Below are 67,973 nucleotides of genomic sequence, written 5' to 3'. Positions count from 1 at the left end.
TAACCTAGTTTCAGAAAAATCTCAGTAAAAAATATCTCACACACACATTTTATATATAAAAGTATGTATATACATGCAACATGAACCCACCACACATGCAAGATTCTCCAAAAAAGTTTGAAGTTAGTAGATGTGAATATTTAAGGAGATAATGCTGGCAAGCCAAAATGTTATGGCACTTTCATACTTGTGTTCTAAACACTTGGACAATTTAAAAAAAAAAACAAAACACATGCATACACACATGCTGTTGTAAAATCTTAGCCTAAATAAGGGTATTGTGATAGTTATTTTATAACGTTGAACATTTTAAATTAATCACTACTTTTCTAGGAGGACACAGAAGCAAGCTGGTGATTCAAAAGGACAAAAATGTTCTGGGCAGTTATTAGGACCCATTGAGAATGCTACATAGATTTATATGCAACCAAAGAGCTAATAATGAATTCATGCCCTTGAGAATACAGCAACTATTTACCTTTTCCTTAAGACATGACAAAACTAAAAACATACATGATAAAAATAAACAAAACAATGCCATACAATTTTCTGTCAGGGTGAGGAAGATATGCATTGAATTATCTGAAAAGTGGGTATTTTAAAAAATAAAATGTAGGTACTCTTACAGCACAGTGTTTGGCATCTTTGATATAAAATGTGCTATTGGGGTTTAAAAAAAAACCTTTATAATAAAATCCTTAAGTTTAACAATAGACAATGATATATTATGACAAGCTGAAATGATTATTACACAGTAAGAAACATTACCAAACTTACTTTTTTTTTAGAGCTATATTTTTTAGCAGTGAATTTATGCATGGTGTGAGATATATGTGTATATTTACATATATCTATATCTTTTTGAGTGTGTATATATATACATATACATACACCATATACCATCCCAATATGCATATCTTAAATTATATATGTACATATATATATTTATACATAATACATGATAGCAAAAATTTCACTAAACTGAGGTGGAGGAAACATTCATATACCAGGTATCCAGGTGATGGACTTTTCTTAAGGCAGGAAGAAGTCAACCCAGATGGCAGCTTGTATAATAAGAACTTTTTCCAGGTTAAGCTCTATAACAAATTTTACATGAGACAACAGGCTCTATCTTAAGTTATAAGTGAAAACTTTGTTGAAGACATTCATTAATTCTAGGGCCTTCCCTTTGCTGATTATCTTCAGTTTATCGAGTATATAGCTTATTTGTACATAGCTGTTTTCAGGCTTCTTCCCCTCCCCAGAGTACGAGTTTCTTGAGATCAGGCACTGTCTCTGCTAGTGCTCCAGCCTTTAGTCAAGTGTCTTGCACATAGTAAAATGCTTTATAAATGTTTACTGACTTGAGACAGGTTTTTAATGAGGTTTCTGACTCAAGGGTATAAATAAAGTGGGAAAGACCATTGTATTTTGGGGAGTAGAGTTTCACTTGGCACATCACAATCCCTTCAAGATTGTCTTTAGTTTAAGCCCATTAACAAGCCAACTAGCTCAGCTTACCAGGAAATATATAAACAAATTTTTGTATGAAGCATCATATACTTCCACCTGCCTGTCTCCCTGATGGGCTTAGCCTATATCTCTTTAACTCCTCCAGAAACCCTTAAAAATAGGATTCTGCTTTCTTATTACTCTTTTTCCTGATTTGTTGCATGAGCTTCTTTAAACTATCAAGATGCTGACCTAGCACCTCACTTAATAAAGCCTTCCAAATCTTTGAGCGGAGGTTCACCCTGAGACTTCTAGAGTCTTTCAAATTAGTACCTCCTATGAAGCTGATGAGAAGATCCTAAGTTGGGAGCCTTTTAAGTCTGAGGCTTACTTCCTCTTCCTAGGGTTAAATTGTCTGGAAACCCCTAAAGAAGAACATTTTTCATGGAGGGACTGTTAGCACAACTTGCTCTCCTAAGAGAAAGCTGCAGTTGCAACACTGACCTGGTTCTTTTTTTGTATACACAGTCCATAAAATTGATACGGTTTACATGATTAATTTAACAAAACATACTTCTAAAACATTACAGCAGCTATGTCAATGACATTAATCTGCATGGGGTATTTAACCATTTATTTTAGACTTTCATCAAGGCTGACACACTGCTAAAACAGCCTGACCTGATTCTTGTTATCACTGACTGTGCTCCAGTCTTCCCCCTGTAGTCATCCACTCAGCAAAATCCTGGTCTCCAGTGACTTGTGTCTGTGTCACTTCATCTGCTCTCTCTATCCCTGTGGCATTCCCAAATTCATCACTGAAGAAATTCAGGTTAAACATGAAGTGTTTAACCTGCGGACTCTCTGGGAACACAATGGCTGTCCAAATATCTTAAGGATTCTCCTGCAGAAGAGGAATTAGACTTCATGTGTTTGCTTCCAAAGGGAAAAACAATAGTTACAAAAATGCCAATTTGATATCAGTAAAAACTAACAATCAGATGTGTACAAAACCAGAATGGACAATCTTAGGAGGAAGTAGGCTCTATCTCACAGGAAATCTTTGAGCAGAGACCAGAAGACCTTTTGTCCAGTTTGGTACAGTAGGTCTCTTTTAAAATTCTATGTTCTCACTGGTCTCGACCAATTTTAACAGATCATTCCGGCCAAACTTCAGCTACACTTGAATATATAAATCCCACAACAGTTTAGCTTGACTGCAGCCCCTCAGCTTGGGCAGACAAGTCCTAAAGGCTCAAGGCTAGTCAAATTCAATCTATGTTAGGGGCACTTGCTGTGTCTTCAACCACAGTCTAGAGATAAGACTTATCAGTCAAGAAACCAGAGTTCATAGCTATACCCAGAAAAAGAACTCTGGGAGATGACTAAAAACCATTACATTGAATTCCCAGTCCCTATATTTATGCACACCTGCATCTTTGATTTCCTTCACAAGCTAATTGTACAATAATTCAGAGTCTGATTCTTTTTGTACAGCAAAATAATGTTTTGGTCATGTATACTTATTGTGTATCTAAGTTATATTTTAATATATTTAACATCTACTGGTCATCCTGCCATTTAGGGAGGGTGGGGGGGGTAAGAGGTGAAAAATTGGAACAAGAGGTTTGGCAATTGTTAATGCTGTAAAGTTACCCATGTATATATCCTGTAAATTAAAGGCTATTAAATAAAAAAAAAAAAAAAAAAAAAAAAAAAAGAAACCAGAGTTCAAGATCTGGTTATCACTCAAAAATTGTGTTTCTTTGGGCAAATCAATCTTTTTAAGCCTCATTTTCCTCATCTACAAAATAGAGTAAAAAACATGTGAGTTTTGTAAACTGCAAAACATATTATTGGAGAGGCAGCAACATATAATCAGTTGAATGGGTCAAATCCAGGTTCTGTCACTTAGGAGTTATGTGACAACAAGCAAGTCAAACGCTCTGATCTTTAGTTTCCCTCTTTGGAAAATTGGAAAAATAGTACTGGTATCCTCTACACTTGTTAGGGCTATAAGGAAGCACTCTTAACTATGTTAGTCATAATTGTTCTTTACTATGGATACCAACTTTATTCACATTTTAAAACATGATTTAATAAGGTTTCCCTATACAACTAGACTGCTGTTACATTTTTTTTTTTTGTTTGAGGTGCTTCCTTCCTTTCTTCCACTGTGTTGTATTTTGTGGAGACTTCATTCTTTTTGAGTCACCATCTGTAGTCATAGGATCATACTATAGTTATTATTTCTCTGAACTTTTTGAAACATGCTTCCCTAAAGTCCAAGTCAACTAATTTTTAAAAAATTAACTAATTGTTTTAATATCACTTGTTTCCTTTGCAATTCTATGTATTTAAAAACATTCTGGCAAAGTCTCACCACACTATGAAAAAATTCCATGGAATAAGAAAAGTTAACACATAATCTAAGGCATGTGTGTGACAATATGCAGCCTTCCAACAAAACTTCTTTTGAAGTTCTATAATTATAGTTATTTTTTCCCTATATCACCAACCAGTTCTTATTTTTCAGACTTGATCTCATTTTGTTCCTCAGTCTTCTATTTACCACTTACATGTACCAGGAATTTAACAAATGCATCTTTTTGCAGACTAAGACTTCCTGTAGCTGTTTAGCTGAAGACCACGCCCCCTTTCCGATAACTTGCACTCTGTAACAGCATTGTGATTTATACTGTAATAATTTCTTTACTTCTCTTGTGGAGAGATAAAGTGGATAAAATAGATTACTACTAGACTACTAGTAGTAGACTACTACTACTTAAAGATAGTTTTATAATATATTGGTTCACAGATACCACCATTCTGGAGAGCAATTTGGAACTATGCTCAAAAAGTTATCAAAGTGTGATTACCCTTTGGCCCAGCAGTGTTTCTACTGGGCCTATATCCTAAAGAGATCTTAAAGAGGGACAGCGACCTTTTGGTATGTGCAACAATGTCTGTGGCAGCCCTGTTTGTAGTGGCTAGAAACTGGAAACTGAGTGGATGCCCATCAGTTGGAGAATGGCTGAATAAGTTGTAGTATATGAATTTTATAGAGTATTATTGTTCCATAAGAAATGACCAACAGGATGAATACAGAGAGGCTTGGAGAGACTTAGATGAACTGATGCTGAGTGAAATGAGCAGAACCAGGAGATCATTGTACATGACAACAAGAAGACTATATGATGATCAATTGTGATAGATGAGGTTCTCTTCAACAATGAGATGATCCAAACCAGTTCCAATTGTTCAGTAATGAAGAGAATAAGTTACACCCAGAGAGAGAACTAAGGAAAATGAGTGTGAACCACAACATAGTATTTCCACTCTTTCTGTTATTGTTTGCTTGCATTTTTGTTTTCCTTCTCAGGTTATTTTACCTTCTTTCTAGATTCGATCTTTCTTAAGCAGCAAGATAACTGTAGAAATATGTATACACATATTGTATTTAACATATACTTTAACATATTTAACATGTATTGGACTACCTGCCATCTAGGGGAGGGGATGGAGAAAGGAAGAGGTATGGGAAAGGAAGAGAAAAGTTGGAACAGAAGGTTTTGCAAAGTCAGTGTTGAAAAACTACCCATTGCATATGTTTTTAAATAAAAAGCTATAATAAAAAATAATAATATATTGGTTCACAAGTCATCAAGGAGAGAAAAAGGAAGAAGGAATCTTGTTAAAGTTTTTTCTTTGAAAAGTAACACTTGATGGAGATTTCTTACCACAATATATCCCACATCTTTCCTTTCTCAAAGCTAACAAATACTGCCATCATTCCTTGGCAAAGTCTCACAAATCTTCCAGTTCCTTTAAATTCTCATTATACTACCATCTTTATTTAGGCATGTATCACCTCACACTGAGACAAGTGAAATAATTTCCTATTTAGTTTTCCTGATTATAGTCCTTTCCCCCAATAATCTACCATGAACACCATCAGCAGTTTTATCTTCCTGAAAGATTGATTTCATTGCCTCACTTCTAGTGTCTACCAAATAAAGTCCTAATTTCTGAACTTCATCTCAACCAGTCTTCTAGTTTTTAAAAGGTTATCATGCCATTGCTTCAAACTAGTCTCTTACAATCCTAAGAATGTCTTAATTTACCCTTGTACTCCCTAAAATGCTGCACCCCACCCCCATCTAAATCTCTACTTCCTCCAACTACAACACTTAGTGTCTATCACTTTAGCTTATTTCCTTGGCCACAGGGGCTGTTCTTGATTCACCTTAGTATTGTTTCTCCAGCATCTAGCATAATTCTTTATCCATTTTTGAGGCTCAATAAATATTTGCTGATTGTTTTGTTTCTTAGCTGTCTTTAAGTTCTTTCCAGAGATTCTGGTTCAAAAATGCAAACTCCAAAAGTTGCCTTAAGGTCGTGCTTCTCTACACAAGCTTGTTTTTTTTTAGTCATGTGCCATATTTCATGGTATTATGGCTTTAGTTGGTGGCATTTTTTTTTTTATGCCCTCCTGAAACTTAACATTGGACTCAGAGGATCAGGGCTCAAAAATTGTGGTCATTACTACATAACTTCGTACTTAACCTTTCGTATAGCAGTTTACTAATCCTTTAAATGAGGTGTTTGGAGCAGATAATCTTTCTCCAAAATCTATACAACTAACTCTAAATGCTATGGGATCTGGGGAAAATTACAAGCTTCACTCCCTTAAACTGATCTTTCAGGATGACTGTTTAAGATGGTTTAAATTTCCTCGGAGGAAAACATGACCTACATTTGTAAAGTTAACCATCTCCCATTGCTCGCATTGAAAATTCTCCAAAGGAGATCCATCAAAACAGAATAAAGCAATGCAAAAACCTCAGATCAGAATCCGGATGGTTCTAGAAGCTAATGCTGATTATTTCCTTCCTCTTGGTTGGTACTTGATACAAAATGGCATTTGTTCTTAATCCAGTTCTTAGACTCGGTATATTACACAGCTCCTTAAAGACTAAGAGTCTTTGGTTCATATATGCCCCGGAAATATGCTTATTTCAGTCACAACTAGCATTTATTAAGCTCCTACTGAGTACTGGGGATAGACAGACCAAAAAACAGTAACAAAAAACCTCCACCCCCAAACATAACCACTCCTCAGCTCTCGAGGAATATATTACTTTTTTTAGTTCAGGATAACGTCTCTGAATCTAACGTGCGGTTTAAACCATTAGGTTCCTAGTATGCCCTTGGGGCGGATGCTTTAAACCACGTGGGCTTGGCTCGACCAAAGTAAACGGGGTTGGTTATTCCAGAAATTTCTCGAAGGCTCTTCTCTGCTACACCTCCGTCTCAGCCTAAAACCCGGGGCGTCATTTTCCCGGCCTCTGGGTAGGAGTTATCTGGAAAGTTCCCCACGGCCCGCTCCGCCTCACCCCGAGTGGAAGCACGGGGGGGGGGGGACACACGATCAGCGGATCCTGGACTAGGGACACGCGTTACTCGAACATAGGATACAGCCGTAGGCGGGGAAACCCCACGCTCCAGCCCTGCCCCCCGCCAGGCCAATGGCCCGCCGAGGAGGAGCCCACTCTGGCGCAGCGCGGGCCAAACGGCACCGGGCAAGCGGAAGCCCTCGCAGCCGCCGCCGTCATCGGCGTCACCCCACCCCGCAAAGCATCCCAATTCCGGCTTTGTTCTCCCAGCACTCCGCCTGGCGGACCCTCGCAGAGAACCGAGTGGCAGTTGCTGATTGGTAGCCACCAGACAGCCAATTAGAGAAAGGCACCTCAGAGGACTTTTAAATGCTCTCGTTCCGCCCCGGGACAGAGAATAGGGGAGGAGCGTGTGCAAGACAGGAAAAGGAGGGGGGCCGAGGGGCGGGGAGAGAAAGGAAGGAAGGAAACCCCGAGGGCGGTTCTTTAAAGCAGTGGCTCATGTGCTGATCCAGCAGATTCGTGGAATTGCGGGGTTGGCTCCTCCGAGTGGCTGAAGTGGAGGGAGGAGACAAGGGGGGCGTGAACCTTTTAAAAGACCTCCGCCACGCGCCGTTTCAACGGACGCCTGGCTGGGATTGGTTGAGTCGCTGGAGCTTCCTCCCCCTCCTGGCCAATCCCCGAGGAGAACTTCCTGGAGGCTTTTTCTCTTTCTCCTCCACGCTTTGCTCACTCCCGTAGGGTAGGGGAGAGGCGGGGGCGCGCCCGAGCGCTAGGTGCCGGAGCCAGAGCCTGCAGGGCCAGGAAGAGAGCGAGAAGGAGGAGCAGTCGAGAGAAGTGGCCGCGCCTGGGCTGGTTGGCAGCAGCTGCCCCAATGAGGCTCCGCAAACCCTGCCTACTGGTCCTTCTCTTGGGGCTGGCCCAGCTGCTGGTGCTGGCGAGCGCCCATGAAACGGGAGAGGGTGAGTGTGCGGCGGGGACCCGAGGCCTGCCGACCCTGTTGCGTGGGACGGGGCCTCGTCCAAGGGGGAGGGCCAGCTCCCAGGTGACCCTCGGACGGCTCCTCGGAGTCGGCGCCGAGGGGAAGGGAGCAGTTTGTCGGCCTCTTTTCTTCTTCCACCGCGGTCTCTGACCCCACCTTTCCTTTTCTGCGGATCTTGGGGCCGACTGGGAAGGGGAGGCATCCTGAGACTTCTCGTACATCTTAACTCTGGAAGGTGGAGTAACCAACTGATGTCCTAAGAGGTACAGAAGAAAGATCCGGACAGTTTCCTTCTCTCCTAGTTGCCTTCCCCTGCATCGGGGGCTGGGGACGTTAAACTTGGAGGAGGCTCCCGACCCTCTTTCTTTGCACCTGCTCCCTACCTGCTAATGACCTTGATCGGAGCCCCGTTCTCTGAGGAGCTGACTCAAGGGGTTTGGGGGCAGCGAGAGGGAGGAGAGCTCTTGGGTTAAATAGTCAGGGTTTTTAAGAGGATGAGCAAGGAAAAGCGGGACAAGAGAAGCAGGAACTGCTCACTTGGGAAAGATGAGCGGGGGAAAAAAGATTCTCAGGGTTATAGGTGGGAATGGTTAACCCAAAGCTTTTAGTTTAAAGTGAGAATTGAAGATTTTCTCTGTCCTTTTGAAAGGAAGGAAGGTAACTAGAGACCCGTTAACTGAATAAAACAGACATATAGAACTTTTTCAAATAAAAGCGTTGTACATATGTAATAACAAGTACCGCTTGCTGTAGTTGTCGGGTAAAAGCCAAGTCTTTATCAGCATTCTTTGCGAAACCTTTTCCATCTAGACACCTCGTTTAAAAACCCAGCGGACGTTGCTGTAATGCACATAAAAATCCAAGCATTCTACTCATCGACAGCTCTTCACACTCTTTCACTCTCTTTCAAACACAGATTTATCTTGATCACAGACTCAAGGTAGCTGTTGTCTAAGTTGAAAATAGACTTGACGTTTGAAATTACATAGTACTTAGTTTTGAGCAGGGGAAAGGTAGCTTAGTCTTTGATGGACCATCTTATCCTCTGCCTGCAATGATATGCAAATGCTTTGAGTGCCCCTGACTGTCCTCTTGAGTTGGGTGAGAGAATCGAGATAATTTGTCCAATAGGAAAAAAAGTAAATTAAAATAGTTGTCCACCAGAAACAATTGTTTGGCTTGGCAGAAATCAGGGTCATACAACATACAGTGTTGCTGAGAAACAGGTAACTCCTACTTTGATCTAATTCTTAAGATCAAAATTTAGTAGAGGAAATGAATGGAGTTAGCAATTTTGTAGGTAATTCTCAAGACAAGTGTTAACTCTAAAGCAAGTTTCTTAATTTTTTGTGTATCGAGGATGCCTCTGATATCCTAGTGAAGCCTATGAACTCCATCTCAGAATAAGATTTCAAAGTATATACAATAAAGTAAATAGAATGAGAAAGCCAGTTATGTTGAAAGTTACTAAAAAAATTTTTTTTTTTTTTTTTTTTTTTTTTTTTTTTTGAGTTCACAGACCTAAGAATCCCTATTCCAATGTTAGCCTGGTCTCTTACTACTTGAATTAGAAAGTAGTCTGTCTTTATTTTTTTCACATTCTCTATCTCAAGGAATTTTAAGATTTTTTTTTTTTAATGTCTTTCCCTCCCCCAAACCTCCCTTAACCCAATCAAGGTAGAAGAATGTTTATTTTCTATCTTAATCTTTAATTTTAAAAGTCTAATGTTTCTTTAAGTCCAGATATCTAAATGCTCTTGAAGTAAAATCACCACATTTCTGTTTAAGGCTCTAACACTTATATATTAAATGTCTTAGATGCGAAGATAATGGTCATTTGGTACTTTTTTTTTCATTCTTCAAGACAAATAGTAAAGGAAAGAAAAGCAAGTTCTTGTTAGTTGGACAAATTCTGTTTTGTTTGGTAATTTCATTTGTTCTTAAAAGTCCATAATTCTTGAAAATGTCAAAAGAACATTAAATGCTATAAACAGGTTTTTCTTAAAGTACTACCGTTAGCAATTTAAATACATGGGTATCTAAGCACATATAACAAACACTTATTAGGCACCTATTATTTATTTGAAAGGAGCTGTTAGGCACTGAGGACACAGTAACAAAAGCATAACACCCTCTGACCTTAAAATAGGTGATGTTCTACCTGAAACTTAACTTTTCATGGCTATGACTAATACCTGATTTGCATGAACTGGATAATTTGAAACTTTACCAAGCCAGCAGGTTCTCCTTTCTTGTGTTTGAATTTAAAGGAAGGACAACATTGTATTCATCTTACAAATGGAGGTATTCTGGGAAATAGATTAAAATATTTTAGAATCGTTTCTGAGAATTTACTCTAGAATGATTATCTTCTCCAAAAAGATTCCTTCCCCGCCAATGAAGGCAGAGTAGTATAGGTAGAAGAACCCTGTGTCTGTAATTATAAAAACCTGGATGGGGTCCGGTCCCTCTTCCACAATTGTGTGCAATATGGGCAGCTGGTCCCTAAACCTTTTCTGAACCTGAGTTTCTTTGCTTGTCAAATGGGGATAATACACTCTCTGTCTCAGGATTATTTGTGAAGAAAGTGTTTTTTAAAGCTGAAAGGACTATATATTTAGATATATATACTGTAGTTGGTTGGGATAATAGATGACGGATCAGAAAGAAAAAGTGCAATGTTTCACTGGAAAAATCGTATAGAACAAGTTGCTTCTTCACTGTGTATATCCTTTGTTAAAATTTAAGAAATGGTTTCTCAGAGAACTTTGGGAATTTACTGTCCCTCAAGGGAGTTTGGCTTACCTGTTTGTCTTAGCCTATTCCCTAGCTATGCCCCATTCTATGTGCTATCCCTTTCTTGTTGGAACATCTCATGAAAACTTAGTGTTCTGGAATATAAATATCTAGTTTCCAATATGATTGGTATTCTTCCAACCTGTGACCTCAGGGATTGGAAACTAAAAAGATTTAATTTACCAGGCCCTCTTTTAATTCTGGAGTTGATTTGATTGTGGACCTGCCAATTGATCTCACACTTGATGGAACTAACTAATTTGAGTTCCCCTGAAGTTTGAACTATAATATCCTGCTATGATCTGAAGACCACATCTGGATCCTTGATAGCATCCCTCTGCTTTGCCTTCCTGGTCCCACTTTGGAGATCCTATTTGTTGGGAGACGGTATTGTTAGCCATTGTGAAGGAATTGTTAGACAACCTTTAATTCAGAGGTTCTGGCTCCATGTACACACTTTTTGGGAGATTTTTCTTTAAATACAATGAATAAAAAGGACTTAATCCTTTTAAACTCTTCTTGGTTTAGCTAATTCTTCTTTTTTTAATAACTTTATATTTTTCCAAATACATGTAAAAATAGTTTTCAGGTATGCAGTTGGCAAAACTTTGTGTTATAAGTTTTTCCCCCTTCCCTAGAGAGCAAGCTAGATTAAACAGGGACATATTTGTGAAACTTATTTAAAGCTCTTATGCACTATGCAGGGGTACCTAAACAATATGTCTTTGGTGTTATATTCCAATGGAAGAACAGAGCCCCTAAGAACTGGAGTAATGAGAGAAGGAAGAGAAGAATTAAGACTTGAGCTGTGACCTAAGAACTGGAGTAATGAGAGAAGGAAGAGAAGAATTAAGACTTGAGCTGTGACCTAAAGAATTGATCTGGCTTGGGAAAGAAAAGATGCAGAGTTCTTTTGTGTGGTTTTTTTTGGGGGGGGAAGGAGAATTGGGGGAGTTTGGAAGATGAAATGAATTTTGCTATGTTTGAAAGGAAATGAATAAGTAAATATAGACACATATAGATACATATATACACAGGTGTGTGTATGTGAAGGGGTTAAGATTAATTTGATAATGATTGCTAACAATATAATGCATACTCATTTGATAGTCTTAACAACCTTTAGAAGTAGGTACTATTATTATTCCCATTTTACAAAATGGGAAGAAGGTAGAGGGTAAAAGTGATTCAGAGATTTCAGGAATCTGTGAGCACATTATTCAGGTAGAACATTGGGAAGTAGGTGAGGCAGGGAGTTAAGAACAAAGTAGATGAAAAATGCTATCCACCTCCAGGGAAAGAACTGATAAGAGTCTGAATGCAGATTAAAGCATACAATTTTTCACTTTTTGTGTGTGTGTGTGTGTGTGTTTTTAAATATGTTTTCTTTCATAATATGACTAATGGGCACCCTTGTTTTACCTTGATCTTATTGGAGGAGTCTTAGCTTATTTCAATTACAGATAATGGTATATGCTGATAATTTTAGATAGCTATTAACATTTTAAGGAAAGAAGCTTCATTTATTCCTATGTTCTCTGGTATTGTGTTTTAGTTTGTGTTTGTTTTTTTATAGGAATGGGTATTGTATCTGTCAGCTTTGCCAATCTATTGGGTATGAAATAGAAACTCTAGAGTTGCTTTCATTTGCATTTCTTTAATATTAGTGATTTGGATCTTTTTTTAATACAGCTTGTGATAGCTTGGATTTCTTCCTTTTGAAAATTGTTCATATCTTTTCACCATTTTAAAATTGGAGAATGGTTCTTTCTATCAATTTAAATTAATTCTATGTAGGAAACATGACCTAAGAAAGGAATTTGCTGCAAAAAAATGTTTTCCTCCTTAGTTAATTGTTTCCCTTGTTATTTTATCAGCATTAGTTTGGGTGTGAATTTATTCTTAAATGAATAGCAACCATTTAAGGTTTCTAAGTTGCTTTATATATAAAATTTCATTTTATCTGTACTATAACCCTGGGGTAGGTGCTATTATTCCTATTTTACAGATGAAGAAACTAATGTGAAATGAAAAAATATGGCTTCTAAGATAGAGCTAATAAGTGTCTGAGGTTAGATTTGAACTAGATTTAGTTTTTTCTAACTCAGTGCTGTTTTCATTGTGCCATCTAGGTGCCTAAATCATAGGATATTAGAGTCATTTAGTCTAATTCTCATGGGTGGGGAAACTACAATTTTATGTTAATAGATGTATTAGAAGAGCTTCTGATTAAAATGGCAAATGATCATACATTTTTTTCCTTTTTTGGAATTTATTATTTTAACAGAAATAAAGAATAACAGCTCATGTTTCTATAGTTTTTAAATTTTTTACTTTTTTTATTTTGTTTCAAATTCTCTTCCTTTCCCCATCAAAAAGACAAAAACATGTTATGCATTATTGTTGTGGGTTTTTTTTTTTTACAATATTCTCTTATTCCTCATTACAAAATAAATCATAAAAATCAACAGCATTTCTATATTAATCAACAATTATTAAATCCCAATATTGAGCATTCTGTTAGGTGTGGAAAGGGAGATACAAGGGCATGTAGGACAAAACTTACTCTGAAGAAACTTCCATTCTAATGGATAGAAATCAAGTATACATATACTCACATAGAATATTATAAAATGCATTATTACAAATATGCAATATTGCAAATAACTAGCTAATACTTGAAGGACTTCCTGCAGATTGTTGCCTAAACTAAAGGAAAAGAGCAACTTTGGGACTCAGGTAAGGAGGGGAATGAGGTCTAGGTATGTAGGCAGCCAGTGCAGAGCAGCAGAGGTAGGAAATAGACTGTCCTGTGTAATGAATAGAAACGAATCCATTTTGGCTACCTTTCAGAGGGCAGAGCAATGCCCGTTTTGACTGGAAAGACAAGTTGGGGCCAGGTAGTGTAGGACTTCAGAAAATAAAAAGAGTTCTGTTGTATCCCTAGAAGTATTTGGAGGCCATGATTAGATCTGTACTTAAAGAACATTTCTTTGGCAGCAGCATGTAGGCTGAACTGGAGTAAGAAAATACTTGAAGCAGGGAGATCCATTAGGAGACTGTTGAAATAATAAGAGATTCAAAGGGTGTGTCTTCAGATTGTAACTGTGTGAGAGGGAAAGAGTTCAGATTTGAAGAGCATTGTGAAGGTGACTGGATGTATGGATATATGGGGTGAGGAAAAAGAGAGACTCCAGAATAATGCTAAAACAGAATCAAGGACTCAGATATAATAAGGGCAACTGTAAAATGCTTGAAATATCTGGAAGTCAACCCAACACAACTCTTGCAATACCTTTATGAAAATAAAGAGCTATTTAAATAATTGGAGGAATATTTAGTTCTCATGCCATTTAAATAAAACAATAATACCAGTGAAATTAATTTATAGATTTGATTCTATGCTAATCACACTACCAAGGTGATACTTTTTAGTTATACAAAATTATAACAAAATTCATTTGGAGGGAAAAAAATCTAGGATCTAAAGGGAAAGATTAAAGGTAAAAATGAAGGGAGGAAATAACACTTCCAGATTTCAAATGATATTATAAAACTTATCAAAACTATTTTGGTGCTAATTATAAAACAAAAAACTATCCATAGAACAGACAAGACAAGGAAGAAGAATCCAAAATAATTGAATTTTAAAACTCCAGTTCAATAAACCTGAAAACCGATTTCATAAGAAAGTACTCCATTTCAGTAGATAAGAATATCTGGGAAAATTGGAAAACAATCTGACAGAAGTTAAGTTTAGAATCCCAGGTTCTGAAACTGTGGGGTTGTGAGCCCAGAATAGGGTCTTTTGATTGAATGTGTAGGAGGATCACAAAATTATGATTTGTTATCAGTGAATGTTTGATTTGAATACCTACATATAGGTATGTAGGTTACATCAGACTTTCTTGGCAAAAAAGGGTCATAAGTGGAAAAAGCTTAAGAAGCCTTGGTTTATACATATAGGTATGTAGGTTACATCAGACTTTCTTGGCAAAAAAGGGTCATAAGTGGAAAAAGCTTAAGAAGCCTTGGTTTAAGTTCAATAACTTATGCCATATAACAAAATTCAAAATGTACATGAATAGAATGCTAAAACTTGAAAATGATTATCTCGGTTAACAACCTTTCACAACTGCTTGGATTTTTAACCCATCAGGGAAGGGTAGTGATTTATTATGAAAGATAAAATAGATAATTTTTATTATACAAAACTGAAAAGCTTTTTGCTTGAACAAGATTGATGTAGGTAAGGTAAAAAGTTATTTAGTCCCCTGGGAATCTTGTCAGAATCTTTAATAAGGACCCAATCTCCAAGATATACTGGGTATCCCAAAAAATCATAGTACAGTTTCAGGCTTTTTTTTTGTATAGATAATTGACAGAAATATAAAATCCAAATTCATTTCCCTGTAGGTAAAGCAATCACAGGATATACCTCTGTGTACTATTATTATCCCCATTTTTACTAAAGAAGTAGAGGGTGAAGGATGTTGTGTCTTGCCCAAATTTACTCAGTGAATATGTGAATGTTTTATATGTGAATAAAATTGCATGTAATTTTAAAAAAAAGTTTTATTGATAATTTACTTAGAAAAAAAAGATGACTAAACTTTAACAATATTTTTATGTTCTATTGATTTCTAGTTTATTTTTCCTCTGTGTATTCAAAAGATTTTGCTGCTGTTGTTTTCATTTTGTTTGTATATTCATTGACTCTTAAAAAGAAAGCCTTCCTATGCCAGTGCAGATTATCACTTCTGTACCATCTCTTCTTGAGACTTGTCTGGGACATTTAAGAGGTTGAATGATTTGCTCAGGATCATGAAATGAATGTATGTCAGTGTTGAACTTAAATCCAGATCTTCCGATTCCAATGGATTTGGACTGGAAAATGCCATCTGCATGCAGAAGGGGAACTACACAGACTGAATGTGAATGGAAGCATACTATTTTCATTCATTTATGTATGCATGCATGCTTTTTCTTTCTTGTGCTTTTTCTTTTTCCTTTTGCAATATGATAAATATGGAAATGTATTTAAAATGAGTGTACATGAATAACCTATATCAGATTGCTTGCTGTCTTGGGGAGGGAGGAGATCAATTTGGGAGAAAAGGAGAAAAAATTTGAAACACAATCTTACAAAAATGAATGTTAGACTATCTTTATATGTAATTGGAAAAATATTAGTTAAAAAACTATCTTTACATGTTATTGGAAAATTAAAATATTTGTTGTGGGGGGTAAGCCAAGTCTTCCTGACCAGTAAAGTCCAGCTCTCTAGGCAATATGACACAGTGTCTTTGTTAATTCAGTTTTCCCCATCATGTCCCAAAGGTATATCAGTTGAAGTTTGTATTGTACTCCAGAATACAACAATAATACACTTGATTTGAAAATATGCTACTCTTTGATATAGTGCATGTGGTATTCTCTATTCATCCCAATTTAAAAACAAAGAAATTGAACATAGTTAAGTCTCATTTATAGCAGTATAAATTTAACCTGGTTTCATTTATGTATGGAGTTTAAGGTATATTTGGATAAATAGATTCTTTTAAGAATAGTATCTAATGTTATACTTTCTCAGCCTCTTGTTTGCTCTGTATTTTTGCATTTTATCATTATAAGCACAAATAATCAATGAATTTATTTTAAATAATATTTAGGTTGAAAAACTGTTGCTTGTGACAGTTATGACATATTCTGGCACAGGGATTCTGTGAGGTCCATAGATACTTTGGATGAAACTTGCTGAAACAATCTTACCAATCATTCTTATAGCAAATATTAGCAGTGATATTGCCTTTAGTGTAAATTATAGGGACAAAGACTTTTCTGTCTTTTCTTTAATTCTTCTAATAACTGGCTTTTTCATGTGACTTATAATTAACTTGGCAATGTGCTTACTTTTTCGGATTCGTCGTGCTTATGTGAATCAGCTAACAATTTAATGGAAATCAGAATTTTGTCTCTGCTATTACTTTTATTGAAGCAAAAAGGGGGAATGTGCTTTCATTAAAAATATAGGGGTTTCAGCGAAAGAACTCTGAGAAATGGCTATGAACCATTACATAGAATTCCCAATCCCTATATTTTTGTCCGCCTGCATTTTTTTATTTCCTTCACAGGCTAATAGTACACCATTTCAAAGTCTGATTCTTTTTGTACAGCAAAGTAACTGTTTGAACATATAACTTATATTGTATTTAATTTATACTTTAACATATTTAACATGTATTGGTCAACCTGCCATCTGGGGGAGGGGATGGGAGAGAAGGAGGGGAAAAATTAGAATAAAAGGTTTGTCAATGCTGTAAAATTACCCATGCATATAACTTGTAAATAAAAAAACTATTTAAAAACAAAAAGAATATAGGGGTTTAAGCCCCTGCTGTCTGTGTGAACTAGGGCCATTCACTTAAGCTTTTGACAACCTTCAAAGGCCTGGAAACTTGAGGGAAGTGGTGTTTTTTTTTTCCCCCAGCATGACCTATCTATTCCTACAGTTCTTTCCAAAGTTTAGGAAGAAAGAATAGTCTTTGCTTTCTCACAACAGTGCACAGATAGATGGCTCCTTCTAACCCCAACCCTCCTTGTCCCTCTCTTGTAAGCAGAGATTCTCTGCTTCAAGTTTCCCTATTAGTTTGGCTTATCATATGGAAATGGTTGAATTAGGGCTGGACTTGTTGGCCTCCATTTTAAAGCGTCATTGATTTCACTTCAATCCTTTTATGTTCATTTTTTCTCCTCTGATTTGCATTTAGATCTTGCCACACAGGCCAAGAGCTCTCCTGTGATTTACTCCTATATTCATATAATTAATGTTTTTATTCTTATCAGTCATAATTTCTCCCCTTCGATTATCTACTTTCTTCTTGATAACGGGTGCCAGGGACTGTCTTTTGGTATTTGCTTCTGTGACTTTAGATATCCTATTTATTGTGTCATAATAACAGCCTTCTCAATCAGGTTTAATTCTTAGCATAGGTGATTAGGCAAATAGTCTCCTGTGCAATAGTATATTAGTAAGGAATGATTCTGATAGTTAATGAAAGCTCACTGGTACAGTTTTTTCTTTATTTTTTTCTTGCTTTTTGCACTCTTTATTTTAATTTATTGTTTATTTTTAGCATTATTATTTTCTTAATTTTGAGTTTCAATTCTCTTTCTCCCTTTTTCCTCCTCCTACACCTGAGAAGGCAAACAGTGAAATAATGCAAAACATATCTATATTAGTCATATAAAAGAAAATGAAGTAATTATACATCAGTTTGCACTCGAAGTTCATCAGTTCTTTATAGGTGGATAGATAGTCTTTTTCCATTATGAATCATTTGAAATTGTCTTGGATCATTTTATTGATCAGAGTAGCCAGGTTTTGCATAGTTGATCATCATTAATCTTTGGTTTTTTTCACTTCTGCTGATGCATTTTCAAAGATTTCTTTCCTCTCAGCTTATTAAAAGGGACACACTTGACTGATAAAGCTTCCCAAAAGTTTTTCCCAAGGTTTTCATATGAGAACCTTCTATTAATTCATTGACTATTGGTACAGACCTTCCTTTATGGTATGTTTTCTGAGACTTTTGTAAGAACCTGACTTTTACATGTTAGTCCATGAGTCCATCTGTCTGTTATAAAGGTCTCTTTTCCCACCCAACCACTCTTTTTGCAGAATCAGAATTGTGTATTTCCTGGGTCTGTCAGAGACCCTCCCAGGTTTTGGCAGACTTCACTCAAACATTTTGCTATCTTCATCACCAGGCACCATATATCTATACTCATCCCAGTCACTTTTTAATATGAAAGAACCTTCTGTTTGATGGCTCTTGAATTATCAGTATTCTTAAATTATTCTCAGTTTACTGAGTGAAAACTTTGACTATTTCTATATCTTGTTTGGAGATTTTAGTAGATGGTGGATTATTTATCTTAAGTTGCAGCCTATCCTTGGCTGTGGTTTTGTTTTTAAACAAAGCAAACATTTCTTTTTTCATTCTGTCTTAGGTACCCTTTCAGCTGTGTTGTTGTTGTTTTAGTTTTGTTCCTATTCTTTGTGGCCCCATTTGGGATTTTCTTGGCAAAGATATAGAATATTTTGCCACTTCTTCAGCTCATTTTTAGATGAAGAACTGAGGCAAAGAGGGTTAAGTAATCTGGCAGAGACACACAGCTAATAAATGTCTGACATCAGATTTGAACTGAGTAAGATGAGCCTTCTGACTGCAGATCTAAGACTTTAGGGATCTACACTGCCTTCTCAGCTCTAAAATGCTACAATTGAATGAAGGGCATGGCCTTTTCATCCATTTCCTTTTTTTAATTATTGTGAACTTGACACAAGCATTTCCATATCTAAGAACAGAAAAGGAGTTTTGCATATGATGCTGTGACTCTGTTACATATAGCTTTTTTTCCCTATATAGACACCTTAGGTTTAGCATGATCGTTTCATTATTACCATGCTTATTTTTGTACTTTTTGGGCCATCTTTTTGCTCTTTGTATTTTAAAAATATTTTATTGATTCCCTTTTTTTTTTTTTTTTTTTTTTTTTGGCAGACATTCACAAGCTATCCCTTGTAACAAATAAATGTAGTTGAACAAAACACTCAGTTTTGTCCAAAACTGTATGTTTCATTCTTTTAATCTCTTTTTAGGAAACATTCTTATAAACTTAAAGGGGTGTATTTCTGTCTTCCTCTGCCAGCTGTGCATTCTTACTCTTTATCATAAATTCTCTTGTACGTATGCTTTACAGGTTTCCTCTAGGGTTAGTATCTATTCCTAAGTGATGCCTTGTTTTACTGGGTAGTGAAAGTTGAGATGGATGGTCCATGTAGTAATGTCCGCCCAAGGGCTACTTGAGCTAGAATAAGCTTTGTAGGTATTGTGAGATAGCATCCTGGGAATTAAAATGTGTCATGCCATGTACCTTAGCTTGAGCTTAGGAGAGCTGAATAACCAGTAAAAAAAAAACCTGGTTCTTAGCACAATAATAAAGTATCTATTTAGTGCTTTGCAGCTTGCAAAGCACTTTTAAATCTGTTTTCATTTGTACCTGCTAACTGCTAGGCAGGGCAAAGGAAGTTTATCTCTATCTCACAAGGGAGGAACCTGAGCTTCAGGATAAGTGACTTTTTCCCAAGGGCATGTCAAGATGCTAAATCTGCATTAGGGAAAAGCAAGGTCTTTCTGATTTCTGTTCCTATGTATCTTCCATTCCTTATTACTCTTTAGTAATTCTCTCAGCAGAAAACATTATTTGCTGTTGGAACATCAAGTAAAGATATGTGGGCATGTAATGATCACTGAGTTAATCGGCCTTGTAGATTAACAATCAGGACCATGAAAATCACTGAAGTACCAAATGTAGGCATCTAAGCTGAGCTGTTTTCCTTTAAAAATTTCTAAACCTCTTTTGACTACATTTGATGAAAAACAAAATCCATTTTCTTAATTAAGAAAAAAAAACTGGGTTAAAAAGCAGAGATTAAATGATCAATGTTACCTTTTTTTTTTTTATTTTCTTGAAAATTGAAGACTTAGTAAACACAATTGATTTTCTTGTTGTTTCTCTTTAGAATCTGTTAGACTAGTGGCAAGTGACTCATTACAATTATTAATCTTGGAACTTATAATCCATATGGGGATTTTCATAACTGATGTGAGTGGGGTTTTGTTTCTAGATTCTTTTAGTAAAGATGATGCTGTTGATGAGGAAGAGGAGGAGGAGGAGGAGGAGGATTATGATGAAGATGATTCTGAAGTGAAAGAAGACAATGGTGTCCTAGTCCTGAATGACAACAACTTTGATGCCTTTGTGGCTGGCAAAGATACTGTGCTGCTGGAATTCTATGCTCCCTGGTCAGTATACTTTGGCACCCCACATAAGTGGTTGTGTGCCTATTTTCACTCACTTAGTTTTCCAAGGTCAGCAGATTGGCTAAAGAGCCAATAACCTCGAATATTATTTCTTACATGTCTTAGCTTGCAATCTGTGTCTATGGAAGGGTATAGATCATTTCATTATACTCGATATTTATTTATATTTCTGCTGGCTAAACAATAAATTTCTTCTGTCTGTTGTCTATACTTGTTTTGAGATCTTATGGTTTTGTTTGTTTGTTTTTTACCAAATTTATGTTTTGTTTTGTTTTACCAAACTACCCAGAATCTCTTGAAATTTTTTGGGGGAGAGTAAGAACATTTCTATTTAACCAATATTTAAAAATTACTATTTATAGTACATACAATATGTATAATTGCAATTCACATTTACAATTACTAATCTTTAAATTTATAATCCCTAAATTGGGGATTTTCATAACCTGAAAATATAAGTTGAAACCAAATTATGGAGGGCTTTGAATGCCAGGATAAATTTAGGATATACATTTTATTCAGTGGGCATTCAGAAATCACTAAAAGTTTTTTCAGCAGAGTAGTTTACATTTGTGAATATTAGAAATTTGTTGTGACCACCATGTAAAAAATGGATTGAAGAAGGAAGACACTACAGACTACCTTAGATTGTGATGACAATTTAGGCATGAAGTAAGAAAAAGCTGTGAACCAGAGCACTGAAAATTGAAAGCATGAGATTATTTCTAGAGAGAAAATTAAAAGGTCTAAAAAAGAGATAGGTGTATGAGAGAAACTTGAAGCATTAATATCTATATTCTTTACATTTGTTGTCTTTTAACAGAACAAGCAGTATTTCCACACTTGAATTTATTCTGCCACTTCCCAATTCTTAGTCATGAATATAATTTTTTTCATACATATTATAGGGTCTTTTCCCCCTAGCCTTAAAATATTTAGACCCATCAGTTAGTTCATTGAATTGAAAGGTGCATGTTACAAGATTAATATAACTCATTTTAGTTGGTTATCAGCAATTAGCATTGTTTTCTTGGAATTGTTTTCATAGCCATTTCTACATTAGAGAATAAGTCTTGCTTGTTGGAGTTCTATCAGTTCCATATGGATACTGAATGCTAAATTTTTTTTTACATGTAATTCTCATCTAGAACCCATCCCTATACCCCTTTCCTTTTTTTCTTTTTTTTTTTTTTTTAAAGAAATGTAGATTGGGCACAGTGCTCTGCACCATCCCTGAAGTCAGGAAGACCTGAGTTCAAATCTGGTCTCAGATACTTAACACCTCCTAGCTGTGTAACCCCGTGCAAGTCACTTAACCTCAATTGCCTCAGAAAAAAAAAAAAGAACGAAAGAAACATTGGGGTTTTTTTGTTTTTGTTTTTGTTTTTGTTTGTCATGCTATTATTTTGTCTAATACATTCTATAAACTCTCTAATAATTTTCCCTACAGATAAAAAATATTTCTCCTCTGGGTGAAACCTTAGAGAGCATCTAATCCCCCCATGACTGAGCTGGAAGACTTTTGAATGAAGGGGCAATTTCTAAGAGTGACTCATACCTCATTTTGTATCTGCAACTTTCACTTACTGCCTTCTAAAGCCAGGCAATAAAAAACATAACCTCTTTTCCACATGACAGCTCTTTAGATACTTGGAAGACACTTACCATGACTTCTAGCCCCATTTCAGATTTTTCTATTTCAGGCTAAATTTCCTTCCCCACCCCCCTAGTTCCTTCATCTGACCTTCGTAAGACATGTAACCTTTTTATCTAGTCAGCCCTCTTCTAGATTGTCATTTTTAAAGTGTTTCATTCAGGACTTAATGCTGTCTTCTAGATCAGTGGTAAACTCAAATAAAAATGGGACCACCAAGTAAAATCCACATCTTGACTTAGAAAACCATATATTAACATTATCTATTTTATATATATATATATATATATATATATATATATATATATATGAAGAGCAGTGAAACAGCTCTTTGCTAGTCATGGATATGATCCTTTGCTTAATGCAACCCAAAATTGCATTAGTTTTCTTAGCTGTTATTTTACTTCAGTTCATTGGTCTCACAGGCTACTAAAACTCTCAAGTCTTTTCCCAAGAAACTGCTTCCAATTCAAAATATCTGACTTTAAAGTTGTCCCATACAAAATACCCATTTCCACTACTCTCTTCTTTTATATTTATAAAGTTGATTTATTTAAAAGTTTGACTAAGATTTTATATATGTCCCTATTAAATTTCATCTTATTAGATTTGGCTCAAGGTTCTAACTTGTCCAGATCTTTATGGATCTTGGCTGTCATCCAGTGTGTATTTGTCCCTTTCTTATCTTTGTATCATCTTTTTGTCTTTTGCAACTTTTCTTTTATCTGAGTCATTGATAAAAATGTTATCATCATGAAGCCAAAAGCATTGATTTTTAAAATGTCATGGAGTTCAACTTCCCAGTCGACATTTAAAAAAAAAAAAAAAAGCTTTAAAATGAAAGCAAATATCATATGCAATGGAGATACTCTAGAGCAGTGGTCCTCAAAGTGTAGTCCAAAGAATTGTTGGGGTCTCTGAAACCCTTTCAGAGGGTCTACAAATTCAAAATTATTTTTTATTTCTAATATAGTAAATAGCTATAAATATAACCCATGTGAACAAAAACTCTTTGAACAGATCCTCATTAGTTTTTTTAACAACATGAAGATACTGAGAACAAAAGTTTGAGAACCACTGATCTAGAGTCTTTTCCAGTAAAAGTGGATGTAAAACATGCATGCCTACTCTCCGACTGACTGCTATTTGATATAGTTCTAGAAATGCTAGCAATAGCAAATAAAATGAGAAAGGCATTTAAGGCTTCATAAAGATAGGCAAAGAGGTAATAAAACTCCCATTTGCTGATGCTATAATGGTTTATTTAGAAAATTCTAGAAAATCAGCGAAGATACTAATTGAAACTAAATAGATTCAGGAGAATTACAGGCTATATTAATGTAAATTAAGAGCATTTTTGTATAATAATAAAATCTGAGAGAACCTAATAATAGATAAATCTCCTTACCAATTCTTGGCATCTTAACTATCTAAGCCACAACTCATCTTTTTTCACAAGACTTAACAAAAAAACTTTAGTCAAATTCTTTGCCACAATCTAGGTAAACTATATAGTCTTCTCCTAACCTGTCAGAATAATGTAACCCTGTGATCACTATTGTTTTTTTTTTTCTTCCTCTCCATTTAATGATATCTTTTGGTTGAATTAGATTTTATTATGATACATTTTATATATATATATATATATATATATATATATATATATATATATTTTTTTTTTTTTTTTTTTTTTTTTTTTAATATTCTTGATTCTTTTGGAAGGGGAGAGGGTTGTCATAGAATCTGGAAAGCAGTGTTATAGATTGCATAAAATCCATAGGGGTGAAGCTATATTGAAAGTTATTATTGAAATAGTTACTAAAATAATAGTATATTAATTTTTTCCATTCGAATTTATCTCCTTCATAGAGTTTTAGTTAAAGCTCCTGCCCCAAAACCTCTTTTCACCCCTAGACCTCACAGAAATTTAATTTTGCTTTTTTATACTATTCATGTAATACTGTATGGTATAGTTAGCTGTTGAGATGTTACTCCTTAACAACTCCTAAATTCTAATCAGGTTTCTAATTTGTGGTCCATGAATTTGTTGTTTTAAAAAATAATTTGGTAAATATGCTTCAATATAACTGCTTTCCTTTTTAATCCAGTGTACTTGTTTTTATGCATTTAAAAACATTATTCTGAAATGGTGTCAAGCGACTTCACCAGAATGTCCAAAGGGCTCACAACATTGAAAGTTAAAAGGTTAATAGCCTCTGCTTCTCTGAGAACAGAGATTTTATTTTGTCTAAACTTTCTGTCTCATAATCCTTAGTGTGATGGTATCTCCCCAGAAGAGACTTGTTAAATATTCTTGACTGTTCACTTGATAAATAGTAAAAACTGTTGGCTAGTTTAGGAATTATCTAATTATTTTCTTCCTAATACCTTCTTACCTCCTCCTTGGGAAGCAGGCTACTATGGGTCACAAACTGTGCTCCTCCTCTCCTTTTCTGTATTTTTTTTTTTTTTTCACTGCTTATATAGTTCAGTTAATTCTTTCTCAAGGTCACTTAGAAATATATCTTCTACAACCTTGAAAATCCTTCTCGCCCAGTCTTGGAATTCTTGACTTAATTGTAATTCTAAAAATCTTATTTTTGTGTGTTTTTTATTTGATGAAATCTTTAAACTGTAACTTTTTTTTTTCTCCCCTCCCTAATCTTATCTCCCAGGTGTGGTCACTGTAAACAATTTGCTCCAGTGTATGAGAAAATAGCTAAGACCCTTCAAGAAAATGATCCTCCTATCCCTGTTGCCAAAATTGATGCAACAGCAGCATCTACATTAGCAAGCCGGTATGATGTAAGCGGCTATCCCACCATTAAAATCCTAAAAAGGGGGCAAGCAGTGGATTATGATGGCTCAAGATCAGAAGATGGTGAGTGGACCCTCTGGTTTGCTTAGAGCCTAAATCTGTGGCTTGGTCATAGATGAGTGCTGAGATGTTTGGTAGAGGGCTTTAGGATAAGGCATTTTAAAGATTTGGACCCATAGGCTCTCCCTTCCCTTTTAAGAGTCATTTAGTTGATCTAGAACTATTTATCTTTATTAATAATTTAAATTTGCATACTGCTTTAAAGCAGTGGAGTAGATCCCAAATGGATTCCTTACTGGATCCACATTGACTTAGAAAACCACAAATTAACATAACTTTTATTTCATTTTTGTTTTATTTTGTTAAACTCAAACATTACCCATTTATTCTTGTTCACTTTCTGGGAATTTTTCTGGGAAGAGTTTGATATGTCTGCCATAAAATACACAAAAGTATTTTCCTCATAATTCTTTGAAGTACGGTTGTCTTCATTGGATGGCTGAGGCCACTGACCTAATGAATAAGTATCACAGGTGGGACTTGGAATTCAAGTGCATGTCATAGAATAATCTCTTTGAAAGGATTCTTCATTTCTGGTGTCAAAGAAAGAGAGAAATTTGATCTTTTTCATCTGGTTTCTTTCAGACATTGTTGCTAAAGTCAAAGAAGTTTCCCAACCCAGCTGGACTCCTCCACCTGAAGTGACCCTGGTGCTCACTAAAGATAACTTCGATGAAGTAGTGAATGATGCAGACATCATTTTGGTGGAGTTCTATGCTCCTTGGTAAGATACATATCACCTTGATAAAGTGGGACAGATTTGCTGTTATGTAATTATTGAACACTTTCTCCTTTCCTAGCTCTGAGTTAGATGCAACAGTGATGAGCCTCTGAAAGAATGAGCTCACAGGTTCATTGGGAAAAGATGATGTACAGTAATGAGAGGGGGGGAATAAGTGGGCAAAGTGTAAATATTGCTAAAAATCAGAAAAGGCAAGGGGAGGATATGTTAAGTTTTTCTATTAATTCAGAATGTCTTCAACTAAACAATTAGTGATATTTTTAATCATATTAATTTTTTATAAGGCAATAATTATGTATAACAGACTTAAATATAAATTTGGAAGTTGGTGGGGGGAAGACCAGATACATGATTTTGTTGGAATGGGAAGATCTTGATGAGGAATCTTCCTCTGACACAGCAGGGTAAAGACTAAAGGATAGTCCCTAGTGAGTCAATTACTTAAGGATCACTCAATCAATTTGTGTCAGAGCAGAAGATTCCCTATTCTTAAGTTTCAGATAAACTCAGTGTCCATTATTTCCTTGGTTAGTTGGGTTTTGATGCATTGATCTGAGTTACTAGGTAAAGGAATCAGGTCTTCTTTTTTTAGAAAACTTCCAGGACGTCATATGTTAAAGAAATATAAATTGTCTTCATTTGCAGTGTTGAATATTTAAAAGGAGAGCCAAGTTGACTTTGAGGATGGCAATCAGAATAAATCATAGACTGTGTAGTTGGCTGTGGATCTTTGACTTTGTCTTTGGTTTTTTTTGTTCTGTGAATGGAAGATTCACTTAAGCTTAAGGTTTTGTTGAAGATTTCTTTCTGATATAGGGTGCCTCTGAGATCCCTTTGGGAAGTCTGATTCTGTTCATCCTTATTGAAGTTGTTCACCTGAAAAATATTTTTCCTTTGACAGGTGTGGACACTGTAAGAAACTTGCTCCAGAATATGAGAAAGCTGCAAAAGAACTTAGTAAGCGTTCTCCACCCATTCCCTTGGCTAAAGTAGATGCCATTGAAGAAACTGATCTGGCCAAGAGGTTCGATGTCACTGGATACCCAACTCTGAAAATCTTCCGGAAGGGGAAAGCTTTTGACTACAATGGCCCACGAGAGAAATACGGTATTGGCCCTTTTTGCTAAAACCACATTGGGGAGGAATAGCACCATGATTTGGGAGTTGTCAGGAAGAGAGGCATTGGTAAAAATCTGCTTTTAGATGCACTTGAAACAGGGATCGGCCAGCACAGAGCTGAAGTTGTCAGTCTGGAAAGCAATGGTTGATCTGTTTGAACTGTGTTACCCTCCTTAGACTTGTTCTTTGGTTCTAGGTATTGTGGACTACATGATTGAACAATCTGAACCTCCATCCAAAGAAATTTTGGCTGTGAAACAAGTCCAGGAATTCCTGAAGGAGGGAAACGATGTCATCGTTATCGGCATCTTCAAAAGCGCTGATGACCAAGCTTACCAGCTGTATCAGGAAACTGGTAAGTTTCATTTCCATGAATGAGAAAGAGAATGGGGCCTGCTGCCGTAGGGCACTAGTTTTGGATTAGTAGGCTACCATGTAACTTCTTGTAAACCCTGTATATGAAAGAGCCGAGTTAATAGATAGGTTTTTAGAGATCTGGTAGAGTACTATTAAAGTGAATTTCTCCGATTTTTCTTCCTTGGGGGCCATCTCTGTGTCAGATTATGACAGTTTCATTTCTGGGAAGTTCTCTGTAGAATAAAAAAAATATATGAATGGAATAGAAGTCAGAACTGCTTTGAAAAAAGACTCTCCACCATCACAAGATAGATGACTCAAAACCAGAATTGTAGACTTGATAACAGATATCAAATACAGATATTTATTTCATTTTGCTTAATAGTAACATATAAATTAATCCCATTATTTTCATCCGTTTGCTTTCTCATTTAATTTGCTTCATCTCCTTTTACCTTGGTATTACCTTTTATTCTTGGTAACAGCTAATACTTTTTAGTTGTAAGTTTCTCTTATATGAGAAAGATTTTCTTGTGTTTTATAAATTCTATTATTTAGGATCTAATTATTTTTGGCTAATTCTACAATAAAATTCAGAGATTCTTACTTGCCTCCTCCTTTATTTCCCAGTGAACAACATGAGGGAAGATTACAAATTTCACCATACTTTCAACAATGAAGTTGCAAAATTCCTGAAAGTCTCTTCTGGGAAGTTGGTTGTGATGCAGCCAGAAAAATTTCATTCTAAGTATGAACAAAAAATCAATGTTTTAGACATTAAGGTGAGTGGTATTTCCCAGGCCATCTGAGTGATACTGAAGATTTATTCATTGTTAAGTAACACTGATTGTTCGGCAGTCTTAATGGTCTGACTTTTTTCTGTTCAAAAAAGTGAGATTTCCTTCCCTGATACGTCTTCAGAGCCTCATTAACTAGTCTGTGTCCCAGGAGTTAAGGCCAAAACTCCAAAAAAAATCCTTGGTTTAAGATCTGATTGAACTAGGAAAACACAAATATCAATTCCTTTTTATTGTTTACTGGAAGATGTGGCATTAAGTTTATAGATTTGAATTGTGGGGTGTCCAAGTATCAGTGACTGCTTCTGGCAGAATGACAAATCCCAGAGGGCATCTCAGCCACCTTTAGGCAACTGGCAAGACTTTAACTTAGCCAGCCAAGATTAATAATTCTTTTTTCCTGCCCTCGACACTAGTAGTGGATAGTATTTCCTTTCACTACCTATTCTACTATGGCATTTCTTAGTGTTTCTAATTAAATTCCCGGGAAGTTTTTTTATCCTAACTTAAAACTCAAGTACCAACCTGGACTTTGATAATGATAATTTGTGTTTCTGTGGTGCTGCCCTTTACGAAGTATTTCTGTCATACCTCTGTGATGTAGGTTGTTCTCTGTGCCTATCACTGGGGATAATCCCTCCACTTGGGTCACTTACAAGCCTATCATTTCCTAAGACAAAGTTTGGGGGGCTCCTTCACTGTGCCTGTCTTGGGATGAGTCTTTTCATTTTGAGAGAGGCTGGTCTTCACCTGCAGACACACAGTCCACTGAAAGACATGCCAGAAATTCTATTCTGCTGGTGTAGTCTTTACAAACCCAGGGTCATCCCCTTGCTGTAACTAGGCATCAGAGTGGAACTTGAATGGAGATGCAGTGGTACAAGATCAGATATAGTTATTGTATTTTGTATGCTAAGAAGCTTTTCTGTATATTAAATAACAAGTTCAGGTAAGTGAGTTGTCTTCTAATTAAACTTTTTCTTATTATTGATGTATTTGTTTTTGAAAAGATAAGTTCTGAATCTCTTATAAATTTAAAGTAGTATAGTGGCCTTGGGGATTGAGAACTGGACTTGGTATGATTCTTCCTGAAACTTATTAGCTAGATAATCATGATTCCTTCTTTCAAACTTATAGGAGAACATGGTCAAGGACTTAGTTGAATGGATAGGTTATGATCTGCTTTGTTGGAGATAACTTCAGAATGAGATCACAGACTCACCTAAATATCTACCTCTTAAGTTGTTTTCAGTCATGTCCAGTTCTTCTTGACCCCATTTGGGTGGGGGGGTTTTGGGGTTTTTTTTGGCAGAGATACTGGAGTGGTTTGCTATTTTCTTCTCCAGTTCATTTTATAGATGAAAAAACTGAGGCGAACGGGGTGAAGTGACTTGCCTAGGATCATACATCTGGGAAGTGTCTGAGGCCAGACTTGGACTAAGGTCTCCCTGACTCCAAGACTGGTGCTTTATCTATTGTACCACTCAGCTGCCCATAGAAAAAATTCTTAGCAAACCTTAAAGTTCTGTGTACATGTCAGTTGTCATATTATCTTATTTATCCCAATTTCCAGTGGGGTTCAAATAGAAACTATCCTGAGACTAATCATTCTGCTATTCTCTAGATTCAATGTTCTGCATATATTGCACAGGTGGATGAAATGATTGCTTTTGGTAGTTGTATAAACATATTAGGATATAAATCCATTCTTATAAGTTCATTTTAAAGCATCTGTATTTGATTCTAGTAGCAGATGTGATGTGACAGCAAGCTGGGTGGATTTCCCATCTTCTTCCCATGTTGACTTTGCTTGTCCAGGTATCTCTACTTAGATCGTAGAGACTATGAGTATTTGAGGCAGTGACATCTATTTAAAAACATCATTCATATTTGGACTATCTTCTGGTCTTGATTAGTTCATAAGTTCAGGCTATTGATATCACTTTCTGGTTGCTGAATACCAAGCAGCCATGAGGAGCTGGTGGATAGTTTTGCTCAACTAAGTTAAGTTACATTATCTTCAGTGCCTATTCTTGTTGAAAATTTTTCTTCTATGGCAAAGAGTATTTATTTCTGTTAACTATTACTCCAGTAGCAAACCTAAACTAATAGGGACTAGACAGAGCCCAGCTCAGTCCCCACCAAAAGTGCACATTAAAACTGATGTTGTATAAGTGGTTATTGCTTTAAGCTTATTCAATTTGAATTTCAAAGTGCGAGTAAGACTTTTTTTAAATGTATCTTAATATTGGCCTTCTTGATTTTTTTTGGCTAGAGAAGACCAAGGTATCTGTAAATAACACTTCAAATAGTCTTTCTTTACTGTATGTTAATAATTTTGCACTTATTAAGTCAAAATAACATTCTGATATCACTGGGGGGAAATCCACAGATTGGAGTGGAATAATCAAATAACTTGATATTCATATTCTGATGTTAGAAAGGTATTTTGGTCATTTTCTTTAATTCAGGAGCCTACATGGCTTCATTTAGGAGAGAGAATATATTTAAGGACATGCAGATCTAAAATGGACTGAAATCACTGAAAAAAATACCATTTAAAAAATGAACTTTTTTTTCTTCTCAATAGTATTTTATTTTTCCAAATACATGTAAAGCTACCTTTCAACATTCATTTTTGTAAAACTTTGTATTCTAAATTTTTTCCATCCTTCCTCAAGATAGCAAACAATCTTAGATAGATTAAATATGTGGTATCCTTTTAAATATATTTCCATATTTGTCTTGTTGTACAAGAAAAATCAGATTAAAAAAAAAAAACACCAAAAAGATACAAGAAAAGAAAAACCAAAATGGTGAAAATACTGTACTTCAATCCACATTCAATATAGTTCCCTCTCTGGATGTGATTAGCATTTTCCATCCCAAGTCTATTGGAATTGCTTTGAATCAACTCATTATTGCAAAAGAATCAACTCCATCACGGTTGATCATTACATAATCTTATTGCTGTGTACAATGTTCTCTTGGTTCTACTCACTTCATTTAACATCATTTCATGTAAGTCTCTCCAGACCTCTCTGAAATCATCCTGCTAATTGTTTTTTTTATAGAACAGTAACATTACATAATATTCATATACCACAATTTATTCAGCCATTCTCCAGTTGATGGGCATCCCCTCACTTTCCAGTTCCTTTCCATTACAAAAAGGGCTGCCACAAACATTTTTTTTTTTTTTTTTTATTTAATGGCCTTTTATTTACAGGATATATACATGGGTAACTTTACAGCATTAACAATTGCCAAACCTCTTGTTCCAATTCCTCACCTCCTACCCCCCCCCACCCCCTCCCCCGAATGGCAGGATGACCAGCAGATGTTAAATATATCAAAATATAACTTAGATACACAATAAGTATACATGACCAAAACATCACCTTGCTGTACAAAAAGAATCAGACTCTGAACCACTGCACAATTAGCTGTGCCACAAACATTTTTGTACATGTGGGTCCTTTTCTGTCCTTTATGATTTCCTTGAGAAACAGACCCAGTAATGGCACTGCTGGAATAAAAGGGTATGCACATTTTGCTAACTCTTTGGGCATAATTCCAAATTACTTTCCACAATAATTGGATCATTTCACAACTTCACCAATGATGTATCAGTGTCTGAGTTTTCCCACACCCCCTCCAACATTTGTCATTATCTTCTCCTCTCCCTGGGTTTTTAAAATATATTTATAGAACATGAAAAAATCAGCATGCATGTGGGCTATGGCACTTCATGATCAACTGGTTCAGTAATTAGAGAATTAGAAAGCTCTTCTCTAAACCCTTTGGACTTTTTGATACACTAGGGTCTGCTGAAATGAACTTGAAAGCACTCAGGATAGCCAATTGTCAGATTTTCAGTGTGAACAATTTATACCTAAGAAATCAACAAGTGCTACAAACCCCAGTTTAATTTGTTTTCTTAGTTGTCTAGGCTTAAGAAAGGGTTAGTGTAGATTATAACCCCCACCACACTCCCAAAGGGTTCTTAAATATTTACTAAGACATCCTTATACTGCTCTATAAACATTGCTTGAGCTCAGGAATGCAGTAGAAAGCTGAAGGAATGAATCTTCACCAGACCAAAGACCTCAAGACTGTAGGCTAATTAATAAGTGATAATAATTGGCATGTCTACAATGCTTTTAAGTTTGCAAAGTATATATTTGCTTTATATACTTTGTCCCATTTGAGCTCTGCAACATTTTTGGATAATCTCTTATTACTCCTTAGCCAGTATATCTTTTTTGCATCTATAGAATTTTTTTTTTTCATGTAACTAATTGTGAATGCTATGTATAAAATACAAAACATAATTGGCCTACAAAAAAGGAGTTGGGGATTTGTATTTTCTTGTTCTTTGGTAACATACATACAATTCCTTATTTTAAGAAAAGTGAAATCGGACTATCTGCCGGATTAAAAAAAAAAAATTTGCTAGTAATTCACATACCACTGAGAAGCATTTAAGTCAATATTTATGGATCTTTTCTGGCTCCTTTGTAGTTTTCCAGAAAAGTTAACAAGACTTTCGGTCATCTCCCCAATGGTAACTTTTTTCATTGATTATGTTAAGTGTTCAAGCTTTCTATTTCTTGTTTGAGCCAACTGCATAAATGACCAGAAATGTTTCATATACTACTTCAGGGATTCTCTCTTGCCCTGATTTCTTTATTTTTCAAGCTTTATCTAGTTAAGGTTTTTTGATTGATATTAAATATTTGATTTTGCTTTTTGTGCTGCTTTGACTTTTTATTGACTTGGTTTTTGTTTTCAATTTTGCTGATTAAAGGAATCAAAGATTTCTTATTGCACTTTTGTTTTCTGGAATCTTTTTCTACATATTTATTTTTTGTTGCCTTGTATTGGACAATATGGCATTTAATTTTTCTGCTATATGTAGTAGTTAGATAATTGATTGGCTCTTGTAATTTTTGTACTATTGTTATAATCATCCAGTGAGCTTTTCCTCAGATCTTTAAGTTGCTTCTATTGTGGAGGTTTTCTTTCACAGTGGTGTTTGTTGCCTGTCCTTTAGAGTATTTTTCAGTAGTAATTCCGATATAAGCAATATAAATGTAAACATGTTTTCTAGCAGTGAAGTCTTTCAGAGTAAGCAACTTTCTGTCACCCCTCTCTCTGTCCTTTATTTAGAGAGTGATGGAATCTAAGTGTTCCTTTCAAGCACAGCTTTTCTGTTGTATTCCATTCACATCAGTTGCATGTTTGTAACAGGAATCCACTGAAAGTGCTGCCATCAGGGACCACGTGGTAAAGCATGCTGTGCCATTGGTTGGTCATCGAACAACTTCCAACGATGCCAAGAGATATGCTAAACGTCCTCTGGTGGTTGTCTATTACACTGTGGACTTCAGTTTTGACTATAGAGTTGGTGAGTGGCTATTTATTCAACAGGTTACCCACTTAATTACTTTAAATCTTTCTTCTGAGGTCTTTGAAAGTTAATGACCTTTGGGGGAGTGGCTGAAGCCGTGATCCATAATTTTTGTTTTAGATACATTTTCTGTTGTGACATTCTTAGACCTTCAGAATCACTTTACATTATGTCATTTCTATTCTGCATAACTATTTTATTCTCCCTAGAAATCATCCAGCAAAGATTAGGATCAGTCATATTTCTGGAAGGTACCAGGAATTTTTTGCAAATGAGCAAATTTCATCTCTTTAAAGTGATTTGGTCAAGCCACAGGGGCATTCGGCTCTAAAGCTAATGGCTGAAAGACTAGATTAGAAGCTAGGTCCCCTGGCATCAAGTTCAGTGGTCCAATATTTTAACATACATAGTTCTCACCAAACTTATTCTTACCTTTTAAAAATTTGTTTTTAAAATTATATACTTAAAAGTCACCTACAAAACAAAATATTCTAATATACAAAGAACACAAAGCCATGAACTTTATGCACAATTTATTTTTAAAGACATATATTAAATTTAATAATTGCCTTTTATATCCACTTCTGGTTTTTTTTCTTGTATGTATTTTTAATGCTTTTTAGGAAATCTCTTGTACTTCCAGAAGTATAAGCTTTTTTGTCTAGACATTGTATAGAAAACTCAAAATTTGTGCTTCATTGGCATATAATCTAAGTAGAACCTTAAGTATCTCAGGAAGCAAACTCTTTCATAAATTGTCGTGTATTCTAATTGGTTTCAGCGACTCAGTATTGGAGAAACAAGATCTTGGAAGTTGCTAAGGATTTCCCTGAATATACCTTTGCCATTGCTGATGAGGACGACTACTCTTCTGAAGTGAAGGACTTGGGACTGAGCGACAGTGGTGAAGAGATCAATGTAGCTATCCTAGCTGAGGGTGGCAAGAAATATGCCATGGAACCAGAGGAATTTGATTCTGATACTCTCCGAGACTTTGTGGTAGCATTCAAAAAAGGTGAATCATCAGGGATGACAAAATTATATGTCAAGAAGGGTCTTCATAGGTGAAATCTTGGAGACCACCATTAATTCTTCTGCATGAAATAGGATCTCAGAGGTCTTTGGTGCTTATTATTTTCAGTGTACTGATAGTCCCACCCTCTCTTTTTCTTTCATTCATTTATTTATTTATTTATTGCTAAGGCAATTGGGGTTAAGTGACTTGCCCAGGGTCACACAGCTAGACAGTGTAAAGTGTCTGAGACCAGATTTGAACTCTGGTCCTCCTGACTTCAGGGCTGGTGCTTTATTCACTGTACCAACTAGCTGCCCTTTCCTCTCTTTTTTAAAAGAAAGCTCTTAACATAAATATAAAGCTCTTCTTACTACTGCCTTTTTTCCCTTTTCTGGTCCAGAGAACTGAGGCAGCACCTTCATTTCCTTGTAAAGGAAAGGAGGTAAACATGACCTCAGGTTCTCCTGAGTGTAGAGAACAAAACTAAAGCAAAGGAAAGCAGCAACAATTAGAATAAAACTATCTGTATAGCAAGTGCCAGGCACACACAGTAGGGCTTAATAAATGGTTATTGAATTATATGTGGTAGGTTCCTAAACTTTCCCTCAAGGAATACCATAATCAAAAACTGATTCTAGTCTTCATTATGTTCTTTCCTTTGGTAATGCATAAGCATTAGTCTCTTCTTAATCTTGCTTTAAAATGTAAGATTCATTATCCATTTTGCAGTTATAATTACTCATGCATAAAATGATTGTTCAGACAATCTCGGCTATCCAATTAATAATCCAAAACAAAATAAGCCAAAAAAAAACACATCAAAAATGTGTCATAAAGGCTAACATTAAGAACAAGACAAAAATGTCTCTGTGCTTTCTTTTTTAAAAATAATTTTTATGTTTTGTTACTGGACCTAACAAACATAAACCAACATGAACATAAGAAGAACAGATTTAAAAAAAAAAAAAAAAAGATTACATATAAAACCATGAAGTTTTATCATATACAACTTTTCATGCACTTTATTTACTGGAAAGCCCTTTAGCCCCTCATTTAGTCTTTTTACTCTTTTAAGTTTGTGAGAATGATATATTAGAATAAATCTGATGGAGTTAATGAAACACCTTTCTAAGAGATGTTTCTGTTTTGAAGGAAAGGGTGGTTAAAGCAATGGATTATTGAGAGTAGCATCCCAGCATTCCTCCACAGATGTCTGGGGTAGGTTCATGGGACCTCAGAGCTGAAAGAGATATTAGAAGCAGTTGTACTGCATAGTGTTAGTTGACTTGTAAATAGTAGTCATGGTTGCTTTAGTGCTCCTCCATTTGGGACCATTGCACTGGAATCTATAGACTACTGATCACTTCTCTCCTTTTCCCTTTAGGAAAACTAAAGGCAATCATCAAATCCCAGCCTGTGCCCAAAAACAACAAAGGGCCTGTAACAATTGTGGTAGGTAAGACATTTGACTCTATAGTGATGGACTCAAAGTCAGATGTCCTCGTTGAGTTCTATGCCCCATGGTGTGGACACTGTAAGCAGCTAGAACCTGTGTACACCGAACTGGGGAAGAAGTACAAGCATCGGAAGAACCTGATCATAGCGAAGATGGATGCCACCGCCAACGATGTGACCAATGACCACTACAAGGTGGAAGGATTTCCTACTATCTACTTTGCTCCTCGCACTGACAAAAATAACCCTATTAAATTTGAAAATGAGAAGAGAGATTTGGAGCACTTGAGTGCATTTATAGAAGATCACAGTACAAAACTGAGCAGGACCAAAGAAGAACTTTAAAGACCAAGAGGAAGAAGGGAAAGGCTGTGGATACACTGTAATTTTCCAATGAAAGGTTGCTGAATGGGGAAACAAATGAGCCTTGTAGGCAATAAGGGTTTGGGTGTTAAAGCAGTTGCAGTATCTGATTTTTTTTTTTTTTTTTTTTTCACGGTGTGTTACAGACATGGAACTGACATAAATGTCTCATGATAGTATGGTTCAGATATTTAAGGAAAATACATCTATTTTTGTCATTATTTGGGCTTGATTATTTTCATTTTTTAACCTCTTTTTAATACTTCACCAACCCTAAAGCAGATAGTCTCTATGTGTGAATGTGTGTTGTTTTTTTAATTTAAATTTTAAAAAAGAAAAAAACCTTTGCCAAATCACTTTGATATTTTGACTTTTTATTTTTGATCATCGTCTGAAGTGTTGTAGTTTACAATGAAGTTAATTATTGTATTTTTTTTTTTTAAATTTTGTAGCTTTATTTCAAAAAAGTCTGACCATTTAAAAATTTGACTGTTAGGAGCAAAAGCTATAGATCAGAAGGAGCAAAAGCTATAGATCAGAGCCATCACAACAATTGACTTCCTAGTCTCCCAAGGAAGACAGTATTTGTCAGTTCTTTTTCTGCCCAAGACATCTTGAGGATAGATATACAGTGAGAATAGTAAGTAGATGATGTTTAAAATTGTTGACTATTTGGAGGGACTATTAATTGTAACTGCAAGAGTTTTTCTTGGAAACTGTTGGCCCAAAGATAAAGCTAACTGACCTGTCCAAAGTCACGCCAGGTAATAAATAGCAGAGCTAGGATTTAAAACTCTCCAAATCTAGGGTTCTAGCCATTACATCAAAATGTTTTTCTCTCAGGTTTCTCTTCTCCTTGGTGTTTCCCTTCTGTCCCTCCCTTCATCCCCTCAAAAAAGACTATGATACATCATCTATGAACACCAGCATACATTTCATAAAACACATGCAGTTGGAAACTTCATTAACAGCGGTAAAAAATACATAAGATTGTAGTGATAGAGCTATATGCTAGCATATATCATATGCAGCAGGAGCCAGGGTTGTACTATGGAAATAGCAGCTGTTCTGGAAAACAATCTTATGTATCTGAGAGACTTGATAAAGTTGTTGTTAGGGCAAAAAGAACTCCCTGATGAAGTAGAAAAACATTAAATTAAGAGACCTAGGAGCTGCCATTATCTGAGGGACTTTAGGTAAGGCACTTAACCTAAATAATGAGTTTATCCAAGGTTCCACCAGTCAAAAAGTATGAGAGAGGGTGGAAGTGACATTGTAATCCTCATGGTAGATTTCTGCTAAGAGAACTCCAGGTACTAAAGGAAAGTTCCAACTCTGAGACTTCAGGTAAGAAACACAGGTTCCTCACTCTTGCAGCTGCAGTTCTGAGTTGTCTTCTGGGGAGTAAGGGACCTTCTGAACACTGTAGTTTCAAATGTCTTCTACCTATATTCCCCTTCCTTCAAGAGTATAAATGATTTATTTTCCTGTTTTGAACAGAAAGAGAGGGTGAAAAATCCCCGATTTTTCAGGGCACTTGGATACCTAACACGAACATCTCAATCAAAAATCGTTGGAGGGCCTGTTCTATGTAAAGGGCCCAAAGAGATCTTGAAACACACTACAGCTTTGTTGATTTTACCTTCTAGGCCAGTAGAAGTAGAATATAAGGTCTTTGAGGACAGGGAGTGTCTCCTTTTATAATCTAGCATTATTGGTTGCTGAATGCTAGAAATTGTGCTTTGGAAACTCTTTTGACTTGCTAATCCAAATGGATCACTTACGTGATTATTAAAGGTTATTTTTTTCCTTTTCTTTTTAAAAAACATGGATGTTCTTAATGACACCTTTCCAGAGCCATCAGTATTGATTCAACAGATTTTAAGTCAGATGGTGGATGGGTGGGTGGGTGACATATCATGTGGTTTGCTAGACACTGGGTAGCATTGACTGGACTTTATAAAAGTCAAAGGGCACCCCAACTTTACTGGACTTGGAAGGTAAGGGGGAACCCAAATTCTTCAAGCAAAATAGCTGTCACTTTGTGGCCTAGCAAGGAAAGCAAGCAACCAATAGTGATCCTGTCTGAAACCAGTAATGTGACCATGGGTAAGTTTAGGGTTAGGGATGACTGGACAGCTCTTTGTTAGTCTTAAAACTTCAATGAGTCAAAGATTGATGATTTCACATTTGTGGCATACTCCCTCCATGGAGGGAGGTCCACCTTAGCAGGTGTTCTTCATGAATTCCTGTGGCTAACTCTTAGGTGGTTTCTAGTTACAAAATGGACCTATGATTTTCCAAGGATGGGAAGGTTGTCTTGATGTCATCCTTACTCTGGTATCCTATTGTAGGATGCTGTTTTCCCAGCACAACCATGTCTTCCTCATTCCATCTTCCATAGCTATTCAAGCTCCCAACCTTCCTAACCTATTCAGACTTTCCTCAGGAAAAACTTAACCAGAGTTCCTCCAATATGATAACCCAGAGTACCCCCAGCAGTTCCTGTTCAGGTACCATTGGGAAAAATCAATCCTTTCTTGCCCCCATAGAAACCAGCAAAAAAATATTACTGATGGGAATGTAATCCAAAAAATAGGGTGTTGAAAACTCATGAGGAAACCCTCTACCAATGTAGTTCTAGGACATGGCTCAAACACTGAGGTTAAATGAGACTTGCTTAGGCTCACACAGCTAGTATAAGACAAGACCAGCTCAGATGGTCCTTTCTCCAGGGCTGCTGCTTTTTATTGTAGTAAGAGTACAGTCACTTTCATTGCCCAGACTAGTGGGAAAAGGTATCTGAGGCCAGATTTAAGACCTCCAGGCCCAGCACTCTGTACATTGTGGCGCTACCTAGAAACCCAGAGAACAGCTCAAGAGCAACTGTGTTTAGAAGGGGGACAGGGAAATAATAGGGTTTGAAGCTTGAATCGCCTTTTCCTCACCACTTAGTTTTGCTAGGAAGGCTCAACATTTGTAATTTACTACCTTGGGCCTTTTGACCCTTCATAGTTACTGTAAAATGCTTCGCTGTTAGGAAAAAAAGATGTACATTATTTTAAAATATTTTTTGTCTTGAAAACGGCAGTGAATCCATCAAACTTGACAGTTTCAAACAAACTCTTCAATTTGGTTGCAACCATTTTTCTCAATCCCATACATCATCACTTGTGTAATTTCATTTAGAACTTTCAGGTGATTCAGTTGCCCAGATACTCATACCTAGCTGGTGCACATTTGTGGGCACAAAAACCATTCTGTAAACCAGGGCTAGGGAATCTTTATTTTCCTGCAAGAGCCATTTGGCTGTAATAACGTTCTGGAGCCATGCAAAATTAGCAACTTATATCTCAAGCAGTGGAAGGTGGTTGTACTTGGCTTTCAGCTCATTGCTTGTGGTTACCTGAGAAAATTGATTTCTCAGGTCTTTTGCAGCTTGCACTCTGGATGTTCCCCATGCCTGCTGCAAACTAGCAAATCTTCAGCCTATTCACCCTCACTACATACATACTATATATACCACAATTCAGTTCTGCACAAGTTCCAGGATTTATGATTTTGATTTACATTGGGGAGTATATTTATGATCTTTGGGGTTCTGGTATTCCCCCTACAGCAATCAATACCTACTGGCCCTTTTCCTTGTGCAGAAATCAATTTTCTGGGCCTACTACACCAAGATTGATCAGGTATCAATCACTCTGGGTTCACTCCATTTTTACTAGGTCACAATCTAGTAGCCCACTAATTATCCACCTGGGATGGGTCAGAACTCAAATTTGATTATGGATGAGGAGGCTGCCAAATGGCTCTAGCAAACCTCTTTGTTTAATGTGGGGCATTTTGTTTGAAGAGCATCTTAAAATAGGATTTCCTGTTTCAGGTGGCATCTAATTACTTTTTGTATAACAACCTCAACCTATCTTCCCTCAAAAAGACCTCATCTGTTTCTGGAGCTAGATTGCTCTTTCCCTTACCCATGCCCGGCATCCCTTTTCCAGGCATCTGTAACGTCTATTTTTTTTTTTTTTTAATTAAAGCTTTTTATTTAGAAAACATGCATGTGGATAATTTTTCAACACTGACATTTGCAAAACCTTCTATTTCAGATTTTCCCCTCCTTTCCCCAACCCTTTACCCTAGATGGTAAGTAATCTAATACATGTTAAATATGTTAAAATATATGTTAAATCATATATATATTCATATATGTACATATTTAATATTTATACAATTATCTTGCTGCTCAAGAAAAATTGGATTAAGAAGGAAAAAAAAATTAGAAAAAACAATACAAGCAAACACAGGGTGAAAATGCTATGGTGTGATTCACCCTTAGCTCCCACAGCCCTCTCTGTGGGTACAAATGGCTGTTTTCATCACAAAATTGGAACTGGCCTGAGTCATCTCATTGGAAAGAGCCATGTAATGTATATTCTGAGATAATTGCCTAGATCACCCACATATTCTAACATGTATGTTATGGGGATGAGGGGGAAAAGAGACATGTATCTGTAATGTACATTTTCAAAGGCTTCTTAAACTTTTCCCACTTGCAACCCTTTTTTGCCTGAGAAATTTTGACATGCCCCAGGTATATAGGTATATAAATCATTTAATGATAATTCAGTTTCATGATCCTTGCATTCAGTTATGTGAGCCTATATGGGATTACAGTTGAAGAAGCTGGGGCCTAGAGTACTGAGGTTGTGATCTAGGAAGTGTATAGGTGATGGGGGGAGAGGAGGGATGCATACAAGATATATACAAATTGAACAGAGTAATCTCAAAAGGAAGGGAGTGGGTTGGGAACAGAAAGCCTTGGAAGCTGAGGTCTAAGTGAAAAGAGAAGGGGTATTTATTCCAGGAGTCTCTGGTGGAGAGTATGATTTCCATAGCTTATCACTCCAAGCAGCTGCTTTCCTCATGCCTTATACTCCCAATTGTAGAAATAAATCTGGTTCCTTCACGGACACAGCTGACTTGGTAACTTTGTGAGCTTAGGTTACAGGGGCATTAAAAGGAAAGGGAAAACGGCCACAAACTCTTCTCAGATATGGGTAGAGAAAATCATGGCTGAGCCAACAGGTCAGCCAAAACCAGGACCAAAGTGTGGACTCCATAATGCGAGCTCACTCCCCTCTGACAAAGTATTTTCTTCTAGCTCATATCCCAAAATCCTTTCCCCATTGGTCAACCATAGCAGTTGCCAGACAGTGGATTGCGACTTAGTGTAAGGAAAAACTTCTTTAAAAACAAACCCAGAACTATTTGAAAATAGAATAATTTTGGGAAATCCTAAAATAACCATCACTGGACATCTTTGGGTAGAAGCTAGATGACGACTAGTCAGGTACATTATAGAGTAGTGATATTCAAGTAAAAAAAAAATGAGGGCCATTATATTATCTCTAAAGATCCCTGTGGGCTATATATTAATAGTCTTAAAATGTAATATTAACTATGTTGTATTGTATTTTTATTCATTTTGTTAAATATTTCCCACTGGGGAGCACAGAAGGATGCTGTGAACATGGTGGATGTCTCTATTGTAGAGGACATTCCAGTTCAAGTAGGGATTAGGCTGGATGGCCTCTGAGATTACTTAGATCTTAAGAGATTCTGTGATTTTATTAATAAAACAGGTTCCTATATCTCTCAATTGTTTTCAAAGATAATGTATCTAAGTCACAAGGGCTCTGAATTGGGAATGCTGAAAATTCAGCATTTTCCTATCATGTTCTGTGGCCCTTAGCAAATCATAGCCTCTATGAACCTGGTTTCTTCAGTTACTAAAAATAAGAACTGGACCAGATATCCAAGATTCCATGGTTTTCTTTCTTGGTCTTTGTCTCTGAAATGCTATCTTTGTTTCTGTGTTTCTGTCTCTGTGTCTCTCTGTTTCTCTCCCCTCTCCTCCCCTCCCCCCCAGCGGTGTGATATCACTATTTTTGTCAATCTATTGTTCATTTTCTCTTGTATGTCTCTAGCAGAATTTTCTAAGTGGGATTCATGCCTTATAATAGTTTTCCATTCTATAAAATTTGAGCGGGGCGCATGTTCCTGAAAAGGAGTTTCTCTGTCCTTTGCCTATTTGCCAATTCCAACATAATGCTTTCCTTGATGGCGCTTCTTGGTTCTAAGGAAGGTGCCACTTGAGCCTTCGAATTCCACATGTTTAAACCTGACCAAGGTATCAAGACATACTAGAGGCAGCTGCATGGGATCAAAATGGCTCCTTGTGTTCCTACCTGGCCCCAGGTGTTCACTATTACAGACTTGATTCTGGTTTGGAAAACAAGAGTTGATAGGAAGGGCAATATTATCTTTAGGAACCCACAATTAAAAAAAAAAACCCAGCTAATTATATAAAGAGTTCAGGTTATCTCCTGGGGTTATTATAACCTTTCAAAACTCCCTACTTTAAATATGTCTCCAGGGACAACCCTAATGAGCTACATATCTGCAAGTGCCCACAGCGCCAAAGTTTAATCAACAATTCTACCATAACTACTCTTGTTTTCAGCCCTTAGGATACTAAATCATAAATGTAAAATTGGAAGGCAACTTAGAGGTAACCTGGTTCAGTTAGCATATTTAGCAGATGAGGAAACTGAGCCTCAGAACAGTATAGTGATTTACATAAAGCCATACAAATATTAAGCAGTGCTGGTGGAGCCCAGTTCTGTCACACAGCAGCCATAATGATAATAACTGCCTCTCTTTAGGAGTGTCCCTTCCCTATGATACTCCTTCCTTCTCAATGGATAGGGGAGCACGTAAAAGGGGAAAGAATTTGGAATTGAAAATAATTTTTTAAGGGTATCTAGGTGGTACAGTGGACAGAGCACCAGTCCTGAACTCAGGAGAACCCGAGTTCAAATCCAGCCTCAGACAATACTTCCTAGCTGTGTGACCCTGGGCAAGTCACTTAACCCCAAGTGCCTAGCAAAAAACCCCAATAACAAAAAATCCTGCAAAAAGAGATAGTGAAAAGACAGTTTTTTTTTTGTTGTTGTTGTTTGTTTGTTTGTTTGTTTTGCTAATTCACATTTTATTTAAACTCTCCGAAATAAAGGGTTACCGGCTGGTGGATGGGCATTTCTCTTCCTGGCAGCTGGCAGCTCCCAAAACCCTAGGCTACAAAAAGCAGGCAGGAAGCGTCCTCTGCTGGTAAAACGAGGTGGGAAATGATAATAGGATTCTCTGGTTTCTATGGTAACTAATAGATCCTGAGCCTGCCAGGCTGCTGGGCAGGGCTTTTGATTAAGAATATGGAAATGGAGGGAAGGAGGAAGGTTCAGGCTTCCAGGCAGGAAGGATGCTAGAGCCGAAGGGACTGTGAAAATAATCAGTTGCTGTTGCTTCTCATTATTGCCGCCATATAACAAATAAGGATAAAAATAGGAGCCACTTTAGATCCATAAAATTTCCAGGCATTTTAGAGTCAATTGTAAAAAGACTGGATTATTTTTTAAGGTATATATTTTTTTTTTATTATTACCATTCTCTTTCTGCTATAAGGAAAAAAAAAGTTTTTGGAATTGTAGAAAATGGAATATTTTTGGAAAGTGTGAAAATGAAATTCCATTTTGGATGTTAGCAATTAAAAATGACCTGGTTGCTAAGGTATATGTTTGTAAAGTACTTAACGCGGCGCCTGGCACACAGGAGACCCCTCATAGATGTTTTGTGCCCTTCTTCCCCCTTCCCCAGTCTAGTCCCACAATTTTAATAGTTCCTTGCAGTTATATCCCACTTTTCATATTTAGGGTCTTTGCTAGTAAATCCCTATATCACACCAGTGATATAGCCATATCCGAGTGTCCTGACTCCCCACTCCACCATAAGCTCACTCAGTATGGAATACTTTTTATGTTTTTTTAAAATATTCTCTGTAAATCTGAAGATACTTGGTCATTTTATGTATAACTTGGTTTGCTCATAAGTACTGTCATAGATCCTTGAGAGGGGCCTTAGAAACCATCTAGGTTTTTAAAAAGTGTACTTACTCAGTTTATATTTTGCATTTTCATATCTTCACCTAAATTGTTAACAAAATGTTAAGGAGGGCAGGGCCTCATGGGGCTTTGTGGCAGACTACTGAAGACTTCCCTCCAGACTGAAACCAGGGTGTTTATCAACATTCTTTGGGTACAGTGTTCAACCAATTTCAAATGTACCTAAATACCTAATAATGCAATCTATATTTCCATCTTGTCCATAGAAATATTAGGAAAGACTCTTGTTTAGTGTTTTGGTAGAATCAAGGCGTAATAGTGACCTGATCACAAAGGAATATGAAGTTTCTTTGACATGATTTGTTCTTGTGATTTGTTTCCCAGGAATTGCTGTTATCCTCTCAAAATACCCCAAGCTATCTTCCTATATCTAATCTGTTCTGCAACATGGCTGAGAAAGAACACGTACCGTTTCTAAAATCCGTAATTTCTCCCTCTTTTGAAAATTAGAACAACATTCTTCAAAAGATGTTTATATTTCTTACACTTTACTTATTCCCTTTGATTTTGCAAAAATTATTGAACTCCCATTTATGAATTCATTTAGTTTTCTTGGGTACAAGTTTAGAATCAGAGACCTAAATTCAATCAGATTTTTTTTTTTTTTTTTGGACTTTGATTCCCTTAAAAAAAAAAAAAAAAAAAAAAACTAACAAAACCAATATTTATTCTATCGTTTCTAGTTGAAAGATCATTGTCCTTGATATAAAATGGAAGTTTTACCTCTTCCAGATTTTTTTTAATCATTTGTTGTAATCTTCCCCAAACAGTAAGCCTATTTCTTCTGAGTTATTTTTCTTAATCTTTTTTCTCTTGATAGTATTTTATTTTTCCAAATACACGTATAGTTTACATTCATTTTTGTAAGACTTTGTGTTCCAGATTTTCTTTCTCCCTGCCTTATCTCTCTCCCTTCCCGAGAAGCAAACAATCTAAGTTAGCTTTGTTTTTCTTAATTTTAACATAATTTACAATAGTATTTAATAATGTTTAAAAGGTAGTTTTTGTTTTGTTTTGTTTTTTGCTTCCCTTAGATGTTTTCTTAACCTTAGCCATTCTGATATTATTCATATTCATCCTTGGTGACCCTTCCTCCTTCCTATTTTTGGTATCATTGAAAATTCTGAGCTTGCCAGCCATTTTCCTGTTATTACACACTGGGCTTCTCCCCCTCCTCCCCCTTTGCTTTTTGGTGCTATCCCTCTTCCAAATTAGAATTATTTGTGATTGCACAGCAGTTAGGATTGGCCAGGAAGATGGTGTCATGCAAAGGGAATGCTTGGGTTCCCTTGCATATCTGATTCCAGGGGCTCCTGTTTGAGCTGTGGGTGAGAGATAGAAGTAAGCCTTAATCTGATGCGATGGACAAATAGCAACATGCAGTATATGCTCCAGTTTCAACAGTTTTTATATCCTCAGAAGACATTAAAAAAAAAAAAAAATACACACACAACCACCCCTCCCCTCTAAAAAAAAAAATAACAAAAACACAAAACAGCCGTGACTGGATGGCCTTTGCAAGCCTATTCTGGCTGAGTGCCTTCCACACACTGCATCCCAGGTCTGCGTGACCAGCTACTGTTTTTGCATGTCAATTTCCCAGCATGCTCTGCTTTATTTTTTTGACTCTAGTTCTAAAGAAATCTATTGAATTTCTAGCCATATAAATTTTTTAGTAAGCTGTCAACATACTTATGTTTATTATAAACAATTTGCTAGCCGATTTATTTACAACAAAAACAACACTATAAGGTAAAAATGACTCTATATATCAAGCTTTAAATACCGCTAGTTACAACACTTAGCTTTGGCTGGTCCGAAGGTAGTGAGTTATCTCAATTGATTGTTCACAGTCAGTTACAGATCGATCTCCTTGTTCTCTCTTTCCCTCCCTTCTCACTACTGCACTCGACTAGTCTTTTACTTCTATTACGCATCACTTTTGTTGTTGTTAATCAGCTTTCGAAGATTCCTTCAGAACAAGTTTTTAGCTATTTTTAAAATATTTTGATAAATGTACTTTTCAATATAATTGGTTTCCTTTGTGATCCTCGTGTGTGTGTATTTGAAGACATGATTAGACTGCCCCTGACTTAGAAAAGCCCCCCAAAAGGCTGAGAATTCCTGATTAACCAACCATAACCCGTCAGGAGCAGGCCCTGTGTGCTGGCTCCTGGGCACTGAATAAAAAGTCAGACCCTCTTCTCTTTTCAAGTTAATGACAGTACATGTATATTTGAACTAATAGCATGGCAGGTGCTAAATGAAATAAAATAATAAAAATATTTTTATTATTAATAAAAATAAATATTCCATATAATAATAAATAATTTAAATTATTTTTAATAAAACATTAATAAATAATAAATATTTATATGATGATTTAATAAATTTTAATAAAATATTAATAAATGTTTTATATAATAATAAAGAATAAATAAAAGAATAAAAGGGGTACAGCAGTAGTTACGTAGAGGAGCTGGGAGGCACGAATTCAGCCTTTCATTTTCACATTTACAAAAGAATATGAAGGTAGCTAAAAGCAATTTGGAAACCTGGCACTTGAGGTTCCGACCATTTGGAAAAGGCAGAATCTGAAAGTTTAGGATCCAGATGACTGAAGAAGGGAGCTTGTTGATATTTAGAAATGAGGTGATTTGTAGAGAGAGGGAGACATGGGAAGGAGGCAGAGAGGAGCCTCAGAGCCCAAATCTAGGAAGGGTAATTGATTGATCAGGTCCTAAGATGTCTATTAGAACAATCATGGGAACTTAATATTGAAAGGGAGTCAGGAATCATCTAGTTCAGGCAGAGACATTATTCTTTCCATTTTACAGATAATGAAACTGAGGCTTGTTATCTGTAAAATGGAAATAATATTTACCAATTCCTTGTTTTCTACAGAGCTATTTAAGTGTGAAACATTATTATTAGAAGCAGTTTTTAAAACTACACAGAATTAATATAAAAACTGAGAAACATCAGAAAAAGGCCGAACATCTTAGTGTTTGGGCTGATTTCATATATTTTATGAAGCAGTTTATTATCATTATACTATAGGTATTATTATACCTAATGAGATAATGTTTGTACAAGCTTAGCACAGTGCCTGGTATAGTTAAGTGCTATAAAAATATTATTATCGTTATACCATAGATATTATATCTGAGATATATTTTTATATCTGGCACATAGTGCTATAAAATATTATTATGATGATCATTATGCCATAGATGTTATAATATCTAATGAGATAATATTTGTACAAGCTTAGCACAGTATCTGGCACATAGTAAATACTATGAAAATAGTTTTATTACTGTTATCTTTATACTATAGGTATTATTATACCCAATGAGATAATGTTTGTACAAGCTTAGCACAGTGCCTGGTACATAGTTAAGTGCTATAAAAATATTATTGTCATTATACCATAGATATTATTATATTTAATGAGCTATATTTTTATATCTGGCACATAGTAAGTGCTATAAAATATTATTTTTATTATCATTATGCGATAGATATTATATCTAATGAGGTAATATTTGTACATGCTTAGCACAGTGTCTGGTACATAGTAAGTGCTACAAAATATTATCATTATACATAGATATTATTATATCTAATGAGATATATTTTTATATCTGACATATAGTAAATGCTTTAAAATATTATTATTATCATTATGGATAGATATATCTAATGAGATATATTTTTATATCTGGCATATAGTAAGTGCTTTAAAATATTATTATCATTATGCATAGATATTATATCTAATGAGATATATTTTTATATCTGACATATAGTAAATGCTTTAAAATATTATTATCATTATGCATAGATATTTAATGAGATATATTTTTATATCTGACATATAGTAAGTGCTATAAAATATTATTATTATTATCATTATGCTATAGATATTATATCTAATGAGGTAATATTTGTACATGCTTAGCACAGTGTTTGGCACATAAGTAAGTGCTACAAAATATTATCATTATACATAGATATTATTATATTTAATGAGATATATTTTTATATCTGACATATAGTAAATGCTTTAAAATATTATTATCATTATGCATAGATATTATATTTAATGAGATATATTTTTATATCTGACATATAGTAAGTGCTATAAAATATTATTATTATTATCATTATGCTATAGATATTATATCTAATGAGGTAATATTTGTACATGCATATTATTATATATATAGTAAGTGCTATAAAATATTATTATTATTATCATTATGCTATAGATATTATATCTAATGAGGTAATATTTGTACATGCTTAGCACAGTGTTTGGCACATAGTAAGTGCTACAAAATATTATCATTATACATAGATATTATTATATTTAATGAGATATATTTTTATATCTGACATATAGTAAGTGCTTTAAAATATTATTATCATTATGCATAGATATTATATCTAATGAGATATATTTTTATATCTGGCATATAGTAAATGCTTTAAAATATTATTATCATTATGCATAGATATTATATCTAATGAGATATATTTTTATATCTGGCATATAGTAAGTGCTTTAAAATATTATTATTATCATTACGCATAGATATATCTAATGAGATATATTTTTATATCTGGCATATAGTAAATGCTTTAAAATATTATTATTATCATTATGCATAGATATTATATCTAATGAGATATATTTTATATCTGGCACATAGTAAGTGCTTTAAAATATTATTATTATCATTAGGCATAGATATTATATCTAATGAGATATATTTTATATCTGGCATATAGTAAGTGCTTTAAAATATTATTATTATCATTATGCATATATATTATATCTAATGAGGTAATATTTGTACATGCTTAGCACAGTATCTGGTACATAGTAAGTGATACAAAATATTATGATCATTATGCCATAGATATTATTATATCTAATGAGATGATAGTGGTACAACCTTAGCAGTACCTGACACGTAATGCTTTATAAATGCTAGCTATCATTATCATTCTTATTGTTAACTAGTCTAGAAAGTGGGACTTGAGGCTTTAATCTTAGAAGGAAGCTGGGGATCTAAAAGAAGGGAAGGTGTTCCAGAGACAGCAGGTGCAAAAGGAGACAGAATGCTCTGTAGGGGGAAGAGCTAAAGGGCCGGTTTGTCCGGAATGGAGAATGTGTGGAAGGGGAGTCATGGTAGATGGGCTGGCAGCAGAATTATGAAAAGCTTTACCTGCCAAACCGAGGAGGGTGCATTTTAATCAGAGAACGACGGGAAGGGACTGGAGCTTCTGGAACAGGGGGACTCATGCACTAGTTCCAAAACTGACTTCATATTTCTGTTCGCAACTGGTGGTATTGATGGCAATAATAATAATAACTAACATTTATATAGCATTTACTATGTGCCAGGTACTGTGCTAAGCACTTTATAATTACTATCTCATTAGATATAATACCCATGATTGCACAATAATTATATATAATACTTATATGCTAATTGCTGTAGTAAGCTTTTATGAATGTTATCTCATTGGGTATATGGTATAATAATAATAATTAATATTTATGTATCACTTACTATGTGCCAGGCATATTATTATGCTTTATAATTATTATCTCATTAGATATAATAATATCTATGGTTGTATAATAATAAAATGACAACATTTACATAGAACTTACTATGTGGGTGCTGGGCTGAGCACTTTATTATCTCATTAAATATAATATCTATAGTTGTATAATCATGATAACATTTATATAGCACTTAACTGTGTGCCAGGCATTATGTTAAATGTTTTACAATTATTATTCCATTAGATAAGTAATGTCTATCATTTTATAATAATAATAATGACATTTATATAATGCCTACTATGTTCCAGATAATGTGCTAAGTTTTTACAAATATTATCTCATTAGATATATTATCTATTAGATAATGATAATGCTTATAATAATAATAGCTAACATTTATACAAGTACTTATTTTGTGCCAGGCACTGTGCTAATCACTTTACAATTATTGCATTTGATTCTCACAAGAACCCTGGGAGGTAGGTGCTATTGTTGCCCCCATTTTGAAGATGGGAAAACTGAGGCAAACATATTAAATGACTACCACACAGCTAGTATCTGAGGGCATATTTAACTCAGTTTTTTTCTGACTCCAGGCCCTGGTACTCTGTATACTACGGAATGTATATATGCTACCACCTAGCTGCCTTTTATTACTTCTCTCATTCCCTCTTTCCCCACCAGTTCCTTCCCACATTACTTATTATTTACCTTCTGTATTTTTTTGTGTTTGCCCATCCATGTGCATGTTGTTTAGAACATAAATTTTTAAGAACAGGGAATAGTTTTAGTTTTTTGTCTTGTGTCTCCAAGTGGCTAGCTTGGGGCATGGAAGATCCCAAATAAAGGCTCGTTGAAGAAATGAATAAGTTTACATATATATTTAAATTTAACACTTTCATGCTGAAGATTTCAGAGCATCATTTCACAGCCTCTAATTTCTCTTAGAACATTCTCAGGCCAATCTTACAAACAGCCTTACTGGGGCACACAGACCAGACTGGTCAGTCCGGAACAGCCTTCAAGAGAGCACAGGGCCAGGCTCCGGGTTCTCCTGCTTAGAAGGAAGAGGGAGAAAGTACCATCTGCATCCAGAAAGAGAACCATAGAGATTGAATGTAAATCAACACATGCTATGTTCACTTCTTTTTTCTGTTTGTTTGTTTTTTCTCTCCCATGGTTTTTCCCTTTTGTTTTGATTTTTCTCTCTCAACATGATTCATAAAGCATGTATATTAAAATAAATAATAAAAATCAAATATTGTTTTTAGAGCCAGAATAGTTCTTTAGTTGTGTCCAATTCTTTGTGACCCCCTTTGGAGTCTTTCTTCAGTTCATTTTACAGATGGGGAAACTGGGGCAAACGAGGATAAGCAACTTGCCCAGCATCTAGGCTGAATTTGAATTCAGATACTTAACTAGATGATCCCGGGCAAATTACTAGCATCCATTTCTCTCAGTTTCTTTAGCCTATAAAAACGAAGATGATGATAACAATAGCATCTTATCTCTCAGGCTTATTGTAAGATATAAGATAGTATTTATATGATGACGTAAATCATCATCATCATTATGAGGAACATCTCCCTCCATCTTATCTAAAACCCTCCCAGACACTTAATTTTATCTAAAATCCTATTTTAAACTAAAAATAACCTAGGGCTCTGTTAAAACTTAGGATGGGAGGTCATTAGCCATTCATATTTAATTGTTAATTAGGTCATTTATAGAAATTTGGAATTAGGAGGAAACTGAGAGATCATTCAGTCCAACCTCAAGATCACATGATAGTCACCCCCTCTGCACTAGTCCTAGCTGGTCAGCCTGTAACCTGAGTTTCTAATGAGCAGAAAACCCAATCTCTATTCCTTTGTTGGATAGCTCCAATGCTTAATAGAGTCCTCCTTTGAGATAATATGGCAAATGTATGTATATTTGTTTTGTAAATTTTATAAATATTAAAACACCACATAAGTGTCCCCTATTATTATTATTATTATCAATGTTAAGCCTAAATCTTTCTTCCTGTAATTTCAACCACAGATTCTAATACTATCTCCTGGGGTGCACAGATTATACTGGCTTCCTCTTCCATATGACAGCCATTCAAATATTTGAAGAAAGCCAGACTGGTTTTGTGAGTATTTGTCCTTTGTTTTCTCACACAGGTTGCTCCTGCTGGATTTAGTTCCATAATTTTTTTACCCTTTGGAGGGTGAATATTTAAACAACTTGATCCTGTGAACAATTCCGGATAAGATTATGTGGAAAACTGGAGAGTTAAAAGAAGAGGGGAAAAATCTACAAAGAGAGATATTTAGGGGTATTAAGATGTAAGGAAGAGAGGGTGCAGAAGGGTTGATTGTGGGCAAATTCCAACTCCAATCACTGAAGAGTATGCATGTGATAAATGTTTGTTGGCTATAAAAGATCTCAAGAAAATATGCTTTAAATCATTAATAAGAAAATTATAAATTGAAAAATCTCTGAGGCCTTACAAATTATTTACAAATAATGATGCAAATGAACAAATTTGGAGGAGTTGAGGAAAAGCAGGTATACTATTTTGCTGGTCTTGAAGGTATTCATTTGGTTGGAGGAAATAGAAAACCATTTGGAATTTTACAAGGAAAGTGTCAAAATTGTCCATATGTTTTGAGGAAGAGATGTCACAACTGGGGCAGATAAATCCAAGGTAGGAAAAATAAAAGCAGATCCAGTTGAGGATGAGGGTGGGGAGAGAGAGAGAGAGAGAGAATAAGCATTTATTAAGCACTTACTAGATGCCAGGCTCTTACAAACATTATCACGTGATCCTCACAACAAGCCTGAGATCTAGTTGTTGTTACTATTCCCATTTTTACCATAATAGCACTTACCTCCCAGGGTTGTTGTGAGGATAAAATAAGATAATTGGAAAACTCTTAGCAACGTGCCTAAAACATAGTAAGTGCTACAGTAATGTTAACACATTACTGTTAACACAATAATACAGTATTATTGTTATTGGACTGGCTTGGGAAGAAATGCACCTTCCTGAGTTCAAATCTAACCTCAGACACTGTGACTCTAGGTGAGTCACTTAACTCTGTTTGTCTCAATTTCTTCTTCTCTAAAATGAGCCAAAGAAGGAAATGGCAAAGCACTGTGGTATTTTTGCCAAGAAAACCCCAAATGGAGTCGTGATGAGGGGGGCACAACTGAAATGACTAAAAGGCAATAACTCAAGGAAAATGAAAAGATCCCTCAAAGGAAGTTGTAGTGAGTATAATTTATCTCTGTTGTAATAACTGAAAAAAAATTAACACAAAAGAGTAAAAGATTTTAGTATGTTAGCCGTTTCCTTTACTGTTTCAAATATGAAATATTTTTAATAATAATAGCTTTTTATTTTTTTAATAAATGCAAAGATTGTTTTAAACATTCACCCTTGCAAAACCTTGTGTTCCATATTTTCTCCCTCCCTCTCCACCTCCACCCTCTCCTAGATAGCAAGTAATCCAATATAGGTTAAACGTGCAATTCTTTCAAACATATTTCCAATTTATCATGATGCACAAGAAAGCTCAGATCAAAAAGGAAAAAAATAAGAAAGGAAAAAAAGAGACAAGCAAACAACAACAAAAAAGATGAAAATACTATGTTGTTAGCCACACTCAGTCCCCATCCTCTCTAGATGTAGATGGCTCTTTCCATCACAAGTCTATTGGAATTGCCTTGAATTTCCTCATTGTTGAAAAGAGACATGTCTGTCAGAATTGATCCTCATATAGTCTTGTTGTTGCCATGTATAATGATCTCCTGGTTCTACTCATTTCACTCAGCATCAGTTGATGTAAGTCTCTCCAGGCCTCTCTGAAATCATTCTGCTGGTCATTTCTTACAGAACAATAATATTCTATAACATTCATATGCCATAATTTATTCAACCGTTCTCCAACTGAGGGGCATCCACTCAGTTTCCAGTTACTTGCCACTACAAAAAAGGCTGCCACAAACACTTTTGCATGTATGAATCCCTTTCACTCCTTTAAGATCTCTTTAGGATATAGGCCCAGTAGAGACACTGCTGATCAAAAGGTATGCAGTTTGATAACCTTTTGAGCCTAGCTTCAAATTACTCTCCAGAATGGTTGGATCGTTTCACAACTCCACCAACAATGTATCAGTGTCCCAGTTTTCCCACATCCCCTCTGAAATTTATCATCATCTTTTCTTGTCATTTTAGCCAATCTGAGAGGTGTGAAGTGATATCTCAGAGTTGTCTTAATTTACTCAAATATGAAATCTTAACATAAGTAATTTGACTAAATTCCTCTGAGAACTGACTGCTGCTGTTTTCTATCTTATCTAATCAGACTTATAGGGTTTAAAATCTTCCTGTAGCATATCTGACAAGTTTATAAAATGAACAGAGTTGCATGGACCCACTTTACTATTAGATAAAAGAGGTACCTTTCATTGTTGTATGATTTCAGAGTTTCTGGAAAAGCTCCTTACCTTAAAAAAAAAAAAAAATTATTTGCCACTCTAACTCTATACTCATTTTTATTTGCCACTCTAACTCTATACTCATTTTTTCCCACTAGAAATTAATTCATTTGGATTAAGATTTTATCATCCCTTATCATTATGCCTTAATATAAATTAATTTGTCAGATCCTTCTTTGGCACAGGTTTGGTAGCAAGGACTGTGAAAGAGGGAAAGGGAAAGGCAGCATAAGGATCCTTAAATGGAAGAACGAAACAGAGAAGAGAGTTATTATTAACTCTCTTTAATAGTAGTTAAATTATTGATTTAACTATTATAATACATTATTAACAAAATGATGACAAAATTTCCCTTCTCCACAGTTTGACCCTGGAGTTTTGAAGCATGCAGCTGTTCTGAGAGCAGCATGAGAGAAGTAGCAGGAGCAGCCCCAAGAAATTAGCACATATCATGGGATCTCACTGATCATACACCTGTTTTTTTCTTACTGTCTAGTCCCGTTCCTAAGGAGACACCTTCTCTTCATCGTTTCTTGGGCTCCCTGAGCTCTCCACTCACTGTCCACAGAATTACCCTCTCTCTATCATCACAGCACTCCTTTCTTTGTAACATTCTTTCACCTAATGGTTCACTTTCCACACTGCACAAACTTTCTCTAAAGGGGAAAAACTCTTAAGATATAGCAAAACCCATATAAAGATCTCTTTTTAAAATTCAGTGGAAGCAGTGTGGTTGTGGTGGAAGACTTGAGTTTAAATTCTGATTTTGGAAGAAGGTGGCAGAAAAAGGAGAAAAAAGTAAAGGGCTAAAAAAATGAGAAAAAAATAGAAGAAAGGCCAAAAGGAATAACAGACAAACAGGACAGCATTGAAAGTCACATGTTAAATTAGTTAAATTTTTAAAAGCTATTTCAGAAGAAAAGCAAACTCAATATAGTGATAATAATCCACCATTTCATGTATAATCCCTCTTACAGTATGTTTTACAAAATATATGGAAAAGCTTATTTTAATGGGTTTTGGTTAAGTTCAGAAAAAAGATAATGAAAAACAAAAACAAATCCCAGTACTGCTACTTACCATCTGTCACCCTTAGCAGAGCTCAGTTTTCTCACCTATAAAATGAGGCTAGCCTCTATGATCCTTAGCTCTAAATCGATGGTCTGAAAAGTGTTAGTTGGGAAGCTTTAGCCCCAAATCATAATGATAAGGACCTGTTGAATTTCCCTTTTCCTTTTTTTGAATCATGGAGACCCATGTCAATATGTCAGCCCAACAGAGAATATATGTGACGGCTTCACTGGGGGTAAAAAAAAAAACAAACAAAACAAAGCAAAAAAAAAAAAAAAAAAAAAAAAAAAAAAAAAAAAAAAAAAAAAAAAAAAAAAAAAAAAAAACCTATTGCTTTCATTGCAACTAAATGGCATAATAGATAGAATGCTTGAGTCCAGCCTTAGATTTCTTATCTGTAACATATTAGCACCTTCCTCACAGAGTTGCATGAGATTGTATGTCAAGTGCTTTATAAATGCTAGCTATTTTTATTGGGTTTCTAGCCTTCTGATCATCACTCAGCAAAGGGAAATATATATATAACTCCTGTGGAATTAAATTACAGGAGTTCTCTGTGCCAGCATTTACATCCTGCAAGATACTGTATGAAATGACAGCTGGTCCAGATATGGCATGCAAGGATAAAACACTGGGATGAATAGAAATTTGTCCTCAATACTAGAATTTACTTCCACTTTTCTACCCTCCAAAGGAGTTTGAATTATGGCCTTGAAAGATCGAATGATCTATTGATTTAGCCCTTAATGAACAACCAGGGACATGCTGTTTTCATTATTGATTTACAAGCTACGTTGCCTTTCCCATGGCCTGTAGTTTTGAATTCAACAACAGATGTACAGCCCCTTGGCTTCTTTCCAGACCATTCATTACTTTCCATTTTCTGTTATTGCTACTTTCTCAATAAATCTTGGATTTGAAAGAACAAGGGGAGGGTGAGTCCTGCAGCTTCGGGCAACAGGTGGCAAATTTTCCCCCGCTGAGCTATACACTAATGTGGCCTTTGTCCTAGGCAGGGGCTTGATTGCTCATTAGCTCTCTGATAATTTCAGTGGAATGTCCACCGATGATCACAGACTTACATTATACTATAACCTGGGTCATTGGTCGAGTATGGTGACCCAGGAGGACTTTAGAACAGAATATAAGGTGTTTGCTTCCAAAAACTCAAGAAATTCCCAGGCCTGGAATGAGTAGAGATCCTGGGGTTAAGAATGACTGGAAGAGAAAGGCTACCTCCCAAGGAGTTGGCCCTGGGTCTCTTGCCTGGTATGCACTGAGCCTGGCCACCAAAGATCTCCACAATCGCTTAATTCATTCGTGTCTTCCTTCCTTGCAATCTGTGAGGTTTTCCCCGTATTTCAGCTCATTGCCCCTTGTCTCTATTGTTGTAGTAACCTCCTAATTCTTTATTTTTTGTCCTTTGTTCTCCAAGAGGACCACGACATCAGGGGGGTGATACCGTGACATCCAAGAAGTTGAATTGAAGGAAGGGAGGGCTGGGCAAGGTCACCTGCTTCACTTTCCCCTCCACAGCCCTTTGGGCCAGTGGCAGGATATAGATCAGGATGATTGAAGATGGCCCTGGATGCAGTGGGAGACCTTGTCCTATTTATTGGTGTCATTTGTACCTTCAACCCTCGCACATAAAACTATAGCCCATATCTCCAAGATCCTCTGGGGTTCATAAAGTCCCTTGGTGGAAATGAAAGTCGGGAGACAGCATAGATGCCAGGGCAAGCACACGTTTATTACTGGCACCTATTCTCAATGTAGAGTGCTCAAAGTAGAAGGGTCTTGGGCCCCTGGACAGGCATGATTTTTATTTTTGCAGTGTAATTTAAATTTCCAAGAACTCACGAAAGTGGTGGTCTCTCAGACTCAATGTAGCTCTAGCTTTCTGCAAAATGCCCCCACCTGGGGGTCTCAAGTGCACTTTCATAGGGATCAAGAAAATTCTGGAATCTTTCTGTTTGTAGCAAGTCCAAAAAGTTCATGAAATGGACAGAGTTGTATAGGTCCACTTTACCATTAGATAAAATAGGCAATTATTTGTGTAGTATGATATCAGTAGTGCTAAAAATAAATGACTCCCTATCTAAAAAACACAATTTCTCATCTCTTCTTATACTTGAATTTTCATCATTAAAAATTCATTCCTTTCCTTAACCAACTAACAAGATTCCTAACAAGACTATAAATCCCTGGAAAATATAATTCATTAATCCTTTTCATTATATTATACTTCAGTGTAAATTTATAAATCTGAGCTATATTCCACATGTGTCCTCAAATTAACTTTATAATCCTCCTATAATCTTTTTTGTACACTGTCTGAGTTGCCCTCATCTGGGTGTCCAGGTTATAGGGTCAGATCTCAAGCTTGCATAGAGGTAAGGTTTGGGGGGTTTGCCCATCTATCAGACATTCCTGTGAAGATGATACAAAGTTATGTAAGATAAATTTTTTGCCTCAGTGGAGCTTCCTTCCTAGCAGGGAAAGAAAAGCTACGTAAACAATTAACAGTATAGAGAGACTCACAAGATTATTTTTTTTAATTAAAGCTTTTTATTTTTCAAAACACATTTATGGATAATTCTTCAACATTATTCCTTGCAAAACTTTGTGTCCCAATTTTTCCCCCTTCCCCATCCCTTCTCCTAGATGGCAAGTAGTTTAATATATGTTAAACATGGTAGAAATATATATTAAATCCAATATAAACATGTATATTTATACAATTATCTTCGCAAGGTTATTTTTTTTTAACATAGTTTATGCACATTTTCTGATAGGTCAGGAGTTTGGGAAAATCTGGGAAGCCAGATGGATCAATGGGATTTTTGTGCCTAAGGTAATATTTCAGTCTCTGATTCACTGACTGGCTTATTGGGCTGTCAGAATACAAACTGTGCTGGGAGCTGTCATTATAATGGAGCCAGTTTGGTCTTTACTGGTTTCAGACCACTTGAGATTTCTTGCAGTTCATGAATCACCCAACTACTGGTCTTTTGTAATGGGATGAGCCAAACAGCAGGATTTCAAGAGTCTCTTAGGATTCTACATGAAGTCACTAGCACCACCTTGTGGCACAGAAAACTGTTAATGATTCTTACTGCAGAAGCAAGGGCCTAGATTATTCAGACTCTGTCATGGGAGAATTTGTGTCAATGTCATTCAATTTTTGAAATTCAGTCAACAAACATCAGTGGATGTTCCTGCCTTCTGGGAGCTTCGATTCTACTGATAGATGCAATAAACAAAAAATGTAAATAAATCAATAATCAAATAAATGAGTAAATGAATGAAATCGTGGATGAATGGAGTGCCAAGTAGGTAGAGCATCTATTAAGCACTTACTATGTATTCATTTTATATCAAATATAAATATTTATATTAAATAAACAAAATTTATGTTAAATATATTAATATGCGAGATAGAAACAGGATGGTCTCTATCTCAAGGAACTTCTATTTAGAGGAACTAGAAAGGAAAGTGGGAAACAAGGAGGAAAGTAACCATTTGGGAATAAAGTTGTGGTTGGAGAGAATAAGATGAAAGTGAATTGAATACCCTACCTGGGGCTATGAATATGTATCTTTGGTTTCCTCTGCTTTTCAAATCCAAGTTCATCAGAGAGATAATAATACTAACATAATTAATAGAATAATAAACATTTCCATCATGATTATTATGCATGTACTATGTTAAGCACTTTATATGCTAAGTACTTTATTAACTCCATTTTACAAGAAAAAACTAAGGAAAACAAGTTAAGTGACTTGCCCAGATCTGGGCCTGGCACTGTATCCACTGTACGGCCTTGCCATAACAAGTCTTTTTGGACAGCTCCCTTTTTTCCCTGTCAAGGCAGTTCATAACTGGGTTGTCAGTGTTTTGTTCTTAATCCAGTTTCCCTCTTAGAGTCTCAGACTATAGAATATACCCATCTTTTCTCTCAAATATCCAAAATTTGTTCTCTCCAGTATTCCCTCTTTGGCGGGATAAGCTCAAAGGATTCTGCTACATCCTTTCACTTTCTCCCACCAACGTTGTAAGAATCACCTCTAGAACAGATGTTTCTTTAACTTTTTGCTACTTTCTGAAGGATGAATGTTGCAAAGGCAAGTCAAGAATTGACCTGCTGCCCTGCTTTTAGCAATGAGAGACCTCCTGTATCTCTCAGGGAACTTGAAATATAAATGGATTCGATACACCAGATAGTAACGTTTCATCTACAGTACTCCTGAATGAAGCCAGAATCAGTTTAAAATGTAATGAGGAAGTATTTAATAAAATAATAAATAACACAGTAGCATATAGATATTGCTACTATGTGGTTTTCTAAATCAATATGCAGCACACAGGGATCCTTCTGCATGGTTTCATGGCCCCTGTTTCTAACTGAGATCCGGGTTCTAGATAATGGACAATGTTCTCCTGCTTTCCCAGTCACCAAGGAAGTGCTTGTTCCCATGCTTTTTTAGCATGGTGTTTTCATCCATGTTGTCAAAAGCCTCCACTGAGAATTGACAGGGTCTCAAGGACAGTGCATATTAGGGCCTGGTTTTTTATTTGCAGATGATTATGCAGGCTCTGAAGCTGAGATGCAATGATGTGTGGTTCCATTCCTTACACCTTGTACTAATTTTGGCCAAGAAAACACAGGTGCTCCATCAGTCAGTGCCACACCATCCGCAAGGGGAGCCCTCAGTTACAGCAGCGGCAATACTGGGAATGCAGTGGTAAGGTCACTCACGTTGGCAGCTTGTTTTCCAGAGATGTGCACCCTGATAATGAGGTTGATGCACACGCTGCAGAGCCAGCTCAGTGATTTGCAGGATCTGAAGGAAAGTGCAGAAGAGAGAGATTGGACTGACTACCCACACTTGCCTAAAAAACTGTTTTATGGAGAACTCCCACAAAGCAAGCGCTAACGTGGTGGTCAGAAAAAGTGACCCAAGGATGTTCTCAAGATCTCAAGAATTTTGGACAATACCGGCACAGGACAGTCCAATTGGTCCTTTTCAGAGAGGGGGTTGTGCTCTATGAACAAAGAGAAATTGAAATTGTTTGAAAGAAGCATAATACATAAATTTAGAGAATGCACCCCAAATGTTCACATGGACTATTTGTGCTCAACCTGTAGTGGAGCATTCTAAGCTCGTACTGGTCCAACATAGTCACACTGTAACTGGACTCCAACGTAGAGTCCTCAGATGCCATTTTGGTTTTCTTGAGACAAAGGACGACAACAATAATTATGACCTGGCCATTCACCCCTCCTTGGGTAGCCTGTGGCCTCCATTGGACAGTGAGACTTACCATAATGATAGTGGACTCAGTTCTAATCCGTGATTATCTTTAGCCCTACTGCCACTCGGGACTTCAAAACTTAAATGATCCATTAGCTTCAGCCTCCCCCAGTAGCAGAGATTACAGGCCTCTGCCATCACATTCAAAGAAGTCACCATTTTCTCCTTTAATTGCCTATTGTTTCTTAATGCTTGTATATTTTTTAAAAATAGAATTCAGAAAAGAAATGTGTTCCATAGGGTGAAAACAGTTAAAGATGATGAGAATGATGTTCTTACCAAAAAGTAAGTAGCAAAAACTATCTGAGAAGAAAAAGAGGGAAAAATGCTTTCAGATGAGAAGACTTTTGGTATGAACAAGGATGAATATGTGACCTTTAATGATTTTTTTAAAAATTGGCTAACAAGTCTGAAGATTATTTTTCATCATTAATTTTCATTAAATTAAGTCAGGTTAATTTATGATTTAAATAATCATTATTCAATGGCTATAGCTAGGGATCAGAAGTAATTTCATTAGTGATTCCCCATTCAACCATTTCTGACAGAGAAAATCAAATTTTCCATAATTTTTAAACATTAGATAGGCTTGGTCCTTCGAATTCATTAATTTAGAAGCTCTGAAAGTAATTTATACTTTCAGAGGGATGTCTAAACTAGAACAACTTGCTCAGAGTCATACCACCGAACTTCTTACAACAGCCCTACAGGGTAAGGGTTATTATCATTCTCATTTTACAGCTGAGGAAACCGAGGTTTGTCTAAAGGAGAATTCAGTACAGGTTTTCCTAGATCAGGTGCCAACTTTTTATCCATCACACAATAAAAATATAAATCATCTGAGGGAGAAAAACTTTATAAAAATAAACTATTCCACTTTTTAAAACTCTTCAGAAAGATATCAGTATGCATTCCACGTCACTGAGCAATACAGAAGGTTTAAGTTTAACATTCATGAATAATATCAATCAACAAATATTTACTAAGCACTTACTATGTATTAGGCACTGTGGTAGATACTAGGAATAAAAGTACAAAAATCAAACAACCCCTACTTGTAATTAACTTCTGATCTAATTGGAGAAGGGAGACATGTAGATAAGCCTTTAAAAACCCATGAGTGTTGTACACAGCAACAAGATTATATGATGATCTATTCTGATGTACATGGCTCTTTCCAAAAATGAGATAATTCAGATCAGTTCCAATGATTTTGTGAGGAAGAGAGCCATCTGCACCCAGAGAGATAACTGTGGGAATTGAGTGTGGATCACAACTTAGCATTTTCACTCTTTTTGTTGTTTGTTTGCATTTTGTTTTCTTAGGTTTTTTCCCCTTCTTGATCTGATTTTTCTTGTGCAGCAAGATAACTGGTATACATATATTAGATTTAACATATATTTTAACATATTTAACATATATTGGTCTACCTGCCATCTAGGGGTGGAGGGAAGGAGGGGAAATTTTGGAACACAAGGTTTTGCAAGGGTCAATGTTGAAAAATTACCCATGCATATATATTTTTTTAAATTTTAATAGACTTTTATTTACAGGTACGTATGGGTAACTTTACAGCATTGACAATTGCCAAACCTCTTGTTCCAATTTTTCCCCTCCTTTCCCCCATCCCCTCCCCCAGATAGCAGGATGACCAGTAGATGTTAAATATATTAAAATATAAATTAGATACACAATAAGTATACATGACCAAACCGTTATTTTTCTGTAAAAAGAATCAGACTCTGAAATATTGTACAATTAGCTTGTGAAGGAAATCAAAAATGCAGGTGTGCATAAATATAGGGATTGGGAATTCAATGTAATGGTTTTTAGTCATCTCCCAGAGTTCTTTTTCTGGGCATAGCTAGTTCAGTTCATTACTGCTCCATTAGAAATGATTTGGTTGATCTCGTTGCTGAGGATGGCCTGATCCATCAGAACTGGTCATCATATAGTATTGTTGTTGAAGTATATAATGATCTCCTGGTCCTGCTCATTTCACTCAGCATCAGTTCGTGTAAGTCTCTCCAGGCCTTTTCTGAAATCATCCTGTTGGTCATTTCTTACAGAACAGTAATATTCCATAATATTCATATACCACAATTTATTCAGCCATTCTCCAACTAATGGACATCCATTCAGTTTCCAGTTTCTAGCCACTACTAAAAGGGCTGCCACAAACATTCGTGCATATACAGGTCCCTTTCCCTTCTTTATGATCTCTTTGGGATATAAGTGCAGTAGTAACACTCCATGCATATATTCTGTAAATAAAAAGCTTTAATAAAAAAAATCTATGTGCATATAGATGCACATAAAAGTTTGTTATGTATCAATGCATGTAAATAAACGTAAATAAAAAATATATAGCACAATTATAAATTTAATCATGAAGTGAGAAATGACAAGATTTGGCTATTGACAGAATACAAGGGGTGAGACAGAGTGAGAAGTCCAGGATGATGCAGAATGCATGAGTGCATGACAGCCAAGTTAAAGTATCCGGTTCATTTTCACTGGACCCAAGTGTGTATTCTTTTAAAAGGAAGCGATGCATTATATTTAATCCAGTGGAAAGGATAGATAAGAATCTACTTTGTTTTTCCAGGCTTTATTGACCTAACAGCCTGGTTGCTCAGTGAGGCTCAGTTTGTTTTGTTTAGTTATTACCTGAAAAGGTGATAATAGGATGCCTCTGGAGACAGAAAGTGTATGTGAAGCTTATGAAATGGTGGGCCACCCCCTCCCCACAGAAGGTCACCTGGAACTTTGCCTTCCACTTCAGTAGTCCTAGTAAGAGAAAGCCTGATAGCCGGAGAAAAGGGGTAGTTTTCCAAAAACTTGTGGATACTCAGATGGGTGGACTCTGTCAGAAGAGGTAAAGAGAGTGTATGTTTTGGGGGGCACGTATAATGACAAAGTGATGGTATATGTATTCACATAGATTTTTCCAAGTTAGCTAAAGTGTAAGAGAGTTTTTATTGTGTTTATAGTAGGTGGAGGTTAGCTAAAGAACAAAAGAAAAGAAAAAGAAGAAAAATGAAAAATAAATTTGCAATGGAAGCCCGGTTTGTCACACAGGCAGAACTTAGGGAAAAGGATTATGGATATGGGTAAGTCACAAATTCTAAAGCAAGAAAATGGTAATGTGGTAAATCTTGGCTTTTCTCCTCCAAATACAGCTTAGGATGGATTTCCTATATAAATGCCCCATCTTAATAAAGCACAAACTCCTTGAGAGCAAAAACTTACTCATTTTTTTTTATTTGTTTCAATTCTCTAGCATTATGTCTTGCACAAAGATCTTAATAAATGTTTCCTGATTAAGTAATTGCTGGATCAGGAACAACCTATATAGATGAAAGGAACCAGAAGATTGTTTTCAAGATACCCATCAAACCTTACATGTGGGAACCGGTTCAACATGTCAACTCTAGGGTCCTTATATTGTTGTTTATTATGTATGTTATGTAATAACACTGAACACTTAATTCCCGTTCCTAATGATTGTGTCAGAGTAAGTCTGGAGTCAGCTTGTACTGGCATCTAAGAGCTAATTGTTAAATCAACAATGTAATTCTTTAACATATTTAACATATGTTGGACTACCTGCCATCGAGAGGAGGGATGGAGGGGGAAAGGGGGAAAGTTGGAACAGAAGGTTTTGCAAGTGTCAGTGTTGAAAAATTACCCATGCATATGTTTTGTATATATAAAGCTATAATAGAAATAAAATTAAAAAAATTTTACAATGTAATAAGCATTTACACATGAAAAATTCATAAATCCTGTAAATCAGAATTTGGCTTATTGTGTTTTTGACTCCTAGATTTATAGAGAAATTGTCAGTAATTCGGATTTAAATCAAAAGCATGCTATCCATGTAAATTTTTGAGGAGGGAAGGGAAGCCAGTTGTCCAACATTTACCAGTACATCCTTTCTTACTCTCCTGTTTCAGAATCTTTAGTAAATGCTGCCTCCTATATGAAGACTTTTCTTCTTCCTTAAATTATAATGTATTGGGGCAACTAGATGGTGCAGTGGATAGAGCACCAGCCCTGAAATCAGGAGGACCTGAGTTCAAATATGACCTCAGTTACTTCCTAGCTGTGTGACCCTAGGCAAGTCACTTAATCCCAATTGCCTCAGCAAAATAAATAAATAAATAAACAAACAAACAAAATTATAATGTATTATATTTCATATAGAGAGGTAAAAGAGACTTCATCTCCAATCCTTCAGTAGAAGTTAAGTACAAGTTGAATCTAGGAATTCTATTTCAGAGACTTTCCACAATGCTTCCTATGTGTATTCTTTGAAATTATAGATGGTTTTGTATTTATAAGTATCCTCCCATAGAAGGGAGAAACGCCTTTAAGGTCAGAAACTGTTTTTTCTTTTTGTCTTTGTACCCGCTGACCCAGAAAATCACTAGGTGTTTAATAAATGCATATTGGACTAGATGGGCTATTGTTTTTAGGTGGCTGGGGCTGGAAGGATATAATTGCTTACCTATTTTGTGTACAAATAAAACGAGGGTGAAAGGCAGGGTCACAGTGCTTCCTTATCCTCTGGGACACAGTACACCTTCCCATCTGATCTCTGGGAGGAGAAGAATGACTCTGGCTATCCCTCGGGTCCTTAATCTACTTTTTGGACTGAGATTTAGGACCCCGTTCCTTCTCTCTGTAGCCTGATCCCCTCCTTCTCTCTCTCTCTCTCTGCCCCTCTTTTCTGGATAGAGAACTAACCTTAAAGCCAAGAAGACCTGGGTACCAAGGCCTTTCTCTAACTTTTGAGCCCTCTAGGCCACACTAATGCTCCCTAAATTGCAGAGGAAGTGCTAACCACCATTGGTAGAGAAAGTTTCCTCACCTGAGAATTCCCTTCAATGAAATCACGGGTCCCCTCCCCCTTCCTGCCCCTTCTGGACGCTGCCCTAACCTCCCCTGGGAATTTCAGGCCGGGAGGAGCAAAGGTTGAGTCTAGGGATGCTAGGGTCCCACCCCTACGTAGGGCTGACCTTCCTTTAAGCGAACCCGAAACAGAGCATCCCAGCATCCCAGCATCCCAGCATCCCTCCCTTGCTCAGCCATCTAAGCATCCCAGCATCCCAGCATCCCTCCCTTGTTCAGCCATCTAACAGGTAAGAGTTCTTGGACCCGGGTTTGGTGCTTTTCAGTCCCAGTCTCTGAAGGTGACTCCAAGATCATCGTCAGGAAATTGTTACGAGTAGCAAAAGACTAGTCAAGTGAAGCAGTGGGAGCGGAGAAAGAACAAAGAAATCTGTAACTGACTGTAATCAATTAATTATAAGTACCACTGCAATCGGACCAGCCAGAAGCTGTCTGTTACCCATCAGGTATATAACTCCCTTACAAGCTTTCCCTCTCAACTTAGGGCAGTTAGGCATAAGCCGTACAATTTTTTTTTAAACATCACTTTTTAAAAAATATACAAATTAAACAAAAACAATACGTTTTTCTACATGGACTTGAAAAATTCACCTTATTAAAAGCATTTTTATCACCACGAGGGGAAAAATAGGGCAGAGCCGGACGAGTTGCATTGTGGGTTCTTCATATGCAAAATAAGCATCTGCGAGTTCCAGCCCTTCTTTTTCCGAGGGCCTGGTGGCCGTGGTTTGTTTTGGATGTAAAAGGACAGTTACTCTCTAAACCGACACGGGCGGCTTGGGCACTTCGGTGCTGGGGCAGCCCGGGCAGTGGGGGCCGGACCCTCCAAAGAATCTTCATCGCTTGCGAGCTTGAGTTTCTTGAAAATAAAGTTTTCCTCGATTTTTAAAAAAAATCTCCCTTCATCCCTTTTATTTTTAATATATGTAAAGTCTGCTATTCTCAGCAAATCATTGATCCAAGACCTCTAAAGGTCTTATATATATAATAATATATTATTAATAATTAATCATTAATTAATTAAATATTAATATTAATAATTTATTATATCGTATATAATATAATATATTAAATACGCGCTCCGTATCCAAAGAACTGTGTCTGAATACAGACACTTTTTTTTTTTCCTTGAGTTTTTTTGAGGGAGGAGGGACGGGGATGTGATGGGAGATCTATGTTTTCTTTCGTAATATGACTTTTATGGAAATATTTTGCACAGCTTCACATGTGCCTTCTCAGTGGGAGAAAGAAGGGAGAGAATCTAACTCAAAGTTTTTATAAAAAAGTTTAAAAACAAATGTAAAAAATGTGTTACATGTAACTAGGGGAAAATAAAAATATTAAAACATAAAGCATGTTTATATACGTAAAGTCATGTTTATTTGAAGGAGGTGAATCGGTCATTGTCCTTTTGACTTATAAAACTATTTTATTGCTCGATTAGTTTTTATATCATCTTCTTTTCTGAAAACCTGTAGAACACCTCTTGTCACCCCATGCTAATGAAGCCTTGTAATGAGAAGTTAAAAAGAAAGGAGAAAAAAATAGCAAAAAAACAACCAACAGATCCACAAAGTCTTAAAATGGACGAAAATTTCCATACCCGGAATCTCTCGCCTTTGCAAAGAAAGTAGGGAAGGGAATGTCCTCTTTCCTTCTGGGGCAATGAGGATATGGCGGTGAGGGTACAAGTTTGGACATTATAATTACCCAGTCTCCTTATTGAAATAATTGTGTATGTAGTATTTGGGGGAAGAGGGGTTAACTCTTAAAAAAGAGTCCCTAGAAGCAAATGTGAATTGAAATTCTTGGAGGACATTATTTTTTTAGCCAACTAATGCCACAAGAATACTCTCCTAATCTTATTCAATCATTCTGCTTTTAAATGAGACCCGGGAAAATTCGATTTTATTGAAGGGAGAGTAGAATCACTCACTCATTCAAGGAGCAGTATTAGGCACTACTGTGTGCCAAAGGTGGGACTCTCTTATCAGAATAGTTTTATAACAGAAAACAATCAAATTTTGTCTTTTGAAGATAAATTAATACAATTAGCAAACAAAAAGTATTCCATGTAACAATTAGTAGTTTTAAAGATACAAAAACAAGGGGGGGAGAGGGAACCTGCATAGAAAAAATCCCCCAAATAGGTGCATACACCTTGATTTTTTCAACTTGCCTCATTTCCATTTTCTTTCACTTAAAATCAATCTGAAATTTCTTTTTTTTTAAATAACTTTTTATTGACAGAACCCATGCCA

At 36.0% G+C, this 67,973-nt stretch overlaps 1 protein-coding gene across 1 annotated transcript; it reads left to right on the top strand.

Annotated features, from left to right (window-relative positions):
• Window positions 1–7,497: 7,497 nt before the first annotated feature.
• Window positions 7,498–36,669, top strand: PDIA4 (protein disulfide isomerase family A member 4). Its single transcript, XM_003771728.4, has 10 exons — window positions 7,498–7,810; window positions 20,321–20,498; window positions 24,846–25,051; window positions 25,634–25,772; window positions 26,692–26,897; window positions 27,106–27,264; window positions 27,897–28,048; window positions 33,317–33,473; window positions 34,258–34,491; window positions 35,876–36,669. The coding sequence occupies exons 1-10, from the start codon at window positions 7,723–7,725 to the stop codon at window positions 36,289–36,291; spliced, it is 1,935 nt and encodes a 644-aa protein (XP_003771776.2). The 5' UTR covers window positions 7,498–7,722; the 3' UTR covers window positions 36,292–36,669.
• The last annotated feature ends 31,304 nt before the right edge of the window (window positions 36,670–67,973 follow it).

The sequence above is a fragment of the Sarcophilus harrisii genome, chromosome 5, assembly GCF_902635505.1.
Source record: "Sarcophilus harrisii chromosome 5, mSarHar1.11, whole genome shotgun sequence".
In the NCBI taxonomy this organism is placed as follows: Eukaryota; Metazoa; Chordata; class Mammalia; order Dasyuromorphia; family Dasyuridae; genus Sarcophilus; species Sarcophilus harrisii.
The sequence above is the reverse complement of the archived record's forward strand: the minus strand, read 5'-3'. Positions and strand labels throughout refer to the sequence as shown.

Bases quoted from the DNA above. Each gene is read 5' to 3' on its own strand.
- PDIA4 (XM_003771728.4), top strand. From the start codon at position 7,723: ATGAGGCTCCGCAAACCCTGCCTACTGGTCCTTCTCTTGGGGCTGGCC. The intron at 7,811-20,320 runs GTGAGTGTGCGG...TTTTGTTTCTAG, and splicing joins CGCCCATGAAACGGGAGAGG to ATTCTTTTAGTAAAGATGAT. The intron at 25,773-26,691 runs GTAAGATACATA...TTCCTTTGACAG, and splicing joins GTGGAGTTCTATGCTCCTTG to GTGTGGACACTGTAAGAAAC.